The 67,774-nt window shown below is 59.0% G+C and overlaps 3 protein-coding genes across 9 annotated transcripts; 1 reads left to right on the top strand and 2 right to left on the bottom strand.

Annotated features, from left to right (window-relative positions):
• Positions 1-8,980: 8,980 nt before the first annotated feature.
• CRELD2 (cysteine rich with EGF like domains 2) lies at positions 8,981-15,956 on the bottom strand. Of its 3 annotated transcripts, XM_068970408.1 has the most exons (10): positions 15,834-15,956; positions 15,236-15,318; positions 14,626-14,736; positions 14,257-14,348; positions 13,536-13,712; positions 12,380-12,475; positions 11,286-11,369; positions 10,414-10,509; positions 9,979-10,125; positions 8,981-9,212 (listed from the first exon to the last, which is right to left on the bottom strand). In XM_068970408.1, exons 1-10 carry the CDS (start codon positions 15,954-15,956, stop codon positions 9,163-9,165), a joined length of 1,059 nt encoding a protein of 352 aa, XP_068826509.1. In that variant the 3' UTR covers positions 8,981-9,162. The 3 variants fall into 3 exon arrangements, with proteins under 3 accessions (XP_068826509.1, XP_068826511.1, XP_068826510.1); XM_068970410.1 differs by lacking the exon at positions 10,414-10,509; XM_068970409.1 differs by lacking the exon at positions 11,286-11,369.
• Positions 15,957-16,427: 471 nt separating this feature from the next.
• ALG12 (ALG12 alpha-1,6-mannosyltransferase) lies at positions 16,428-25,394 on the top strand. 4 transcript variants are annotated; one of them, XM_068971012.1, is made up of 11 exons: positions 16,439-16,476; positions 17,228-17,285; positions 20,299-20,623; positions 20,688-20,820; positions 22,073-22,246; positions 22,620-22,814; positions 23,211-23,314; positions 23,794-24,017; positions 24,406-24,575; positions 24,658-24,733; positions 24,824-25,394. In XM_068971012.1, the coding sequence occupies exons 3-11, from the start codon at positions 20,456-20,458 to the stop codon at positions 25,053-25,055; spliced, it is 1,476 nt and encodes a 491-aa protein (XP_068827113.1). In that variant the 5' UTR covers positions 16,439-16,476; positions 17,228-17,285; positions 20,299-20,455; the 3' UTR covers positions 25,056-25,394. The 4 variants fall into 4 exon arrangements, with proteins under 4 accessions (XP_068827111.1, XP_068827115.1, XP_068827113.1 ...); XM_068971010.1 differs by lacking the exon at positions 17,228-17,285 and having other exon boundaries at positions 16,428-16,476; XM_068971013.1 differs by lacking the exons at positions 16,439-16,476; positions 17,228-17,285 and having other exon boundaries at positions 20,495-20,623; positions 20,723-20,820.
• Positions 25,395-34,712: 9,318 nt separating this feature from the next.
• Positions 34,713-58,269, bottom strand: ZBED4 (zinc finger BED-type containing 4). Of its 2 annotated transcripts, none has more exons than XM_068970854.1 (4): positions 58,224-58,269; positions 56,486-56,564; positions 39,785-39,909; positions 34,713-39,656 (listed from the first exon to the last, which is right to left on the bottom strand). In XM_068970854.1, exon 4 carries the CDS (start codon positions 39,336-39,338, stop codon positions 35,919-35,921), a length of 3,420 nt encoding a protein of 1,139 aa, XP_068826955.1. In that variant the 5' UTR covers positions 39,339-39,656; positions 39,785-39,909; positions 56,486-56,564; positions 58,224-58,269; the 3' UTR covers positions 34,713-35,918. The 2 variants fall into 2 exon arrangements, with proteins under 2 accessions (XP_068826955.1, XP_068826956.1); XM_068970855.1 differs by having other exon boundaries at positions 34,713-39,582.
• Between the last annotated feature and the right edge of the window lie 9,505 nt (positions 58,270-67,774).

The raw sequence follows: 67,774 nt of genomic DNA, 5'->3' as shown, positions 1-67,774 counted from the left end.
GCTGAGATGACAGGGGCTTTGCCTTAAAACTGGAATCCGGGGCCTCCCGCCCAGAGGGACACACAGACAAGGAGACGGACAGACGGGCAGCTGGCGACAGGCAGAAGCTGCTGAGAATTGGCGGAAGCTGGGCGGGTGGCCGGCGGGTGGCCCGACAGGTCCTGGAAATCCTCGCTTCCTGTTTTCCCAACAAAGGGCCTCTGTCTCCGGGAGGCCGCTGGCCAGCATCAGCGGACGTGCCTTTTCCGTAAACAGAGTTGTTTTCTCTCTCCTCTTGGCACAGTAACAGCGGGTTCCAAGCCCCTCAACCCCGGCCCCAAGCACGACCAGCCACAGGGTCCTGTTACGGAGACTGTCCCGGCCAGGGCCATCCCGCCACCCTGTGAGCTGGGGCCATCGCTTGACTGCCTCTGATGCGTCCCCGTGGACAAGCAGGGGCCAGGCATTCAGTGGTGCCCGTCTCCTGGGACAGGTGGGAAGGCAGGCCAGCCTGGGGTCCACGAGAACCAGAGTCGGGGGCAGGGGCTGGGGTGGGCAGGGCCCTGGGTGCAGGGGGCAGGACGAAGCCCCCACAGGCTGGTCTCCTCAGAGGGAGCAGCATTGGCCTCGGGCTGACTCGGGGTGCCTCCTGGGGCATTCAACTGGGTGGACACCATGGTGCCTGCACCCCCAGACGTGGGTCAGAGAGGGCCTCTGAGATGCCCCAGCACCTGAGTGCGGCCAAAGGGGCAGACTGGGTGTGCCCACCTCCCCCAGAAGGGAGGCCAGGCCAGATCCCCAGGAGAAGACCAGGACACAGCTCCAGGCTCCTTGGCTCGGTGGCCTGAGGGGAGGTGGGCATGCAAACAGCGCCCTGGCCTCAGCTGGGGCACAAGCGGCCCTGGAGCCAGCCAGGAGTGGGCTCAGCGCCCGGCGGGCGGCTGAGGGGCCAGTGTGCAGGCGTGTGTGGGCGATTGTGTGCAGGGAGGCAGGCGCCTGAAGGGCCTTGTGTGAGGGGCTGGGGGTTATTTATAGTAGCTCCACTGCGGAGAGGAGCTATTAATAGTGAGGGTGGAGGGTGAATGGACAATATGCCTCCGTGGGGTGGGGGAGGGTGCTACTCTCTGCCCGAGACACCCGGGGCTGGTACCCCAGCCCCCATCCCGCCGGCCGAACAAGGGCCACTGTTCTCCCCGCCACAGCTGAGCCCCGGGCAGCTCACCTGCGGCAGCGGTGGGGGTCCCAGGCTGGTGTCCCCGCCCCTCTCCCACTCTTCACCCTAAGGAGAGCCGGCCGATGGTGGGGGGGGGGCAGCTGTGAGATGGGAGGGACCCCAGATGGAGGAGGGGGGCTCAGATCGGCCCTCGCACTCGGGGTCAGGGGGCGGCAAGGAGAGGGCAGAGATGGGCTGGGGGGTGGGGGGCTGTGTGCTCTGGCATCACCTCACTTCTAGTCCGAGGCTGGGAAAGGGTGTGACAGGGCCCCAGCCGACCCTGCAGGGTGACTCTGCCTGCAGGAGGGTGAGTACGCGCACCGGGGGCCGCTCACCCCCGGCTGCCTGGGACCGAGGGTCACGCTCCAGGGATGTTGTCTGAAACCACAGAGGGAGCCTCAGCTCCGGGAACGAGTCGGACCTGAGCTCACGGAGGGCGCAGGGTGAAGTGGGGGCCCCCGCTCTCCAGCCCCCCGGGGTGGGGGCTCCCTGAGCCCGGTCACAGGTTCCACGACGGCCCGTCGGGGCCGCTGCTCCCCGCGCGGAAGGAGAGCTGTGCGGACCCCGGCGCGGAGGACACGCAGGACCCGGGGTGCAGATCTCAGCGCCCGGCGTACCCGGGCTCTGCCGCCCCCCGACCCGGCGTCTCCCGCCCCCGCCCTCCCCGCGCGGACCGTTTCCTGCGGGAACCCCCGTGACGTCAGGAGCAGCGCGAGCGCCCCGCCCGCGGCCACCTGGCACCGAGCGCGTTCCGAGAAGGCCGCGGCCCAGTGCGCACGCGCCGCCCCGGAACCCGGCGTCCCCGCCGCCGCCCGGCGCTCCGGGAAGGGGAGGAGCCGCGGGGTCGGCGAGGAACGGGGAGGAGGGGGGAGGGGAGGGGGGAGGGGAGGGGGAGGGGAGGGGGGAGGGGGGAGGGGGGAGGGGAGGGGAGGAGGGGGAGCGGGGAGGAGGGGGAGCGGGGAGGAGGGGGGAGGGGAGGGGAGGAGGGGGAGCGGGGAGGAGGGGGGAGGGGAGGGGAGGGGAGGGGAGGAGGGGAGAGCGAGGGGGGAAGACCGGGGGAGAGGAGGGGAGGGGGCGGGCCGGACGCGCGCCTTCCCGGCGGCCTCTCCCGGGGGCAGCCAGGCGGACGCTTCCGGCAGCGCCCCCTTCCCGGCACCGCCGCCCCCTTCCGGGCGGACCCAGCCCTTCCCCGCACCGCCGGCCCTCTTGCTCCGCGAGGGGGAACTCTGGGGGCCGCGGTCACCCCTCCCAGGCGGCGGGGCTGGGCGAGGGTGGGGGGGCGCGGCGGGGAGCTAGCACTTAGCCGCGGGGTCCCCCGAGGGGCCGGGCTGCCCAGCGGCTCCCACGCGCCCCCGTCACGGGCCCAGACACTGCGGCCCACTGGCCGGCCTTCGGAGGGCAAGGACGGCGGACTGGGTCCAGGGAGCCTGCGGCCTGGGGGGCGCTGCCGTGGACCCGGCTGGGAGTCCCCTGGGCTTTCAGGGGAGAATGGGGCAAGGGGTCAGACAACTTTTCCCGCCGTCCCGCGTTCATTTCAGGGGACAGGCCTGGACGCAGGGCCTCCCTCGGCGGAGCCCTGCCTTGGAGCAGACCCCCGAAGCCCCCGGGCCGTAGGGATGTGGGTGCAGAAATATTCTGCTGCTGACGCCGTTCTGTGGCTCAGCTGCCAGGATGGCCAGGCTGGACGGAGCGTGGCCAGTGCGAGTGGCCCGGGCCAGCCCCGATGATGTCACTTGGAAACCTGGAACGGCTTTTCTGCGCACAGCTGGGAGGAGGGGTCTCTGAAGAGAGGGGCGTCCAGTCAGGCCAGGCTGACCCTCTGGTGGTGCGGAGCCAGCCGGCCTGGCATCCGGGATGATCCCAGCCACAGGGAAGGCTTTTTAGGACCCTGGGCTGGGAGGGGGCTTGTGGCCCGAACGCCAGGCTGACCCACACGAGGCCCAAGGCTGGTCCCGCCCACCCCCAGAACCCAGCAACTGCCCCCAGGCCAAGGCCTTCTGTGCCACCTCTGCCCACCCCCGCGCCGCCCCGGTGCCCCTCCCCAGGGCCCGTCAGGCCGGCGGACATACTGAGGGGGACGGCACCACCACGACCTGACCCGGATCATCCCACTTCACAGCCATCCTGTCCCACGTGGCGGCCCGGAGCCCCAGCCCCTCCCCGGCCTGCCTGTCTGCACAGCCGGGCCCCCACGGGTGGGGCTGAAAAGCAGAGGCCAGGAGCGCCTGGCAGGACCCCGGGGCCCGGTCTGGGGAGGCAGGTTTGTGAGCCCAGTGGTGGCTGAGGAGGCCCCGAGGCAGCGCCCCCAGCGGGGGACGGTGAGGGAGGGTCACCCACAGAGGGCAGCCCTGGGCCAGAGCACCTCCCAGGGCCCGCAGGGTCGGGGAGGGGCGCCCCCTTCCACCGTGAGCCCCCACAGGGGAGAACGGGCGCGCAAGATCCGGGCTGGCGCCAGGGTTCGGGGCCTGGCGCTCCGGGGTGGGAACAAACGGCCAGCACCAGGCTGCTTGGACCTGGCCCTGGGCCCCTGGAGCCCTGACCTCGGCCAGAGGTCACCCGGCCACCGCCATGCTCCTTCCCCAGGCAGAGTCCAGAGGGTTCGGGGCCCAGCGCCCTCGCCGCAGCTTGGACACCTCTCAAGAGCCATCTGACACCCTCTCTGGGGGTCAGCTGAGGACCCGCAGCTCCTCTCGGAACCAACTCGGAGGGGCGGGACCAGGCCGGAGGGGCGGTGCTAGAAGGGCGGAGCTAGAAGCCCCCGCCCCCCCCCCCACCGCGCCCCCGCCGCCGCGGGGCGCCGTCTGGTCTCCGAGGTCGCTGGTGCCCTGGAGGGGGCTGCATAGCTGCGCGGTCCGACCATCTAGAGTGCAGGGCGGGGGTGTCTTGGGCTGGCGCTCTGGAAAAAGACGGTGGCGGGGGAGGGGCACCCCTTGAAGATGTGAGGACCTGCCCACCTCCCTCCTGGGTCCAAGTGGTGACATCACCTGGAAGGGACATGCTGGCCCCCACCAGAGCCTCAGGGCCCAGCAGCAGGTCCCAGAGGGGCGAGGGGAGCCCCCGGAGAGCAGGGCCTTTCCGCAGGCCCAGAGTGCACCCCCAGTAGGCACGTGGTCATAGCGCTGGGGGCCAGGAAGAGGCTGGCAGAGCTGGTGTGTGGCCGGGGCTGAAAGGCTGGGGGCCAACGTGGGCATGGAGCAGGGGCAGGCCTGCTGGGGCTCCCACCACCCCGCCGGTGGAGAGGCCGTCCCAGGACCAGTGGCGAGGGGCTGAGGGCGCCTGGCTGCGGGGCAGGTGGGTGCAGCTCTCAGGAGTGCCAGGGCTGGAGCTGGGCCAAGGGCCTGAGTCACCTGAGGTTGTGGTTAACAGAACTCAGTGTTCCCGGGACTGGTCTGGCGGTCCAGCAGGAGAAACCAAGGATGAGTGACCGGGGCCCTGTGAAAGGCCATGACCCCTCGCCTGGTTCCCAGACCTGAGGCTTCAGACCCAGGACCTACCTAACAGCAGGCAGGTCCCCAGGGACCTCCCTGGGACCCCCAGCTGAGTGTGGCATCTGAGGACCGCCGGCCACAGTCGCAGCAGGTCCCGGAGGCCCAGAGCAACCTCCTGGCTCCTCTGTTGAGTGGGGGGCTCACGGGAGCCCAGAGACAAGCGGGCTCTCAGCCAGGGTCTGCACGTGGACCCTGTAGGCATATCCCAGGCCCAGAACAGACAGGCAGCCGGCAGACCTAGTGGCCAGGGAGATCACTGCCTTGGCCACCATTACGGACAAGTCCAGGGGAAGCCTCTGCAAGTGCCCCCACCCAAGGCTGCAAGTCAGAGGCAACACACAGGGGTGTTTGGTGGAGCATCTGAAGCCCAGAAAGTTCAGGGTGGTGGTCCGACCAGGTCTCTACTTATGCTGCCAATCTGAGGACGGAAAAGGCATGGATGGATCCCAGGGTGTGGACCGCCGCGAAAGGCCCGGCTTGGCCAGACGTGGTGTTTTTGCTCAATTCGCTCAAGCCTGCGTCCAAGGCCGCAGGTGTGCAGTGGCCAGGGGCGGGGCAAGCTGTCCTGCAGCCCCATGGGAAGGGTGGTCAGAACCAGTGTAGGTCACCGGGAGCGAACACGCGGCCCCTCAGGGTACCGGGCCTCTGTAGCCCACAGGCACCTGGACCAGCCACCCCACCCCATCAGCAGCCCTGTGCTGACCAGGCCAGGTGACCAGAGTGTGGAGCGCACTGGGGCCTTTGCAGGACGCATGCACTCTAGGCAGAGATGGGCCCTGGGCAGATGCAGGCTCGGGTCCCCCGAAGCAAGGAGAGCGCCACCACAAAGGAAGGGGGACACACTGGCCTGGGCCTGCGGGCGCTGAGCCGCACGGCCGGCTGAGACTCTGCTTCAGGACCCGGGGGCTTCCTCTGTGGCTCCCCTGGGAAAGAATCCGCCCACAAGGCGGGAGACCTGGGTTGGATCCCTGGGTTGGGAAGATCCCCTGGAGAAGGGAAAGGCTACCCACTCCCATAGTCTGGCCTGGAGAATTCCATGCACAGAGGAGGCTGGTGGGCTACAGTCCATGGGGTCATCAAGAGTCGGACACGACTGAGCGACTTTCACTCCCTCGCTCAGGACCCAGAGCCAGTCGGCCCCCAGCTGGACAGGGCACGGAGCAGGAGGGCGTGGTGTCTCTGCCCTGCGTTTAGGGGCCCCTGTGGGGAGGTGGGGTGGGGGAAGGGGAGGTCCTCCGGGGGAACTTGTGGGCAGGAGGGGGCCATCTGCAGGCTGCGGCTCTGCTGGGGAGAGGGGCACCCGCCACAGTTCACCCGGGGCTAACGTGGGGCGTCCTGGACCCCCGGGCGTGTCGAGCAGCATCGCTGGTCTCTACCCACTCGAGCCGGGAGCGCCCTCACCCCTGTGAGAAGAGTCCCCAAACACTGCCTGTGCCGCCCCCGTGCAGACCCATCAGATAGAAGGACCCACTTTGCAGCAAAGCCAGGGCGGGCAGCCGGGACCGTGGCTGCATGCTTCCAGAAGCATCTGCTCATGGGGTGCGTGCTGGCCTGCTGAAGGCCGGCTGGGAGGGAGGCAGCCCCAGGACTGCGTGTGGCGAGGGGACCCCAGGGACTTGCCCGGGCTAAGGCCCAGAGGGTGGTGGGTGCAGCCCCGGGGTCTGAACTCCGGCCCACGGAGCCTGATCATGGCTCCCTCCAGGCTCCCAGCCTCCTGCAGGGCCCGGCGGGCGAGCGAACGTGCCCCTAGGTCCTTGCGCCTGACTGGACGGAGGGCAGGTGGTCTGGCTCAGAGGCAGGGAGGGGGCGCTGCACCCTGTGACCCTGAGGAGGAGGAGGAGGAGGGGTCTCTGAGGGGGTCCTGGGGCACTGTGGCTCCCTGCCCTGTCAGCCCATCCTGGGGCAGTACCAGGCGGTAGGAGGCACGGTCCCTCACTGGATGGGTCACCCTGATGGCCGGGCCCGGGGCTCTCGGGACCCTGGAGGCCTCAGGGTGAGGACAGCCTGTCCCCAGACTCCGCCCAGGGTGGCCCCCACCCGGCGGCCCCCGCAGACAGGTCTGGAGGTGGTCCCGCAGCGCCCCCTGCTGGCCACACTCACTCCTTGGCCCCAGGCACAGGGGCTGATCCACCCGCCTGGCCAGACAGGGCCCCCCAGAGCCGATGTCCTCACAGCTTGCATGCGGGCAGCCTGGGCACCCTGAGTACCCGGCCTGGTGGGGGAGGCCCTGCTCGGGGAGTGTCCACCCTCCCTCCTTGGTCGCCTGTTGACCCCGGACCACTGGCCAGGCGGGAGACCCCCACCTTTCCTGGCCCAGTGCCCGTGGCTGGGACGTCCTCCCATTTACAGATGGAAAAACTGAGACAGGGGTATTAACCTTTGACTCCAGACCTCAGCCTGGGGGGTCGGGTGGGGGCAAGAAGCCCTGCTGGGTGCAGAGACACCCCCTGGGGAGTGTGGGGCTTCAGGAAGGGGCTGCGGCCGCCCTCAGGGGGCCCGGGCCCCGGGGTGACCAAGCTCCAGTGAGGCGCTGACAGGGCAGGGAGGCACAGGGCCCCTGGACCCCCAGCCTGAGCAGAGACCCCAGCGGATGGGAGAGCAGACCCCCATGTTCCCAGCAGGAGAGACAGCAACGTGGAGGCCCTGGGCTGGGACCACGCTGGGCACGATGGAGGAGCCAGGTCCGCCTGGCGTGCTCTGCCCTAGTGGGGTAGCCGCAGTGAAGGGCTGGGGGCCTGACTGGGGGTCCCAGAGCAGAGAGGTGAGGACTGATGGGTCCCTCCAGCTGTGGTCACAGCTGCTGCCACAGGGAGGCGCCGAGTTGGCCTCATCCATCCCCAGGCTACCCGGGCACATTAGCATCTGGGAGGTGGTCTGGGGGGGGGGTCTGGGGAGGGTGTCTGTGGCATTGCAGGAAGGCAGGGAGGGGATGGAGAGAGGACCCCCACGCTCCACCGGCCAGCGCAGTGGTCACAGGGGAGCCAGCTGCGCGGCTCAGACTGGGGTACAGCTTTTGAGTCCAAAGCTGTGGGGTCCCGCAGCCAGGGTCCACCTCCCACTGCTGGGGGACCAGTCCCCTCAGGATATCAGCTGGTTCCCCCTGTGGGAGGGGGCGAGGCAGCCGCCCAGCTGACCCTGCCGTGGCTGGGGGTGTCAGGCTGCCGGGGCTGTGCACACCATCCCCCACAGTGAGGACAGGAAGCAGCGGCCTCCAGCTGGGTGCAGGGCGGCTCCCGGGGGGAGGCTTTGGCACCCAGGCCTGGGCCTTGCACAGCGCAGGGACTATGCACCCTGCAGACCTGCCAGCCCACAGCTGGTTCTCTTCCCTTGGGGAGCCTTTGGATCGCCTCCTCCCCGAAGTGCCCTTCCCCCCCCCCCACCCCCCCCACCCCCCCCGGCTGCAGCGCTCCAGGCCAGGGCCTACCCCCCCCCACCCGCCAGCACCTCAGTGCCCAGGGACCCCGCCCAGCTCTCAGGCTTGGCTCGTCCCCTCATGGGGCCCTCCTGGACCCCCACAATGCAGGCTCCATCCCCCCCTCTCCACCCCACCCTATGCTGCCTGCCCGCCCGGTCGTCACCCCACAGTCATCACCCCACTTTCATACTCAGCCCCTCGGCCTGCACCACGTGTCTGTCTCCAAGAGGACCATGTGGCCCCCAGTGTGGCCCCCACTGTGGGCCTGGCGCTGGCCTCGCCCAGCCCACTGGACTCCCGCTCACCTCAAGGACTCGGGGAACCTGCCTCGGGCCTGGGACTGGAGGCTCTGCCCCACAGGAGCTGGGGGAGCTGGTGGAGCCAGCTGCAGGGCCCCGCGAGCCTGCAGCCTCGGTGCTGTGGGCCCCTCTAGCGAGGCGCCCCCGGGGTAGTCCTGCCATAGGCTCCTCTAGCGCCCAGGCCAGTGCCCAGCTGGGGCTGAGTGCCCAGGGGCAGCCAGGGGCATGGGGACCGTCCTCGGGGCCAGGGTGACACAGGTGGGACTGAGGCCGGGGGGGGGCGCTGAGGGCCTGGGGGTGCAGGGCGCCTCCTTCCTACTGAGGACCTGGCCCTGGGGGTTCTCTGACTTCTTCCCACAGGGTCCCTAATGACACTCACTCTAGGGCCCACGGGGGGCCCTGAACCCCCTTATCAAAGTTCCGCTGGTGCTTGCAAGCCTTTGGGGGTGAGCAACAGGGACCACTGGGGGGCCCTGCAGGCCCGGGGCTCCAGGACTGGGCAAGCTCCACTCGAAAGCATCCACGTTTTTACCGAGACAAACCCACACCTGTCCTCTGCCTAATTACCTTCAGGGGCCAATTTTATTATAAAGAACGGTATCAAAATATACAAATCTGTTTAAGAACAGCCAAGAAATGCAGCTTTTGAAGGGTCCAGCAAGCACCTTCCATTCCAGGAAGGGGCCCCCTGGAGCCAGCGGCCAGCACTGGGCCCGTCGGGACAACAGTCTGAATAAGTTAGGGGCGGCGTGGCCAACTCCGTGCTGGTCATAAATCTTCCCGGGAGGGGGGCTGCGTCGGACTTGCCTCTGTGGCTTCTGTAAGGAAACAAAGGTCGTTAGGTAAAATCCTGGCACGAGGGCCCCGCTGGAGCCGTGATGGTGAGTGGGCGGCCTGCCCACAGCCCTGGGGGGCCTGCCCAGCTGGGTTGTCTCCCCAGAGTGGGGCAGGGGCCCCGGGACAGGCGGCCGCTGTTAGTCTGGACGAGACGAGAGCCTGCATCGTGAGCCCTGGCACACGGGGCTGAGCGGGGCGGCCACAGCCTCTCTGGGCCTTGCTCTCTGCTGCCCACTGGGCCCCCCATGATCCTTCCGGGGCCTCAGCTCCTCCTGGAGGCCCAGCCACCAACCTGTGGACGTCCCACACTCCCCAGGATGCATCTGGGACCGTCTTGGAAGAACTGCATCCCCCTTGGGACACGTGTGGAAGTGACCTTGCTTGGAAATAGTGTCCCTGCAGGCGATCGAGGTCACTGGGGGTGGCCCTGAGCCCATGAGTGGTGTCCCCATAAGCAGAGGGAACTGTGGACGCAGACTCCAGGGAGAAGACCACGAGATCACAGAGGCAGAGGCTGGAGGGACGCGGCTGCGCGCCCAGGAATGCCAGGAGTGACCCCCAGAGCCGGGAGAGGCGGGAAGGATGCTCCCGACGGGCTTCAGGGGAGGCAGTCCCCAACACTGGAGCTCAGACGTCCCACCTGCAGGGCTCTGGGGTTGAAGCCACCAGGGCTGTGGTGCCCCCCGCCACCCTCTGTGAGCTCGTCTCTGCGGGAGCCCCGAGCAGAGGCGGCCGGGCGTCACTCACCAGCCCCCGCTGGCCTGGTCTGCACACAGGTGCCCTCCGCCTCCTCGAAGCCGTCGGGGCACACACAGACGAAGCTCCCGGGCGTGTTGTAGCAGTTCTCATTGTCCCTCAGGCAGGGCTTCTCTGCCAGCGAGCACTCATCGATGTCTGAATGAGAACACTCCACTGCACGGGCGACCTCACTGGGCAGACAGGCCCAGCAGGGGTCGAGGGGTTCACGGGGGCTGGGGGGGGGGGTTCACTTGTGCACAGAGGCGGAGATGGTAGGTGCATTAGAGAAAGGAGGGAGGGGCTCAGCAGGAGACCCGGACGGTTGTTTGGAGAGGGGACAGGCAGAGGCATGAGGGCAGGAGCTGCGTGCATCCCCAGGGCCCCGTCCACACTGGAGCACGGCCCCCGGGAAGGCCCCCCGGTGGAGCAGACGCACCCGCTGACCTTCACACTGGCCGCTCTCCTTGGTGTAGCCGGTGATGCACTCTCTACACTGGGCGGGGCCCTTCCCGGTGCACCCCACACAGGTGGGGTCACATTCTGCAACGAGGGGAGGGGAGTGAGCCTTGTCCTGCAAGAGCCACGCACGGGGTTGGGGAGGGCTTGTGGCCGGAAGAGCTGGTGTCCCCACCCTTCGAGGGGTGGCCCCCTGTGCTGCCCCGGCAGACAGCCTGCATTCCTGTGATGCTGCTGGGGCATGTTGTGCGTCTGTGGAACACGGAACTGTGTGTCCGTGGAACATGGAGACAGGATGCTGCGGGAGGTGTGAGCCACACGGGCCGCTGCTGGGTGAGGAAGGGGCACCACCTCTGGGGCAGGTGGCCCAAATTGGAGACTGATGCAGGGAAAGTGAGGAGCAGCGTGAAAGCTCTACCTAAAGGGCTCTCTGAGTCTGTAACTGGAGAACACGCACGGCTGAAATATTCAACCACGTGGGCTGCTGAAGACCAGACATCAGCACGCTCCTAACGACACGATGCAGAGAAACGCGATGGACAAACATGGGCACAGTGTTGTTGAGGCAAAATCGAACAGGGGACAAGGCACTGCGTCAGATCAGCACTGCACTGACCCCAGGGCCCTCCTGCCAGCGGGCACTGCTGTCTCCTTGCACCTGAGTTTCCTGACGGTCGGGAAACGGCCAGTGCTTCTGTTGCTAACTTAAGCTTTTTAAGCGGGCGGCGCGTGCAGGGGTCACACAGACAAACGACAGACGCCTGGGGAGCTGGCCGGACGGGAGGCCAGGATGGGCGGGGGGACGGACGGGGGCAGGACAGACCGGGGTCGGGGAGGCCAGGGCAGTGGGCGGTGCTCACCCTCACACACGAAGGAGCCATTGACGTTCTCGCAGTACTGCGTGTCCTCGCAGGGCGGCGGCTCCGCCGCACACTCATCCACGTCTGGAAACAACAGCATGGCTGAGGGGCGGCCCTGACCCGACCCTGGTGGCCAAGGGCCCCTTGCCTGGGGACATGTGGATGACCATCATCCAGGGCCTCTGTGTGCAGCAGGCACAGCGCGGTGGCTGAGCACGAGTCCCTCCTCAGGGCAGTGGAGGGCACCACGCCCCACTCAGTCTGGGACCTGAGGCAGGAGGCCCACCAGCCGTGAGGCTGAAACCAAACCTGGGGGTGGACCCCCAGGAGCAGCCGGGCAGCGCAGGGACCCCCCAGGAGCAGCCAGGCAGCACAGGGACGCCCCAGGAGCAGCCGGGCAGCACAGGGACCCCCACGCCCCCAAGGAGCAGCCCTGGGCAGCACAGGACCCCCCAGGAGCAGCCGGGCAGCGCAGGGACACCCAGGAGCAGCCGGGCAGCCCAGGGACCGCCCCCCCACGCCCCCAAGGAGCAGCCCTGAGCAGCACAGGACCCCCAGGAGCAGCTGGGCAGCGCAGCACGCCACCCCAGGCCCTGAGACTCTGTGGGCGGGGCTACAGTCCAAGCGAGGCCTGAGGGCAGGCGGCGGGTGGTGGGAGGCCAGGCGCCCTGATCAGGGGCCTCCCGAGCATGGGACTGCGCCGTCACTGCACTCAGAGGCTGTCACCTCCCCACAGTGTCACCTTGCCAGCCCCGCAGGGCCCAAGGGAACGTGACTGGGCCTGGGTCAGGCTCCTCTCCTGAGCCAATAGGACCCCTGAGGCCACAGACAGCAAGGCTGCGGCCACCCAGCCCGGGGTCTAGGCCGCAGAGGGTTCCCACGGGGCATCCCGCCCGCAGGCAAAAGCAGCCACCTGCAAAGCCAGCCTCCACCTGTGACCCCTTAAATCACGACCAGGGACGTCAGTCTCTCCCAGCACGTCCGGAGCAGGCGGAGCATGGCGTGTCCTGGGGGTGGCTGGGCTGGCAGAGCCCACGGAGGGCGGGAGGTTCGGGGTGGGGGGCGCGGAGGGGAGGGCCGCCCGCCAGCCTCACCCACGCAAGCGTCGTCCTGGCGCACCCAGCCCACTTCGCACTGGTCGCAGTCTCTGTTGGTGGGGCCCACGCACGTCTTACACGCCTCGTCACAGGCTGCAAGGCAGAGGCAGGCGCATCTCAGGAGCAAACTCAATGCAAAGGTTGTTTTGGGGCTTAGGAACTGACATTTGTTAGGGTGAAAACAAGTGTAAATCCCAAAGCAGCAAGACTGATTCAGTAACAGAAAAATACATTCACTAAGTCACAACACTGCACTTAACGAGAAGAGACAGCACGTGGGGACTCCCGCGCCCGGTGGTGATAAAATTCTCAGCAGAGGACGACTCAGAGGAGCTACTCGAAAGCCTGGAGCCAGACCCGGCTGGGTGTGCATGCCGCCTGCCAACATGCGTGGTCCTGCCGGGCCTGGGGAGGTCTCGGGTAGAAACCGGGGTGGCTGGCCTCACCGTGGGCAGGCCCGAGGGCGCGGCACGGCCCCCAGACCTGACTGCCGGCGCCCGCCACAGTCCTCCCCTGAGGCAGGGACAGCCAAGGAGGAACACAGGTCTCCCACGGCCTGCTCCCTGGATTTACACGTCGGAGGACACCGCCCTGGGCTGACGCAGCCTCATGAGTGGGGTGCGGGCCTCCCCAACTGGAAGGGTTGGCGTTCCATCCCAGCTGAGAAGGCTCCATCTGTGGACCCCATGGGCACATCTCGGAACTCACGGAGGAGCCTGGGGACAACGGCCGGGGAGCCTTCAGAGAGCCTGGCGGGGGGGGGGCCGCCCTTCCCACACCAGGGTAACGGAGGTGGTGAGCCTTCCTCACAGGGACCTGGGGCCACACTGCACGGCCTCTGCTGTCCCATTCTCAGCCATACCACGGGCCCCCTGGAGGTGCGCTGATGGACCCGGCCCCGCGCGCCGCAGGCACAACCAGCCCACTCCCGCCGGCGCAGCAGGGCCGCGCAAGCCTCCGGAGGACACAGCGCCCGGGCCCAGTGTGGCTGTCATGGAGCTGACGGTGCCGTGCTGCCCGTCCAGGAGGCTGTTGGGCGTCATCACCGCACGCTTCCCTCCACGGCTTGTTCAGGGGCAGGAAGCGGGACTGTCCCCAGCCCCCAGCTCTGCCGGTGCGGTCCCTGCTCCCGGCCTGCGGGTACTGCTGGTACCTGAGCAGATGCTGTGCGTCCCGCCCGTCAGCGCGCGGAAGTAGCCGTCCATGCAGTCGGTGCACAGCGGCCCCCGGTAGCCCAGGTGGCACTGGCACGACCCGTCACCCTCCCGGGTGCCGTCTCCGCTGCAGTGGCCGCTCCCGCTGCAGGGCCGCTCAGACCCGCCCTGGCACGCTGCGAACACGAGCTGCTCAGAGGGCATCTGGGAGCAGGGGGGCCCCGGGGAGCCCCGCCGTCCACCCGCTCAGCCCCAAGTCCCGCTGCCACCCCAGGCCCGCCATGCCCTTCTCCGGGACACACAGGCCCCGGCCTCACCGGGGACACGGAGCCGAGGAGACAGTGAGGACTCCTCGCTGCAGCCACGCGCCAGCAGGACTGCAGGCGGGCTGGGGCAGGGTCTGGGCGCCAAGATGATGCCCTCCACCCAGGGGATCGACCTGAACGTGTCAGTGATGCCTGGACGGAACCCTGAAGGCTGGACGCCCTGGCCTCTCGCACAGCGCTCTGCTGGCGGTGGGCCTCCTCGCACTTAGCAGGCAGCACCAGGCAGTGGGTTACGACGAACCCATGGGTGAGCTGGAAGCACACCCGGGACCAGACTGGGGGAGAAGGTCCCTGCAGTTGGGAGGGGGCAGCACCCAGGCCCATGGGAGCTGCCGCCCCTGGAGCCGCAACAGGAACGATGTGGACACTCGAGGGTACCCAATGAAAGACATACCCAGGCAGTCTGGCCCGTAAGTCCCCGGAGGACAACAAGCTTTCAGTGTCTGCACACAGAACCATTCAAATAAGTCAGGATGCTTCTTCTTCCTGAGGATGTAAACAGCATCCACTGAATCTCACGTGGCGGATTTCCTCAAAACAAAACCACAGTTGAATGTAAGGCACTTCTGAGCATCGTGGGACCCGGGAAACGAGGGCCTGTGGCCAGCTGACTCTCCCAGCTAACTCCCTCGTCAGGATCGCTGCACTTTGATGGAACAGGACAGGAATGTGGGTGAGGGAGAAATCAGGTGTGTGGAAGCCCTACTGTCTCCAGTGCATTTTGACCCCCAGGTGTGGCGGGCGCCGGGCCCCGAGCACTCACAGCCGCAGCCACCAGGCCTCCAGCAGCTCCTCCTGCTCCTCCAGCAGCTGGTTGCACTCGAAGTCGTTGGCCTCACACAGGCCCTCCACGATCTCCAGCAGGCGGACTTCGCTGAAACACAGGGCCAGTGGCACTGTGAGAGGGGGGAGCGCGGCATCTCAGGAGTCAGCGTCCATGCTCCAGGGAGGCCTGGAGGCCCCCTGCTGCTGGGGAGCAGCCACGCTGGTGTTCAGTGAGGACAGACCCGCGACAAACACCCAGCTGGGGCCGGGCGGCATCACTGCCAGGCAGAGAGCTAAACGCAGAGGGTGCGGTGGTGAGGGAGGCCTGTTCATCCTCAGGGAGAACATCAAGCGTGGGGTCCACCCAGGGAAGCCCGGCAATGGGCTAGAGCTCTGGGTGGGGGTGGGGCCAGCCCCACCTGCGTTTTGAAAAGACCCGTGTCTTCCCCTTGGAGGGCGAAGGGACAGCCAGGGGCCAGAGGCCCACATGCCAGCCCCAGGCAAGGACAGGTGACTGTGCCCAAGGGACCCTCTGTGTCTGCAGACGCTCCCAGGGACACATCAGGCCCCAAAGGCGGGCGCTGGGCCAGTCAGAGCAGGGTGCCCACCTGAATTCATACTTGGACAGCGTCTTCTCCTCCCAAGCCGTGTTCCCACCACCAAAGTTCTTCTTTGCCGTGTCCACCATTCCCTGTGGGGAGAGGGCCACACAGGGTCAGCCCTGCTGCTTCACATCTGTCCACGGAGGGGTGAGCCAGGCTGAGGTGGGGTGACCACAGTCCATGGTGGGGTGAGCCAGTCCACGGGTGGTAAGCCAGTCCACGGGGGGTGAGCCAGTCCACGGGGGGTGACCCAGTCCATGGGGGGTGACCTAGTCCATGGGGGTGAGCCAGTCCATGGTGGGGTGACCCAGTCCACGGGGGGTGACCCAGTCCACGGTGGAGTGACCCAGTCCACGGGGGGTGACCCAGTCCATGGGGAGTGACCTAGTCCATGGGGGTGAGCCAGTCCATGGTGGGGTGACCCAGTCCACGGTGGGGTGACCCAGTCCATGATAGAGTGACCCAGTCCATGAGGGGTGACCCAGTCCATGATGGGGTGACCCAGTCCACGGCAAGGTAATCGCAGGCCCACGGTGGGGTAATTCTGGGCCATGGCAGGGCGACCCCGTCCCCCGCCGCCGTCCCCGCGGAGTGACTGGCCCACCTGGTTGAACTTGTCCACCAGCTCCCGGCAGCGCTTGCAGGGCGTCGGCTTCTTGGTGGCCTCGCCGGTCGGCAGCAGCAGCAGCAGCAGCAGCCCCAGCACGGCCAGGGCCGGCGGGCGCATGGCGGGCCGAGGCGGACGGCGCCGCGGGGTCGCGGCAGCGCGGACGCGGGCCGAAGTCCACCGGGAACCGGCCGAGCACTCAGGCCTCCGGCCGCCTACCGGCTCCGAAGCGCCGGCCGTTCCCGGGGATACTCGGCGGAGCCGGCTGGAGCCCCGCCCCACGCCAGCCCTCGCGCGGCGATTGGCCTTCTAGGTCCGCCCCGCCCCCGTGCGGCCCAATCCGGGCTCGCCACGAGCGGCTACCAATAGGAAGGCCCCGGGTCAGCGTCCCGCCGGGAGGCTGGGCTTGGGGGGCGTGGAGGCCCGGGCCCGCCCCTTGCGTCCGCCTCTCCCGCGCGCCGCCCGGAGCGGCCATCTTTACTCCGGGCAGCGAGGGCGTCCGCGACGGCAGCGTAGCCTCAGCGGCCATGTTAGGTTCGGGCAAGGGCTTCGCCGAAGCTCTTGGTTTCCGCCACCCGACTTCCGGCCGCGGGCAGCCCAGGCGCGAGCGCTTCGAGAGACCGCGCGGTGGGCTGGCGAGGTCAGCGCGCGTGGCTGGGGCTCTCGGGGCGGGCTGAGGGGACCTCGGGCTGGCGCCGTCGCGGGGCTCCTTGGGCCTCACTGTGCGCGTGCACGCGAGACGACCGTCAGGCTCCTCACCTGGGGCCAGCCGCGTCACCTGGGGCCTGAGGAGTGTGTCTGGGGACCCAGCAGTCTGCATTCCCCGCCCCCCGTGCCCTAGGCCCTTGGCGCCGAAACCCGTGGTTTAAGTCAGGAGAAGGAACGTGGGCATTACCGGTCTCTTTAGGACAGAACTGCCAGAAGGAAGGAGTACGAAAGATAGTTTTCCCTGGCCTGATCTCTTGCCAGTTCCTTTGTGTTTCCAGCCGTGAATTAGTAACGTGGACATCTGATTTGACCGGTTTCAGTCGAGACCGAGGAATAGACGGGGACAGGAGGGCCTCTGCAGGTCGCTTCCTAATCTGAGGGGCCACCGTCCTGGAAACGACAGTCGTTAACCTCTCAGATTAACAGTCCGAACGGCTGCAGGCAGGTGTGGACGAGTACAGGGGCATTTGCTCACGGTCTTGGTCCCAGGGGGCTTCCTGTGGTTTGTGTACTTGCTCGTGCCCTGTGTGTCTCCTCCTGGTCCCGGGTGGGCATGCAGGGCGCTGCTAGTGTCTTCCACAATAAGCTGCTTTGCTCTCAGCCATCAGCAGAGAGTAACCTCATCTGGGGGAGAAACCCCTAGGGCCTGGAGCAGGGTTGGTAATGTAGCTTTCACCCCACAGCTCCTGTGACCCCATGAACTGTAGCCCACCAGGCTCCTCTGTCCATGGGATTCTCCAGGTAAGGAAACTGGAGTGGGTTGCCATTTCCTTATCTAGGGATCTTCCCAACGCAGGGATCGAACCCAGGTCTCCTGCATAGCAGGATGATTCTCTACCATCTGAGCCACCAGGGAAGCCCCCTGAGATGTCAGAGTCTAGGTTTTCGCTCTGGAGCGCGCTGCGGGCAGGGGCGTGGAGTGGGGTCTGCAGAGATGAGCCTGGAACGGCTGTGAGCCCCAGTCCTGCCAAGCGTTACATGTGCAGCTGCTTCCAGCACTCCGCTTTATACATGCTTCCTAGGTCTTGACAGTGTTTTAACTTCAGAGGAACAGAGAGCAGCATGTGAGTATTCTGTGGTCTGCTCAGCATCATTGGAAATTAAAGCATTAATGTGTCTGTAATGAAAATGTTTGCCGTGGAAGTGAACAGAGATCATTCTGTCGTTTTTTGAGATTGCACCCAAGTACTACATTTAGAACTCTCTTGTTGACTATGAGGGTTACTCCAGTTCTTTTAAGAGATTCTTGCCCACAGTAGTAGATACAATGGTCATGTAAGTTAAATCCACCCATTTCCAGTTCCAGGAATCAGTTCACTGATTCCTAAAATGACGTTCGGTCTTGCCATCTCCTGTTTGACCACTTTCAATTTACCTTGATTCATGGACCTAACATTCCAGGTTCCTATGCAGTATTGTTCTTTACAGCATTGGACTTTACTTCCATCACCAGTGACATCCACAACTGGGTGTTGGATCATAGAAAAAGCAAGAGTTCCAGAAAAATATCCACTTCTGCTTTATTGACTATGCCAAAACCTTTGACTGTGTGGATCACCACAAACTGTGGAAAATTCTTAAAGACATGGGAATACCAGACCACCTGACCTGCCTCCTGAGAAATCTGTATGCAGGTCAAGAAGCAACAGTTAGAACAGAACATGGAACAACAGACTGGTTCCAAATTGGGAAAGGAATATGTCAAGGCTGTATATTGTCACCCTGCTTGTTTAGCTTATATGCAGAGTACATCATGAGAAACGCTGGACTGGATGAAGCACAAGCTGGAATCAAGATTGCTGGGAGGAACATCAGTAACCTCAGATATGCAGATGACACCACCCTTATGGCAGAAAGCAAACAGTAACTAAAGAGCCTCGATGAAAGTGAAAGAGGAGAGTGAAAAAACTGGTTTAAGACTCAACAGTCATAAAAATAAGATCATGGCATCTGGTCCTATCACTTCATGGCAGATAGATGGGGAAACAGTGGAAACAGTGTCAGACTTTATTTTTGGGGGGCTCCAAAATCACTGCACATGGTGACTGCAGCCGTGAAATTAAAGATGCTTACTCCTTGGAAGAAAAGCTATGACCAACCTAGATAGCATATTCAAAAGCAGAGACATTATGTTGCCAACAAAGGTCCATCTAGTCAAAGCTATGGTTTTTCCAGTATGTATGGATGTGAGGGTTGGATTATAAAGAAAGCTGAGTGCCAAACAATTGATGCTTTTGAACTGTGGTATTGGAGAAGAGTCCTAGAGTCCCTTGGACTGCAAGGAGATCCAACCAGTTCATCCTAAAGGAGATCAATCAGTCCTCAATATTCATTGGAAGAACTGATGCTGAAGCTGAAACTCCAATACTTTGGCCACCTGATATGAAGAACTGACTCACTGGAAAAGACCCTGATGCTGGGAAAGATTGATAGTGGGAGGAGAAGGGGACGACAGAGGATGAGATGATTGTATGGTCTCACTGACTTGATGGATGTGAGTTTGAGTAAGCTCTGGAAGTTGGTGATGGACGGGGAGGCCTGGCGTGCTGCAGTTCATGAGGTGGCAAAGAGTCGGACACGACTGACTGAACTGAACTGAACGAAAATGTAAGCTGATAACATCCACACTTAGGAGCTGTTATGAATTTGTTTTTCAAGTCTGTTGAGCACCTGCTGAGCACCAGGTGGCGATGCAGCCACGAGTCGTGATGGACAGGCCCCTCCTTGCTAAAGTTACAGTGGTGGGAAAACAGGAAAATCCCGCCCTTACAATTTGGTAAGGGAACCAAGTTCTGTTACTTCTCTCGGAACTGCGTTATTTGGTAATTCTGAATTATTAAAGCCCTCTGACTCCCTTACTTACCCCACCTCGCCGCCACCGCCGTATCGAACAGGATCCCTCTTCCTCCTCCAGATTTTATTAAGTTGTGGATTCCCCACTTGCTGACTTAGAGCAGAGGCTTAATACATCTCCCTCTAACCAAAAAGTACTTTTAACAAATGGCACTGTGGTTCTCTTCTTTTGCTTCTTGCTCTTTTGGTTTTGATCAAAGAAAAGCAAACGTGTTTTAAGACAAGCCACAAACAGGAAGAATTTGCTGTCTTTCCTCCCTTGCCGAGTTGAAAGATGTAGGTCTCCTGCGAGAAGGAGCTGCCCAGACGCTCCGTGGTCTTCTTGGAATCTTCGTTCCGCGGGGTACCCCCAGTCCTGGTGTGTGGGCGCCTGCAGTGCGGGCATCTGTCTGCGCCCCCCCCCCCCCGCCCCCCTGCCCAGGAACAGGCTTGCTTTCTGCTGTCCACCGGTTTGTGCTCACGACCAGCGTGGTGCTTCCTGGGGCTCAGAGGGGCTCCCGGGCGAAGTTCAGGATGCAGAGTCCACGGCCCGTCACACAGTCCTGGGGACGCAGGTCTTCGCTGCTCCCCCCAACTCATGGCTGCCACTCTGCTGTGCTCTGGGTGTGCCCCCCACCCTCCTGCTTCACAGCCCCAGCCTGTCTGCCCCAGCTACTTCCCTGGGGGCCGAGCCCGGCGTGTTCTTGACTCTCCAGCTAGATCTTAGCTTCTCGGTCCTGCTGTGTCCAGGGCCGGGCTGACCCGGGGCCCAGCTGCCGGTGCACTCAGCTCCGGCTCTGTAACTCAGGTCCTTTTTCCTCGAAGAGTATTCACAGACAGCTTAAAGAAGATGGCTGGTTAAAACGTGGAAGTTTCTTAAGGGTGATTTTTCTTTCAGTGTCCTGTGTTGATGTGTTTCCAGGTTACTTCAGAGGGGTGCTGTTACCCCTCACACACGTCTCCCAGGTGTTGACTCCAGCAGAGTTTTCAAGCTTGGGAATCTGTGCCTCCATTCTTTGAACACACTCAAGAGCTGCGGTGCTCATGGTGGATGAAGGTCCGTGAGGTGGGTGCGCAGAATGGCTGGGAGAAGGCCGTCGGGCCTGGGCGGGCAGCGCCAGCTCCTGGGGCTGCTGATGGCCGTGGCCGCAGTCCACCTGGCCGTCTGCCCCTACACCAAGGTGGAGGAGAGCTTCAACCTGCAGGCTGTGCACGACCTGCTCTACCACCGGCTGGATGTGGAGAAGGTGAGCTCGCCTGAATGGTGTGGGGACCTGGCCCGGGCCCGGCTGACCCGCCCTCTCCCTGCAGTTTGACCACCTTGAGTTCCCTGGTGTGGTCCCCAGGACGTTCCTCGGGCCACTGCTGATTGCCACGCTCTCCAGCCCCGCGGTCTACGCGCTCTCGCTGTTGGAGATGTCCAAGTTCTACTCTCAGCTTGTAGGTAAGGGCTCCTCTGGTGTGGGGAGGCGGTGAAGAGCGGTGGCGGCGTCAGACAGCCGCGGTCACCCAGTCAAGGGGCCCTCGGCGGGAGTGGCTGCCACCTGGAATCCCGGCCGTCTTGGTCACTTGGCAGGCAGTTCAGTGGGGGCAGCGCCCACCTCCCCAGGCGGTGACAGCGGGGGCCAGGCCCCGCCCCTGAGCAGCCGCAGCACGGCTCATGCTGGTGGGCACGTGTGGTTGGAGAGCTCCTGGGACCAGGCGGCTGTGCCTTGGGAAAGGGTGGCCGAGGAAGCGGAGGTCGGCCGTCCACTTGCGTGGGGGGCCAGGCAGCCTCGGCCAGGTGGCTGGGGCCATGTCTGCGCGTCAGGTGCTCAGTAAGTGTGGCCCTGGAGGTGTTGGCCGGTGACAGGGCCTCTGGGGTGCCAGCTGTCGCCTGCGTGCGCCTGCCCTGCCCAGCCTAGCTTCCGAGTGTCCCAGCCCTGCCCGGGTCCGCCAGGCACAGAACAGCTCCAGGGTCGGGGTGCCAGCATCCAGGCCACCTGCTTCCCACGCCCAGCCCATTTGTTTGAGTTTAAGAAGTGTTTACTGTTAAATAAAAAGTGTCACAGGACTCAAAGGTGGCCCACCATGCTGAAAAGAATCTAGTTACTGGCACATGAAACAGAAAGTGAACAAGCTCACGGGATGCTAGTTTCAGGGGAAAGCACGTGCCGTTGCTTTAGATGGAACGCATTTCGTTTCATTTTGCGTGTCAGGTTTTTAATTGAAGTAGAGTTGACTTTCAGTACTGTGTTCATACCAGATGTGCTGTGAAGCAGGTCAGTTTATATATATATATCTCCCTCTTCCCGATTCTTGCCATCACAGGTTGTTACACGATGTTGAGCGTAGTTCCCTGCGCGGTGCAGCGCGTCTTTGTTGAGGTCTGTCGTGCACAGCCGTGTGTGTCTGTTGGTCGCAGACTCCTGAGCTGCCCCTCCCCGCTTCCCCTTTGGTAGCCATCAGTGTGCGGCCTCCTGTGTGAGTGTTTTGTGTGTAGTGCATCCGTGTCCATTAGATTCCACACACGAGTGACGCCGCGTGGCGCTCGCCCTTCTCCTCCTTTGCACTTGACCTCTAGTATGATGACCTCCAGGCGCATCTGCTGCTGCACATGGCAGGGTTTCTTCTCTGCAGCTAAGTGCCGTCGTGCTGTATACACCGGCCCGTTTTTAGTACGGGATCCCCTGGGCCCACGCACCCTCTCTGCTCAGTCAGGGCCGTCGTGGGACTCGGCGTGATTCTCGGGCTCTGGGCGCTACAAAAAGCAGTGCGGCGGCAGTTTGGGGCCGCAGTGGCCGCCCTCTTCTGCTGGGTGACGGCCTCGCAGTTCCACCTGATGTTCTACTGCACGCGGACGCTCCCCAACGTGCTGGCGCTGCCCGTGGGTACGTTGCTGCCGGCCTGGCCTGCCCGGGTCTCCCGGGCTGGTGTCAGTGGGGGTCCATCCGAGTGTCTGTCGAAAGCTGCTGCCCACCAGGTGTCTCAGAAAGGCAGGACAGGGAGGCCGGGGACCGAGCGAGCTCTGTCCCTGTGCAGGGCTCCGGCTTGGCCTCAGGGGAGCTGGTGGGGCGAGGCCTCCCCAAGAGCAGCACCCGGAGGAGGAGCTGGTCCATGGGGCTGGGAGCAGGCAGGGACCCCAGAGGGGCCGGGTGGGCGAGGCTCAGGAGGTGGGGGCAGTGCGGATGCGGCCCGGGCGGGCGGTCTTGGGGCTCCCGTGCCCCTCGAGCGGAGAGTGACGCCGCGCCCACCCTCCCGCAGCGCTGCTGGCCCTGGCGGCCTGGCTGCAGCAGAGGTGGACGCGCTTCATCTGGCTCTCGGCCTTCGTCATCCTGGTCTTCAGGGCCGAGCTAAGCCTGCTCCTGGGCCCAGCGCTGCTGCTGCCGCTCTGCTGGCGGAAACTCTCGCTGACCCGGGCCCTGCGCTGCGCTGTGCCAGCCGGGATCCTCTGCTTGGGTGAGTGGGTCGCAGGGGCTGGGCCAGTGGGGGCTGCGCCCTCTTTGTTGGCGGCTTTCTCATCTCTGTTCCTCATTAAGTAGAATCACCTGCACCTCCCATGGGGTCACAGAGTCCCAGTGCGGGTCTTCTGGCTCTGCTGCCCAAGCATCCCCCACTGGACCCCCTCCACAGGACCCCCACCAGGGCCGCCTTTTCCTGTGCCTTGGCCAGGCCGTGCAGACGCGGGGGCACCTGTGTGGGGGCTGCTTTGGGGGAGGGCCTGACGCCTCGGCTCCCCCGAGGGGTGCCGCTCTGGCTCCTGGCTGCTCTGCGGTCGGGGCTGCACCTCGGGGCCTCCACCTGTGACAGTGTCCGGGGCGGCCCGTGCTCCCTGAGCTGCTCCTCCTTCTTCAGGACTGACGGTGGCTGTGGACTCCTGGTTCTGGCGCTACCTCGTGTGGCCAGAAGGGAAGGTGCTCTGGTATAACACCGTCCTCAACAAGAGTTCCAACTGGGGCGTATCCTTCCTTCGAGGCAGAGCGAGGAGCTGCTGTCTGCTGCACCTGCGCCTCGGGGAGCGTGACGGCTGCCGTGGCGCCGGCACCAGCACTTCCTCCTCTGCAGGGCGGGTCTCCCTGGTCCTGAGTCTGTGCCCCGGGGAGACACCACTCAGCGTCTCAGCCCCAGATTCTCTGTCCTTGCAATCTTCTGATTTAATGTTTCACTCTGGGCTCTTTAAAAGACATCCCCAAAGAGAATGCTGTGGGTCCCCAGTGTGCCCCCCACCCTGGGACAGGCTGTTTTCATAGTGAAAGATGGAGGGACGGTTCTGGGCAGTTCCGCTCTCCGTCCGCAGCTGTGGCAGCCCATGTGTGGGGTCACCATCCCCGTGTGAGGGGTCACGCTGTGGTCGGAGCTGTGGGCGGGGCGCCATCACGCTGGCGGGGGACGGTGGGCTGCCGCGGGTGTGCCTGCAGCCTCCTTAACGCCCGCCCAGACCTCACCACTGCTCTGGTACTTCTACTCGGCGCTCCCGCGTGGCCTGGGCTGCAGCCTGCTCTTCGTGCCACTGGGGGCGGCAGACAGGCGGGCCCTGGCGCTGCTGCTGCCCGCGCTGGGCTTCGTGGCCCTGTACTCGCTGCTGCCACACAAGGAGCTGCGCTTTGTCATCTACACCTTCCCATTGCTCAACGTCGTGGCTGCCAGGGGCTGTGCCCGCGTGTAAGTGCTGCTGGCTGCCTCGTGGGCTCGCCTGGGGCCATGAACTGGGTTGCAAAGGGGAGGGCACCCAGGGTGATCGACAGGCTCAACCAGGCACCCGGCCGGGGTCTGGCCGAGTCTGCAGGGCCTGTGGCCGGCCTGTAGAGGCAGCGGGCGCCTGTCCTTGCTCTGCCCAGCACCAGGCACCAGGCAGCCCGGGACGTGCCTGAAGCCAGGCTCTGACCTGAGGGGTGACTCGGGACACTTGAAGGGCTAACGCAGGTTTGGCCTTGGCGCCTGCTGGGGTTTCAGAGTCTGTCGCATCCACTGCGTGGTGACGGCTCATGTGGGGGCGTGGCAGCGGGTGGATGTGCTCTTCATGGCGGTCCCCGGCTCTGCTCCCTCCCAGGCTGAACAGTTACAGGAAGTCCTGGCTGCATAGAGTGGGGTCCCTCCTGGTGCTGGGGCACCTCGTGGTGAACGCCGCGTACTCGGCCACGGGCCTGTACGTGTCCCACTTCAACTACCCCGGCGGTGTGGCGATGCAGAGGCTGCACCAGCTGGTGCCCGCCCGCGCAGGTGGGTGTGCGGCTCCGGGCCTGGGTGGTCTTGCCAGAGCCGTGGGCCCCCGGCGCTGACGAGGCTGGCCTGCTCTCCACAGATGTCGTTCTACACATCGACGTGGCCGCTGCCCAGACGGGCGTGTCCCGCTTCCTGGAGGTGAACAGTGCCTGGAGGTATGTCCTCCCTGTGGCGCAGGCTCCTGGGGGAACGGGGTGCCAGGGACCAGCGTGGGCCTGCAGGGCGTGGCGTGCTCTCCTCCGCAGGTACGAGAAGACGGAAGACCTGGAGCCAGGCTCGGAGCGCATGCTGGCCTACACGCACCTGCTCATGGAGGCCGCTCCCGGGCCCCTGGCGCTCTACCAGGACACGCACCGTGTCTTGGCCCATGTCCCGGGCACCACCGGGCTGAGTGTGAACCTGAGCAGACTGCCTCCGTTCCATGTGAACCTGCAGACCAAGCTTGTGCTTCTGGAGCGGCTCCGTGGGCCTCCCTGAGGGGGGAGTAGGCCCCCAGGGACGCGGGTGCCCACCAGCTTCTGCCAGGCGCGCCGGGAACCGACAGGACAGTGGCTGCCCATCCCCGGCCGCGCCTGGATCCCCGCGGCCATGAGGGCACTGTGGGTGCTGACGCTGCCCGCCATCCAGGCCACGGGCCTCGGCCTGAGGAGCTGCTCCAGGGCAGCAGGCGGTGGCCTTCTGGCCCCTGGCAGGGCCCCTGGGTGGTGGAAACCCGAAGGCCAGCGTGTGCTGGGCGCAGCCCCGCTGTGCCCAGGCCTGCCGGGCGGGGCCTTCCCTGTGCGCACGGGCACACTGTTTCCATTGCAGAAGAGACCGTAGAAGGTAAACGTGTTCGGAAAGAACGAGAGTGACACTGTGTGTCGTCTTGCCGCCGAGTCTCTGACAGCTGGGAGACAGCTGTCACTGGCTTTAAGTGAGCTTGGCTCTTCCCGCCTCCTGAGCTGTGTCCACCAAGTTCCCAACGTGTGTCTGGCCCTACCAGGCCCTGGTGAGGATGTGGAGAGCCGTGTGTGCTTTTCACATGTGTACACACTGCACACCCACACGTACGCTGTGCCTGTGCAGAGAGACACGGAATCTCTGGGCACTCCAGAGTGAGTCGCCGACAGCCTAACCTCCACCCCAAGCGCCTCAGTGCCCCAGGAAGTGCCGAGGGCTTCCCCACCTTCAGGGACTGCTCTATGCACTGAAGCTGACAGCCTGCGCACCCGCCGACAGGGAGGCCGCTCCCCACCCACCCAGAGCAGCACCCCCTGGGGCTGCTGCAGCTGGTCTGTGGTGCCTCCACACCCACAAGTCAAGCTCCCACTTCCCTGCGTGTGTGCCCCGCGCGTGGATGCCCCCGGGCCTGGCTGGGCTGTAAACAGCCCAGTTGGCTGCCTTGGTGTCCGGCTGCAGCCTGACCTGGGATCCGGTCAGCTGTGCTGTCCCGGCCGCGTGCCCCGTCAGGAACCTGTTGCGTGGCTGCTTCCTCTGTCCCCGCCCTGGAGGCGGCCGTTTTGAGGGCCCAGGCTCCTTGTGACTGGGCTGGTTTTAGAGACCAAGATCCAGCTGCAAAGTGCTCGCTGCTGTCAGTGTGCCTGTGTTTCTAGGCCTTTCTTCCGATGGGGGGGTATCAGGCACGCTGTGCGTGGACATGCGTGTACATGTGGACACGCACAGGTGTGAGGAGTCACGTGCCAGGCTGATACCACCAGCCCCACTGCATCTCTGTGGGTGTCAGCATACACTTGACCTTCGAGCAACGCAGGGGCAGGGTCGCCAACCCCCGCCCCGAGTCAGATTTCGACTCCCCCAAAGCTTAGTTACCAACGGCTACTGTTGACTAAAGGCCTTACCGATAACATGAACAGTTGAGGACATTTTTGCAGGTTATATACTCTTCCAATTACGTAAGGCTACAGAAAAGAAAACTATAGGGATTTCCTTGGCGGTCTGGAGGGTAAGACTCCACACTTCCACTGCAGGAGGCCAGGGCTCACTGCTTGAACTGAGATCCCACAAGCCTTGAGGTGCAGCCCCTCAAAAGAAAACAAAGTCATGAAGAAAAGCTCTGTATGGTGCTGTATCAGTATCACAAGTTTTTGTCACCTGCCCCTAGGGTGGATCATCTGTCAGGACCTACACTGCACAGAGCGCTGTGGATGTTCCACATATCACACGCCAGACAGAACAGGGGAGGGACTGCCAGCGCAGGGGACACCCCTTCAGTCCCCGATGCGGGAAGGTCCACGCCCTGGAGCAGCTGAGCCCGAGCTGCAGGGCCACGCTCTGCAACAGGAGAGGCCGCCGTAGTTAGAAGCCTGCACTCTGCAACTAGATAAGGTCACAGCCAAGATGATTAATTTAAAAAGCTTAAGAAAACGAAAATGTGGGAAAGATTCACAGTTACGTACAGGTACAATTATCTGAGGATCGATAGTCAAGAAGCAGGAATACACTCGCTTTAGAGTCGCTTTGTAGCATCAGCACTTCGAGGCAGCCCAGCCTCCACACTGACGGGTGGACTGTCCTGTCTCTTCTGGCGTGTGTATTTCAGTCATGCTCATGACAGTACTGGGGACACTTGCATTAAACAAGAAAGCCCACCGTGACGGACCGTGACACTGTCTCCACTTAGGGAGAGTTGCACACAATTCTTAAAAAGCAAAGTTAGAAACTAGATCGACGTGGTATTAGTTTTACAGTTGGTATCGCTCACCTTACGTCTCCCTGAGGACAGACTGTCCACTTCCATACGAGCCCTGGGCACGGTGTACAGCTGTTAGGTTTTCACGTTAAGACACGACGAGCGGTCTGTTCCTGTTCATCACTGGAGGTGGGTCGTCCTAAAGCCCCTCCCTGTCCCCACGCTGAGCAGGCTAGGGTGGGGGGACAGTCTTGCTGTCTCAGGTGGCCGAGGAGGGGGTGGGGAGGGGTCTTCATGGAAATACCTCGTAATGTCCGCCTGACTTCTGTCTTCTCTAAACGTGCTTCCACACCGCTCCAGTCCTTCCCCGTTTGCCCGTGTCGCGCGTAAAGAAGAGGGAAGCTGTCTTGAATCAGAGCCCTTCTGCCCGCTGCCCTGACGTCAGTTTGCTCCTTGGCGCCGCGTCTTCTGCACCGTCTGGCCGTGGTTCAGGAGTTCTCATCTCCACCAGTTCCTCTTCTGTCAGTGCCTCTGCTGTGGTGTCTGTCAGCCCTGGACTTTTTTAATTTGGGGGCCACGCCTCGTGGCATGTGGGATCTTAGTTCTCTGGCCAGGGAGCTGAGCTGCCCCCCTGCAGTGGAAGCGTGGAGGCCTAGCTGCTGCACCGGCAGGGGAGTCTCAGCCCTGGCGTTCCCTGAAGACCTTATCTCAGAACCGTTCGCCCCCCAGGTCAGTTGCCAGACCCACAACCTCGTGACTTCCTTGACTGGCTCTGTCGTAAACCCTGGGAGTCAGGCACAGCATCGGGACAGTTTTCTCCAGCAGGCCTTTTTTGTTTAGAATAGCATTGTCAGTGGTGTGAGCCTCCCACCTCTCACGATGTTCTATCGGTGTCTCTTCGGTAGCGCTGACGATCCTTCCCGTCGTGTCGTGTGTGGAGCCTCAGAGGTCCTCATGACCCCTGACCTAGAGGCTGAACAGAGCCACCATGTCTGGGGAAGCAGACCTTGTCTGTGCTTCGGTGTTGAACTCCGGGGAACTGACAACGAGCTTCCTGAACTCGGGGATGAGGCGTCGATGGAACCAATCCAGAAGGCGTGGCCTGGCCGTGCCGGCCTCCTGGTGTCCCACCAGAGGCAGGCGCCCGGTGGGCCTCTTCTCCCTTCCGGGCTCGCGGGCCGCCTTGTCACAGTCCTGACCGCATCTGTACAAAGGAGAAGCAGCCCACTCGTTCCCGCCTTAAACCCTGCTGCCTGCTTCTGCTTACTCGTGAATGTCCTTCGTGGCATTTCCCCCAGGACGCAGTGCAGTACTGTGCCTGCATGAAGCCCTGCTCAGGCAGACGGCTCTTCTGTGCAGCGACTCGATGGCGTCTGGGCCTCGTCTGCTGGCTTCTGTCAGCGGAAGCCGCCTCTCCTGTTATCCTGTTTTCGAAGCCAAATCTCCATCTGAAATCATCAAACCGCCCTTTGCTGGCATTCAGTTCTCCATCTTTACATCTTTCACCTTCCGTTCAAGTTGCCACGTAGTGACTTTGCCTTTTCTTGAATGATGTTAGCATCTATAAGCACCCCTTTCTTATGGCAAGCCTCAGTTCAGCCACTCAGTTGTGTCCGACTCTTTGCTAACCCATGGACTGCAGCATGCCAGGCTTCCACATCCTTCATCTCCTGCTCAAACTCCTGCCCATCGAGTCGGTGATGCCATCCAACCATCTCACCCTCTGTCATCCCCTTCTCTCACCTCCCAACCTTTCCCAGCATCAGGGTCTTTTCAAATGAGTCAGCTCTTCACATGAGGTGGCCAAAGTATTGGAGCTTCAGCTTCAACATCAGTCCTTCCAATGAACACCCAGGACTGATCTACTTTAGGATGGACTGGTTGGATCTCCTTGCAGTCCAAGGGACTCTCAAGTCTTCTCTAATACCACAGTTCAAAAGCATCAGTTCTTTGGCGCTCAGCTTTCTTTATAGTCCAACTCTCACATCCATACATGACTACTGGAAAAAACAGCCTTGACTAGACGGACCTTTGTTGGCAACATAATGCCAACGTCTCTGCTTTGTAATATGCTGTCTAGGTTAGTCATAGGTTTTCTTCCAAGGAGCAAGTGTCTTTTAATTTCATGACTGCAGTCACCATCTTCAGTGATTTTGGAGCCCAAGAAAATAAAGCCTGTCACTGTTTCCATTGTTTCCCCATCTCTTTGACATGAAGTGATGGAACTGGATGCTATGACCTTAGTTCTTTGAATGTTGAGTATTAAGTCAACTTCTTCACTCTCCTCTTTAACTTTCATCAAGAGGCTCATTAGTCCTTCACTTTCTGCTTTAAGGGTGGTGTCATCTGCATATCTGAAGTTATTGATATTTCTCCCGGCAATCTTGATTCCAGCTTGTGCTTCTTCCAGCCCAGTGTTTCTCATGATGTACTCTGCATATAAGTTAAATAAGCAGGGTGACAATATACAGCCTTGACGCACTCCTTTTCCTATTTGGAACCAGTCTGTTGTTCCATGTCCAGTTCTAACTGTTGCTTCCTGACCTGCATACAGATTTCTCAAGAGGCAGGTCAGGTGGTCTGGTATTCCCAACTCTTTCAGAATTCTCCACAGTTTGTGGTGATCCACACAGTCAAAGGTTTTGGCATAGTCAATAAAGCAGATGTTTTTCTGGAACTCTCTTGCTTTTTCTGTGATCCAACAGATTTTGGCAATTTGATCTCTGGTTCCTCTGCCTTTTGTAAATCCAGCTTGAACATCTGGAAGCTCACAGTTCATGTACTGTTGAAGCCTGGCTTGGAGAATTTTGAGCATTACTTTACTAGCATGTGAGATGAGTGCAGCTGTCTTTGGCATGGCCTTTCTTTGGGATTGGAATGAACACTGACCTCTTCCAGTCCTGCGGCCACTGCTGAGTTTTCCAGATCTGCTGGCACACTGCGTGCAGCACTGTCACAGCATCATCTTCCAGGATTTGAAAGAGCTCAGCTGGAATTCCATCGCCTCCACTAGCTTTGTTTGTAGGGATGAATCCTAAGACCCACTTGACTTCTCATTCCAGGATGTCTGGCTCTAGGTGAGTGATCACACCATTGTGATTATTTGGGTTGTGAAGATCTTTGTACAGTTCTTCTGTGTGTTTTTGCCACCTCTTCTTAATATGTTCTGCTTCTGTTAGGTCCCTGCCATTTCTGTCCTTTATTGAGCCCATCTTTGCATGAAATGTTCCCTTGGTATCGCTAATTTTCTTGAAGCAATCGATGTCTAGTCTTTCCCATTCTGTTGTTTTTCTCTATTTCTTTGCATTGATCACTGAGGAATTTCTCTTTCTTATCTCTCCTTTCTATTCGTTGGAACTCTGCATTCAAATGGGTATATCTTTCCTTTTCTCCTTTGCCTTTAGTTTCTCTTCTTTTCTCAGCTATTTGTAAGGCCTCCTCAGATAGTCATTTTTCCTTTTTGCATTTCTTTTTCTTGGGGATGGTCTTGATCACTGCCTCCTGTACAGTGTCCTGAACCTCCTTCCGTAGTTCTTCAGGCACTCTGTCTATCAGATCTAATCCCTTGAATCTGTCACTTCCACTGTATAATTGTAAGGGATTTGGTTTAGGTCATACCTGAATGGTCTATTGGCTTTCCCTACTTTCTTCAATTCAAGTCTGAATTTGGCAGTAAGGAGTTCATGATCTGAGCCACAGTCAGCTCCCGGTCTTGTTTTTGCTGACTGTATAGAGCTTCTCCATCTTTGGCTGCAAAGAACATAATCAATCTGATTTCAGTGTTGACCGTCTGGTGATATCCATGTATAGAGTCTTCTCTTGTGTTGTTGGAAGAGGGTGTTTGCTATGACCAGTGTGTTCTCTTGGCAAAACTCTATTAGCCTTTGCCCTGCTTCATTCTGTACTCCAAGGCCAAACTCGCCTGTTACTCCAGGTGTCTCTTGACTTCCTACTGTTGCATTCCAGTCCCCTGTGATGAAGAGGACAGCTTTTTTGGGTGTTAGTTCTAGGTCTTGTAGATCTTCATAGATCTGTCCAGCTTCTTCAGTGTCACTGGTCGGGGCATAGACTTGGGTTACTGTGATATTGAATGGTCTGCCTTAGAAACGGAGATCATTCTGTCGTTTTTGAGATTGCATCCAAGTACTGCATTTCGGACTCTTTTGGTGACTATAATGGCTACTCCATTTCTTCTAAGGGATTCCTGGCCGCAGTAGTAGATATAATGGTCATCTGAGTTAAATTCACCTATTCCAGTCCGTCTTAGTTTGCTGGCAAGCCTGCACCTGCACAAAAGCTGCTTTTAAAAATAAAAACGGGTATTTCGCAAGCAGTGCCTGATGTTCGCTCCTGCCGGCGCAGCTGCAGCTTCAGAGCTCCTTTTCTGTTGTTACAGTGAGAGAAGCTTTAGGATGCGCCATGGTCTCCTTACAGTTAGCATCTTTCACAAAGTGCAGACTCCCACCTGATGTTAAGTACAGATTTTTTTAAAACAATTTTAAAGCTGGAATCACCTCGTGCAGCTCTGCCTTCTAGCGTGCTGTGCTGTGAGCTCGGGTCTTCAGGCTTCTGTCAGGCGCAGAGGCCAGCGCTGTGCAATGCGCTTGCTCCCCGTTTGTTGGAGGCGGAGCGCTTAGTCCTGCTTTTCTGTTATTTCCGGGGCTTCCTGGTGGCTCAGATGGTAAAGAACCTGCCTGAAATGCAGGAGACCCGGGTTCAGTCCTTGGGTCAGGAAGATCCACTGGAAGATTCCCTGTCCTGAGTGGCGCTGAATGTCTTCATGGAGTTCAGTTCAGTCCAGTCGCGTCTGCCTCTTGGCGCCCCCGTGGACCGCAGCGCGCCAGGCCTCCCTGTCCACCACCAAGTCCTGGCGCTCACCCGAACTCAGGTCCATCGAGTCGCTGACGCCATCCAGCCATCTCGCCCTCTGTCGTCCCCGCTCCTCCTGCCTTCAGCCTTTCCCAGCACCAGGGTCTTTTCCGGCGAGTCAGCTCTCCGTGTCGGGTTGGCACCTGTGCATCTTCGGTGAGGGGTCTGTTGAGGTCTCTAGGTCCACTTGTCAGTCAGGGTCCTCATTTTCTTATTGTTGAGTTTTCAGTTCTTCGTGTGTTTTGAATGGGAAGTCTTTTTTTCAGATATGTCTTTCGCAAGTGTTTTCTCCCAGTCTGTGGCTTGTTTTCATTCTCTTGACACTGTCAACAGAAGTTTTTAATTTTAGCAGTCTAACCAGTGATTTCATCCGTGGATCAAGGCTTTCAAGTCGTATCTAAAAAGTCATCACCACACCCAGGGTCCTCTAGGGGTTTTCTCCTATTACCTTCCAGGAGAGTTTCTTTAAGGCATATGGGCCTGCAGTTTTCCTTTCTTGCAATGTTTTTGTCTGGTTTAGATATTGCGGTAATCCTGGCCTCATAGGAAGTGTTAGGCACTAACCCTCTGCTTCTGTCCTCTGAAAGAGACTGTAGAGAACTCACGTAATTTCTCCTTAAATGTTTGATACAATTTAGCAGTGAACTCATCTGGGCCTGGAGCTTTCTGTTTGGGAAGATTATTAATTCTTGATTCAATTTAATTGCTATAGGCCTGTTCAGATAGTCTATTTCTTGTGTGACTCTTGGCAGATTGTGTCTTTCAAGAAATTGGCCCGTTTTATTGAGGTTACCAAATCTGTGTGCAAACTTTGGTTGTGGCACGTGGGATCTAGTCCCCTGACCAGGGATTAAACCCAGGCCCCCAGCATTGAGACCGTGGAGCCTTAGCTACTGGGCCGCCAGGTGAAGTCCCGATATCTGCATTTTTGTTCACGTTACTGACTTCCTCTGTGACTTTCTAGTTTTCGGGTATTTCTAAGGCTGCTGTTTGGAAGTCTTTGTCTAGCATATTCACCATCAGGTCTTTTTCAGGGACAGACTCTGTTGTATCACTTTTTCCCTTTGAGAGGACCATACTTTTTTTTTTGTCTGCCTTGTGATTTTTATGTTGTGCACGGGACATTTTAATATAACAATCTGGTAACTCCAGAAATCAGATTCTTTTCTTCCCCCAGGTTTGTGCTTTTGCTTTTGATTATTGTAGGCAGTCTGTGCCAAGGATCAGTTTGAGGTGTAAACTTAATGGATTCTTAAGTCTTTCCTGAGCCTTTCCTCGGAGCACAGTCACGTTCAGATTCTTCCCACATATGCAATTATGTAACGTGTGGGAATCTTTAGGAGTCACTTCAGAGAGGGTGGCGAGTTGTAGCAATGGAGGGGGAGCATAGCAACAGTGGCAGCTGCCCCCCCCCCCCCCCCCCGCCCCTGGGAGACCAGCCGCAGTGACCTGTGGTCAGAGCACACACAGGGCCTCAGCATCTGGAGGACAGGACCCCTCCCCTGTGCCTGCTGCTGCCAGCTGTGCGAGCTGCTCCGGGAGGCATGCACAGCTGCTGCGTCGCAGCTGCTTCTGTGCTCTGTGCCCCATCTCCTCCACCCCGAGCCCAGTCGTGCCCTGAAGTCTCAGCCTCCCATGTTCTCCAGAGTCCCCACGAGTCAGATCCTGCTGGCACTTGCTGTCTGGGAGGGACACGCACTCCTGGGGCTTCCTACTCCACCGTCTTCCCAGATCCTCTCTCATTTCGAGTGTTCCTAACGGCAGTATAGCTGACGTACGGTACAGGCAAACACCACAGTGATTCACGATGGCACGAGGCCAAGGTGCCCTGTGCCACCACACGCCTCCACGGCGCTGCTGCTGAGGTGCCTTCTGCGTCGCGGCCCAGACTCACGGCGTGGAGGCCTGTCCCCTGCACCTCCCGCACCTCCTTCACTCGGCCCTCACCCTCTCCCTTCTGGAAACTACATGTACTCTCTGTATCTGTGAGTGTTCCCGGTCCACTGTTTTTAGGTTCCACATAAACATGGAATGATGCAGTATTTGTCTTTCTCTGACTTACTTCACTGAGCATAATACCCTCCAGGTCCATCCATGCTGGTGTGATGACAAGATTTCTTTTTTCACAGCTAAGCTTCCACTGTATAAACACACACGTGTCTTCTTCACCTGCTCCTCTGTGGGTGGGCACTCTGGTGGCCCTGCTGTGAACACGGGGGCACATCTGTCTTTTCAAATGAGTGTTTCTGCTTCAGGAAAACTCCCGGGAGTGGGCCCGCTGTACCGCACGCAGCCCCAGTCCCAGCTCTGGGGCCCTCCACACTGGCTGCTCTTTCCACCAGCAGCATGGGGGCCGCAGCGCCCGCTCGGAACACATGCCCTGGAAGGTTCTCGGACGTCACTGCCGCTATTAGAAATGCTGCTTAAGAATTACTCTTCCACTTCCCCCAGGTCCCGTCTGCGGCTAACGAAGATTTAAAGGCTGTGTTGAGCGTTGTTTTTGTACATGCTGGCCCCTAAGAGTAGGACTGTTTTATTATCCTAAGAATAAAAAGCCAGTGTCCTCCAGCAGTAGAAAATTGTAAATAAAAAGTTTAATTTCAGAAACTGAGTTCACCATTTATAAATACACTAAAAACATAGTCAATGCAAATTCAGATTAATAATAGTACAGTATTTTAACAAAACAACAACTTTTCTAAAAGGTCATAGGCAAATCAGTGACTCGTTTCACCCAGAATATTTAACCAGTTTGAAATAAGAAAATGAATTCTTTTCTAGACGCTGAGACAAAAACTTCGAAGACATATTATTGTTAAAAAAAAAACCTGATGACATAATCCATTCTGATGTCCTTGGGATCCTAAATACCCCACTGATGGCTGAATCTTCCCTATTTTATAAAAGAAAATCTAAACGCCTAAGGCTATTCTTACAACCATAACATAGCAATCTTCCTCCCTGTTAATAAGCCACCTCTTCTAAAAAGAACTGCGTACGTAATTGGGTCAATTTGGGGGCCAGTGCACAAATTTCAAGACAGCTTCATGATGTAGAGCCACTGAGCCAGAGGCTCAGAGGTTCATCAACAGGAGGCTGTGAACGCGTCATGCCACGCACTGGCCGCAGAGCAGGCCCCACCGTGCACGCTGTGAACGTGGGGGTGTGTCCACGCTAACCGCCCACGTGGCACCAGGGCAGACCCTGAAATGGGAGCTTGCTCTCTGTGGAAACCCTGCGCGGCCGACCCTTCGTCATGTGTCAGCTCGGGCTTGTCGCCGATGCCACATCTCTGTCGTGGTCGACAGCTGCCTCCCAGAGCACTCTGTCTCCCTCCAACGCCCTGTACAGCCACCGTCAGGAACTGCTCAGTCAAGATGGCTTCAACTCCACCTCCTATTTACAGGTTTTATTTGACAGCCACAAAGGCTGTTCTGTTGCAATTAAAGCAATTTTTAACTAAAATACAGTACCTGATCTGATTTTTACATAATCGAATAAGAAGCCTATGGAATAAAACGGCTCACCTCTCCTCTGCCATTCTACTGAAACAAACTACTGATCCCCAACTTGTAAAAAACCTTACAGTTACAAATGAAAACCCAATCATCGTATTTCATCATTGACGAGGCAAGCTGCTTCTAGTAGACTTCTGAAAACACACACCATGGTACCTGGCCTGAAGGACTGGTTAAGGCACGTGTGGCCGCGACAGCAAGGGCCGGGCGGCCCCTCCCGCGGCCGTGGACCTGAGCGCCCGGCCTGCCGTCCTGCAGGGCCGGCTGCGGCGAGCGCCAGCCTGGACAGATGCCGGTGCTCGCCGGGTGGCTCCAGTGGGCTCTTCAGTACTGGAAGCATATTAAGGGAAGATTCACTTTCAGAAAGATGAGTTTCTCAAAATGCTCCATTAGAAGCCTAGACTGGCCAAAGCTGCCGTTCTCAGGGGGCGTGCTGAATAGCCGCTCAGAAGGGACGATGCTTGGGGGGCAGCCCAGGAAGCGCACGGCCAAGGCAGAGAGGCCGGGCCAGGTGGCCCTCTTGAGGCTCCAATAGGCGAGCGGGTTGCAGCTGTGCTCCAGCACCTCCTCCTCCAGGTAGGCGAGCACCATGTCCTCGGGGACCTTGGGCCGCCCTCCGCGCTCGCTCTTCTTCAGCTTGGCCATGAGTGCCCAGAGGCTCTCCTCGCTGGCGCAGTCCCGGGGCGGGGAGCCCGGCTCGCAGCCGCTGGGGACGGGCGCGGGCTCTGAGGTAGGATCCAGCGTCTCCAGCTCCCTGATCAAGTCCTGCTTGCACTGCTCAGCCTCCTCCTCGGAGAACAGGGAGGCCTTGTAGCGCGGGTCCAGCAGGGTGGCCAGCACGTACCTGGGGTCGTGCAGCGTGGCCGACAGGCGGCTCACCATGGCCTCCCTGAGGGCACGCAGCATGGTGTCAATGCCCATGGTCTCCTGGAACAGCATCTCCACCCTGCGGGTGAGGATGTGGACCATGGGGATGACCTGGCTCAGCGTGGACACGTGCGCGCTCATCTCCCGGCTGGCGGCGGCGAAAGGCTTCAGGGCGTGGCACACGGACTGCATCACCTCCCACTGGTCGCAGCTCAGCAGCTCCCGGAAGTCACACTCGACGGACAGCGCGTTCACCGCCCGCTTCTGCTCCAGCAGCCGCTCCAGCATGTGGAAGGATGTGCTCCACTTGGACGGCACGTCCTGCAGCAGGTGGTGGGGCGGCAGCCCATACTCCCGCTGCAGCTCCGCCAGCTTGGCCTTGGCACGGGGCGAGCGCTGCACCCGCTCGCAGATCTTCCGGGCAGTGCTCAGCAGGTTCTGGACCATTCTCTGGCTCTTGATGGCCTCGCTGACGATGAGGTTGACAGTGTGGCTGAAGCAGGGCACGCTGGAGCGCGCCCCTTCGTTCAGCGTCTTCCCAATGCTGGGGTTGTCGGTGACGGTGATGCCCACCTGCAGGCCGGAGGACGTCACCCAGGCCTCCCACCAACACTCCAGCTGCTTCTGGATGCTGCTGCCGCTGTAGTCACAGTCCACTTGCGACACGTCCAGCAGCGCTGAGCAGTGGTGGTCCTCACAGTGCGGCCGGGCCGCGGTCTCGAAGGTGACCCAGTGGGCCGTGAGGGTCAGGTACTCCCGCGTCTGGCTGCTCATCCAGATGCCCGACGTGAAGTGGACCACGCCGCTCTCGGCTTCCTGCAGGTGTGCCATGATGACGTGCTTCACGTCCTCGTACATGCCCGGGATGGCTGTCCGGGAGAAGTAGGCCGGTGGGGGCAGGGAGTACTGAGGTTTCAAGTATGCCAGCAGCCTGTTGAAGCCAACGTTGTCCACCAGTGAGTACGGCTGTAGGTCAAGGGCAATCATCTCAGCAATGAGACTTGTGATTTTCTTAGCAACGGGGTGAGAATCGTAAAACTTCTCACTGCCATCGTCAGAGGCAGTGGCGCCTGCTGACGGTGGGCCCAGGGGTGCCTGGGCGCCAGGAGGGGAGGGTGGGGCAGCCCGGGCACCCTCAGGCTTCAGCACGCCGCCATGGAAGCGCTGCAGGTGCCGCAGAAGACAGCTGGTGCCCAGGTTCGTGGGCTTCTTGCCCCGGCTGATGGTCCGGCCACAGTGCAGGCAGGCGACCTTCGTGGGGTCTGCGGAGCAGGTAGAGAAGTGGTTCCACAGCTTGGAGGTCTTCTTGCTGTTGACGGGAAACGCAGCTTGATGGTTTTTGGTGACCACGGTCGGCAGGCTGGTCAACCGGGAGGAGGACATTTCAGCGGAAGCCAGGGTAGCATAGGGTGAGCTGGCCAGGCCAGCCCCCAGGAAGCCCTTCTGGGCCCCGGCCACCTCGGGGTGGCGCCTGTAGAGGTGCCGCATGAGGCAGCTGGTGCCCACGTCGCCCCGCTTGCCCCGGCTGATGGCGCAGCCGCAGTGCCTGCACAGGGCCTTGAGGCTGTCCGTGGGCGCCAGTGAGAAGTGGTGCCACACCTCCGACTTCAGCCTCTTCATCACCTTCTTGTTCTGCTGGAACACGGTGCCCGGCTCCCGCGGCCGAGGGCTCGGCGTGCCGCCCAGCTGCGTCTCGGGAGATGACCCCCACGAGGCCTCGCCCGCGTCGGAGGAGGGGGACGCTGCGCCCCCGGGGCCCCAGAGCGCGTGCGGCTCCTCCGCCGGCCGGTCGGGGGAGGAGGCTGCGGAGGCGGGGTCCTGGAGCGCCCTCCCCGGAGACACCGGCAGGGGGCCGGACTCCGCGTCTGGTGGCGGCCGGGCGGGCCCCAGGGGCGGCGCGGGGCCGGGGGAAGGCGCAGCGGGGCCGCCGCTCTCCCGCAGCACGATGGCGCGGTGCGCCCGCCACATGTGCCTGATGAGGCAGCTGGTGCCCAGGTCCTTCCCGTTCTTGCCGCGGCTGAACTCGTTCATGCAGTGGATGCACACGGCCTTGGAGCTGTCCAGGGGCGACAGATAGAAGTGCTTCCAGACGGCCGACCGCCGGCGGGACCCGCACCCGCTCCGCGGCAGGGACAGGTTCTTCTCCGCCCCGCTCTCGGCAGGCTCGCTGCAGCGCAGGGCGCGCGCGTGCGGGGGCGGCCCCGCCGGGCCCTCCTCCCGGCTGTACCTCTCCGAGGCCAGTGCGTCGGAGGCGGCCTCTTCGGAAGAAACCGCGGAGCCGGCGTCCTCCATGGCCTGCGGGGGAGCCAGGCCCTTGGCGGCTGCCCCGGGGTCGGCGGGCGCAGGTGCGGGGCGCGGCGCCGAGGCGGGGTCCGCTGCCAGTGCGCTGGGGTGCGCCCTGCGCACGTGCCGCATGAGGCAGCTGGTGCTCAGGTCCTTCTCGTTCTTGCCGCGGCTGAACTCCTTCATGCAGTAGGTGCACACGGCCTTGGTGCTATCCCGCGGCGAGATGAAAAAGTGCTTCCAGGCCGGGGACTTCTTCCTGGAGCCCAGGCCGCGGCCGGCGAGCAGGCTCTGTGTCACGGCCTCCATGGCCACGCTGTACAGGGTGCTGCTGTACTGCGCCAGCAGCGCCCCGTAGTCGTCCTCGGGCTCCGGGGAGGCGCGCCGCCCGGGGGGCTGGCCTGCGCAGCCCACGCCGCCGCCCTCTGCCTGCTCCTGGCCGCGGCCTGCCTGCCTCCCGTCCTCCAGCTCGCTTCCAGCGTCCATTCTCTGCACACTGTGATCAGGGGTTCGGGAGTCATCTTCCTCTATTTTCGAGTTCGTGTTCTCCGAATCACCTGCTCCTTGGGGACGAGGCTCCCGGCGGCTCTCCATGACTAACCATAACTATCCGGTTCTGGCTGAAGAACTCTCTCTGAGGATGTTTATGAATATGGCTAATCATGAATCTCACCGAGCAGCGGACAGGCGAACTCATGGGCATGTCGCTTCATGCTGCTCCTGGAGCTCTCCCGCTGAACGCATCGCGGTGCAGACGCCCGCGCACACGGGGTGGCCCTGCTGGTCTCGGACGCGGGAATGCTGGCGGCTCGATAGCATGGTGCTCCTCCTGCGTCATCTACAACAGATGGAACCAAGGAAGACAAAGGACCCGCTCACATTTCACATCCAGAGTCATGGATACGTCAGCCTCTATATGTGTGAGAGAAATTCCACAATGGTCAGGTGAAACAGAAAAGCTTGCTCCTTGACTTTACAACCCAGTCACAGGATGAAACACCCTCTCTGTTGGCCTCTCCTGCCCCGAGCGCCCTGCTTACCTTCTGAGAGTCTCTGCCTCCCTGGGCCATCCCACTGCTCCCACGGACGAGGGGCCTGCGATCTGCCTTCTTCTGATGTCTACCTAACCAGGCTTGAGGCTGAGCATTTATTTAAGAATAAAATCCTGGTGATGGTAAAAAAAAAAAAAAAGAAAGAAGATATCCTCTGAATAGACATTTCCCCAAAGGAGACATACAGATGGCCAAAAGGCACACGAAAAGATGCTCAACATCACTAATAATCAGAGAAATATAAAATGACACGACCTCACGCTGGTCACAGGGCCATCATCCAAAAGCCTACAAATGATCCACGGCTGGGGGTGTGGGGATAGGGAGCCCGGCCCCACTGCTGGCGGGAGGTAAGCTGGCGCAGCCACCATGGAGAGCAATATGGAGGCTCCTGAAAAGACCACTGACAGCTGCCACACGACTCTGCAGTCCCACCCCCGGGCACACGTCTGGAGGAAGCACCGATGTGAAAGGACACACGCACCCCAGTGCTCGCAGCAGCCACGGCCAACACGTGGACGCAACCTGAGTCCCCGTCGACAGGCAAGCGGGTGAAGGAGGCGCGACACGACGTGTGCAGGACTGCGTGGCCACTGAGGGATGAAATAATGCTGCGGCGGCAACACAGATGGGCCTGGACAGGAACAGACCAGGTGAAGGGAGCCAGACAGAAATGCGGTGTCGATCACAGGCAGAATCCAGAAAAAAAGACAACAAACTCATTTACAAAACAGAAACAGACTCACAGACACAGAACACACACTTACGGTCCCCAAAGGCGAGCGACAGGGGAGAGGGGTAAACCAGGGACCTGGGAGTGACATGCACGTGCTACTACGAGCCCCAAGCGTCAGAAAGAGACCACAGAGAGAAAGCACCATGGGATGTCCACGGTGGCTCAGCGGCAAAGAATCCGCCTGCCAATGCAGGGGATGGGTTCGGTCCCTGGTCCAGGAAGACCCCACATGGCTCTGAGCAACTAAGTCCTCACACCACAACTCCTGAGCCTGCACACGGCAACCACTGAGGCCCACGGGTCCAGAGCCTGTGGTCTGCAATGACAGAGGCCGCCGCAGTGAGAAGCCACTCACTGCAACAGGAGCCGCCCCTACTAGCCAAGACAGAGAAAGCCCGTGTGCTGCGGTGAGGCCCAGCACAGCCAAAGTAATTTAATAAAAAAAAGAGAACAGACCAAGACTTGGGAAGGCCCATCATTGCAATTTTAGCCCTTCTAATTAATAGGTGGGCTTCCCTGCTGGCTCAGTGGTAAAGAATCTGCTTGAAAATGCAGGACCCCCTGGTTCAATCCCTGGATCAGGAAGATCCCCTGGAGGAGGGCATGGCAACCCTCTCCAGTATTCTTGCCTGGAGAATCCCATGGAAAGAGGAGCCTGGTGGGTTACAGTCCATAGGGTTGCAAAGAGTCAGACATGACTCAGCAAGTAAACAACAAGATATCTCCTAAATGACTGATAATACTGAACATTTTATGTGCTTATTTGCCATTTGCTTCTCTCCACTGGTGAAGCATCTGTTCACGTATACTTATCTGGCAGGTGGGGTCTTGGCTGCAGCACGCGCACCCCGGCACTGTGCACACTCAGTGCACACTCGGCTGTGGTGTGGGGCCTGGAGCTGCGGCTGTCAGCCTCAGGTGCTTCTCGTCACGTGGGACCTTAGGGCCCAGACCAGGGACCAAAGCCGAGTTCCCTGCACTGCAAGGCAGACTCTTAACCCCTGGACCATCAGGGAAGTCCCCAGCAATTAATGTTTTTATGGATTATGCTTTGGGAGCTGTATCTAAGAAAGATTTTCTCCTGTGTTTATGTTTAGATCTTTGAAAGACTCAAACTCATTGTTTTGTATATAAATATCTAATAGCTCAAGTACTGTTTGTGGAAAAGATCATGCTTTTCAACCAAAGAACACCTTGGTAACTGTTGAAGACTCACTGTGTGAAGGTGCCTCTGTGCGGCAGCTGCTTACGTGTATAAACACGAGGGAAGTGTTTGTGTGTGTCTGTTCAGCACGTTCTACCCTTTAAGTAAGTGCGCTTCACTGTATGGCAGTCGGCTCAAGGTGGGAGAGTGTGAGGCACATGTGTGTACTGGTCTGTGCCCCCAGTTCCTGACACAGGGCTCCTGAGCCTCTCGGAAGCTCCCAAGTGACAAGCAACACCTTGCGTTCTAGTGAGGCAATGATGGAGGCTCATCACCAGAGAGACCACACCACGGTTAGAAACCGACTTTCAGCCCCCGGCCCCCAGGATGGCCTGGAGACTGAGCTGACACTCCTCAAGCCCACATCACAAAACCCCAGCAGCTCGGGGTTTGAGGAATGGCTAGGCTTGCGAACACACCCACGGGTCTGGAGGATAACGCGCCCTAACTCCACGAGGACAGACGCCCCTGCACTCAGGAGCCTGTGTGTCCCCATCTGGCCTTTCATCTGTGTCCCTTTTCATATAGTGAAAGTCTCTCAGTCGTGTCCGACTCTTTGCAAGCCCATGGACTGTAGCCCGCCAGACTCCTCTGTCCATGGGATTCTCCAGGCAAGGACACTGGAGTGGGTTGCCATTTCCTTTCCCAAGGGATCTTCCCGACCCAGGGATCGAACCCTCGTCTCCTGCACCGCAGGCAGACACTTTACCGTCTGAGCTATGAAGGAAGCCCCTTTCCACATAATAAACCTGTAAATGTGCATAAGTGCGTCCTTGCTGTGGCAGCCGCCTCGGCACTTTATCGCGGGAACCTCGGCTTTGAAGCCTCTCAGTCAAAAGCACAGGTGACAGCAGGGCTGCTCTGAGTGGGAGCGGTCTCTGGGCCACCTGGACCCCGTTGCTCTGAGCACGACTCCAGGCAGCGGTGTCCGGAGCGGACGGAAGGACAGTGAGCTGGTGCCGGACAACAGCCGGCGGGGGCTGCCAGACGCGAAGCACTCTGCGCACAGAGCCGGGGGGAACACGGAGAGCGCCTCTGCTCACAGGCCGTGCGGCGGCAGCTCAGGAAGCGCAGGGACTGGCAGACTAGGGCAACGGGCAGGCTGACTCCACGCCGCCTACAGAAACACGCTACGCGTGAGGACAGAGAGAGGCTCACAGCAAAAAGACAGGAGGCTGCAGCGTGCTAAGCCCAACCCGGGCATGCCGGCGGGGCGCGCGAGCACAGTGGGCCACGGGGACCTCCCACGTGCAGGGAGCGGACCCCTCGGGCCTGGAGTGGGGGTGGGCTCTCACATCCCTACTCACAGTTACCTGAACAAGCGGACAGAAAGTCAGTAAAGACAGCAGACGGTTTGAAAACATTACCATCAAACTGGCCTCAATGACATTTAGGGAGGAGTCCAAACAAACGGAACGTGTGTCGCTTACAGGCGGCCAGAGTGCTCGTCAAGACAGACTGCTCTCTGGACAGTAAGCAAATCACAATAAATTCACAAGACCTGGAGTCAAAGAATGGTCTCTGAAAGGGAACTGAACAAGAAATCAACATCAGAAAGATGTCTGGAACAATCCAAAGTATCTTTAAGTAAGTAACACTTCTATATGTACGAAGCCAAGGGGTAAAGAAAAACGTCCCAAGGAAAAGTATAGCAAATTTAATCCCGAAGCAAATAAAGTGAAGAAAACAAGAAAAGATTTGAAATCAATTAAATTGGGGGGGGAGTGGGGAAGAGGTGGCAGGGGGTGGAAATCAGTGAATCCAAACGCCGGTTTTTTGGACAGATCAAAAAAATTGGCAAACGTCTACACTGATTAATGAAAAAATGGAAAAGACGGAAGCTACCAACAGCAAGAACAGAAGTGGGCATTACCACCAAAGACCCTACAGACACAAAAAGACGGTAAGGAGACAGCCGAGCGCCTTTATGATGATAAATTCAGCAGCTCAGGTGAAACGGGTAAATCCCGAAAAGACACTTACGACAGAGAGCCACTGAAGAGACAGGGTCTCTATCGCGTAGCAGTCACGACGTCTGCCTCACACTGAAGCCTGAACAGCCCTCTGCCTAGTCCCTTCTCTTAAAATTCCAGGTCAAGATGGTTCCATGGGTGAATTTCACCAAACTTAAGAGAAAAAAAAAAAAAAAAATACTAGTGAAACACACTCTTCCGGAAAAAGACAAAATACTCCCCAACTGTTCTAACAAGGTAGAGCCGCCCTGACAACAAGACCCGAAGAGGCGTTAACAGGAAAAGAATCCAAGTCACGTCCCTAGGATCAGGAAGAACCCTAAGAAATGTAGCGAGCTCTTAAAAATGTAACAAATCAAATTCAGCGCTACACTGAAGATAATATTCCATGAGTAAGTGGGCTATATCAGGAGGACTTTTGGTTTAATATTAAAAAATCAACAGAAAGCAAGGAGGAAAACCATACGGCCACCGGGTGAAGAGAGGCGTTTAGTGTCGTCTCTGCTCTTGCTCCTGACGAGGACGCCCACAAGGCAGAAGGGCAAGCCACGGGCGTCTGTGCGACAGAGGTCTCCAGGCCTCCACGGAAAGGTGCTGTCCTACGAAGGCTGCAGGGCAAGCTCGGCTGCCTCGAGCTCGCCTCTGTCCTGGACGACCTTGCCCGCTCCTCTCTGGTCTGAGGAACCAGCTCATCTCCCTTCGAGGCAAACGTCCCATTCTCGGTTGACCCTGAGGCTCTCCGAAGACTCCTGGGGCAAGACCCTGGGGTGACGGCCTGGACTGCTTCCTGCGGGCCCTCTTTCACCTGCTCAGCCTGTGTGGTCTCACTTAAGCCACGAGACAGTCTTTCATGGAAGGTTCACTGTGACGTGTCTCCTTCTATACCAAAGGGCACGGGCACAGAGAGGCTGAGAAATGTGTCCGGGGCACTCGGGCAAACAGGCCGCTGCTCCTGGAGCGCTGGAGGCCCGAGGGGCTGGGGGCGGTGCACAGAAGACCCGCGTGCAGGAAGGGCTGTGGCTGCGGACACGGCGCCGTGGGTGGACCTGGGGAGGACCACACTCAGTGACGCCAGAGAGAGACAGCCACCAGGACACTCACACACACGTGGAACCTACAGTACGCCCCCGTAAACTCGCCCGGGAGACAGTCGCCAGGAGGCCTGGCTCGCGGCTGCGGGGGTGGGGCGAGGCGGAGTCTGGGGCGAGCCGGCGCAAGCCGGGATGCGCGGGACGCAGGAACAACCAGGGCCTGCCGTCTAACATGCTCCGACGTGCCGAAACGGAAACGAATGAGAAGAGAAAGCGCAACAAGAAAAGCGCAGTTGTGATCAAAGACTTCAGACCACAGATTCAAGAACCCCTAGAAACCCCAGGCAAGATTTAAAGAGAAAAGAAAAGTGCTAAAAATAGGAAAAAGCACAGAGGTAAAAGTGAGGAGGGGTGGAGGAACCCAGCTCAGTACCGCCAGCGGGTACAGAATCCAGACCACCGGCTTCTGCAGCAGGACTGATGACCCAGCTTCTCTAACAGACTGCTTGCATCCCAGTGTGAGCGGGCAAGCCACGCAAGCGCGTCCGCAGGCGAGGCAGGGGGCCTGGGCACTGAGTGAACACTGGACAGGAAGCAATTCTAAGCTTATTAAGGTAGAAAGATACTGTGGGTGAGACTTTTTAAAGAATCCTGTCTTTCCGAGACACTAACTGGAGAAAGTCTAATGAAACACGACTTCTCGTATCTGCTTTGAAGTAACCGAGGGGGACCCAGAGCTGGAATGGCCACGTGTCTGTCTGTCTGTCTGTGAAAGCCGGGGGATGAGCGCACGGGCTCATTATGCTCATCTTCCTCACACACACTGCAACACAGCCCCAGAAACTGCTTCAAGAAAAAGCGACGAGACACAGGACCGACTCTTCAAGAGAAGCAGTGTCAACCATGGGACAGAAGAAGTGCGCCTTCGGAGTTGCGGTGGGAAAGAGAGAAAGCCAAACCAGGATTCTACACTCAGCAAAGATATTCCTACAAGAACGAATATGCGATGAAAACACCGCTGGCGAAACCACACACAGAGTGTGTCGCCAGGTGGCTTCAGCTGAAGGAACGGCAAAGCGATGTCCCGGCGGCAGAGAAGCGCCACCCGGGACTCAGCGGCACGTGGGAACAGCAGGACCGGGATGGCGCGCAGCGCAGCGCGAGGACCCGCTGGGCTCCGCTTCCGGCCCGGGCAACGCAAGAACGGAAAACTCACTGAGCTGCACGAGGCCGTGGTCCGCGTGATCACAAGGACAAAATGATCTCTGCTCATTTCCAAGGCAAACCTCTCAGTATCACAGTAATCCAGGTCTATGACCGGTAATGCTGAAGAAGCTGAAGTTGAACAGTTCTATGAAGACCTACAAGACCTTTTAGAACACACACCCAAAAAAGCTGTCCTTTTCATTATAGGGGACTGGAATGCAAAAGTAGGAAGTCAAGAAACACCTGGAGTAACAGGCAAATTTGGCCTTGGCATGCGGAATGAAGCAGGGCAAAGACTAATAGAGTTTTGCCAAGAGAACGCACTGGTCATAGCAAACACCCTCTTCCAACAACACGAGAGAAGTCTCTACACATGGACATCACCAGATTGCCAACACGGCAATCAGACTGATTATATTCTTTGCAGCCAAAGATGGAGAAGCTCTATACAGTCAGCAAAAACAAGACTGGGAGCTGACTGTGGCTTAGAAACTCCTTATTGCAAAATTCAGACTTGAAGAAAGTAGGGAAAACCACTAGACCATTCAGGTCTGACCTAAATCAAATCCCTTACGATTATACAGTGGAAGTGACAAATAGATTCAACGGACTAGATCTGATAGACAGAGTGCCTGATGAACCATGGACAGGGGTTCGTGACATTGTACAGAAGGCAGTGATGAAGACCATCCCCATGGAAAAGAAATGAAAAAAGACAAAATGGCTGTCTGAGGAGGCCTTACAAATAGCTGTGAGAAAAAGGGGAGCTAAACACAAAGGAGAAAAGGAAAGATATACCCATTTGAATGCAGAGTTCCAAATAGCAAGGAGAGATAAGAAACACTTCCTCAAAAAAAAAAAAAGAAGAAACACTTCATCAGAGATCAATGCAAAGAAATAAAGGAAAACAATAGAATGGGAAAGACTAGAGATCTCTTCAAGGAAATTAGAGATACCAAGGGAACATTTCATGCAAAGATGGGCACACTTAAGGACAGAAATGGTATGGAACTAACAGAAGCAGAAGATATTCAGAAGAGATGGCAAGAATACACAGAAGAACTGTACTAAAAAGATCTTCACGACCCGGATAATCACAATGGTGTGATCACTCACCTAGAGCCAGACATCCTGGAATGTGATGTCAATGGGACTTAGGAAGCATCACTACGAACAAAGCTACTGGAGGTGATGGAATTCCAGTTGAGCTGTTTCAAATCCTAAAAGATGATGCTGTGAAAGTGTTGCACTCAACATGTCAGCAAATTTGGAAAACTCAGCAGTGGCCACAGGACTGGAAAACGTCAGTTTTCATTCCAATCCCAAAGAAAGGCAATGCCAAAGAATGCTGAAACTACCACACAACGGCACTCATCTCACATGCTAGCAAAGTAATGTTCAAAATTCTCCAAGCCAGGCTTCAACAATACGAGAACTATGAACTTACAGATGTTCAAGTGGGATTTAGAAAAGGCAGAGGAACCAGAGATCAAATTTCCAGTATCCATTGGGTCATCAAAAAAGCAAGAGAGTTCCAGAAAAACATCCATTCTGCTTTATTGACTATGCCAAAGCCTTTGACTGTGTGGGTCACAATAAACTGTGGAAAATTCTGAAAGAGATGGGAATACCAGACCACCTGACCTGCCTCTTGAGAAATCTGTATGCAGGTCAAGAAGCAAGTTAGAACTGGACATGGAACAACAGACTGGTTCCAAATTGGGAAAGGAGTACGTCAAGGCTGTATATTGTCACCCTGTTTATTTAACTTATATGCAGAGTACATCATGAGAAACACCGGGCTGGATGAAGCATAAGCTGGAATCAAGATTGCCAGGAGAAATATCAATAACTTCAGATATGCAGATGATACCACCATTATGGCAGAAAGCAAAGAACTAAAGAGCCTCTTGAGGAAAGTGAAAGAGGAGAGTGAAAAAGTTGGCTTGAAACTCAACATTCAGAAAACGAACATCACGGCATCCAGTCCCATCACTTCATGCCAAACAGATGGGGAAACAATGGAAACAGTGACAGACTTTATTTTGGGGGGCTCTAAAATCACTGCAGATGGTGACTGCAGCCATGAAATTGAAAGATGCTTACTCCTTGGAAGAAAAGTTATGACCAACCTAGACAGCATATCAAACAGCAGAGACATTATTTTGCCAACAAAGGTCCATCTAGTCAAGGCTATGGTTTTTCCAGCAGTCATGTATCGATGTGAGAGTTGGACTATAAAGAAAGCTGAGTGCCGAATAATTGATGCTTTTGAACTGTGGTGTTGGAGAAGACTCTTGGGAGTCCCTTGGACTGCAAGGAGATTCAACCAGTCCATCCTAAAGGAAATCAGTCCTGCATATTCATTGGAAGGACTGACGCTGAAGCTGAAGCTCCAATACTTTGGCCACCTGATGGGAAGAGCTGACTCATTTGAAAAGACCCTGATACTGGCAAAGATTGAAGGCGGGGGGAGAAGGGGACAACAGAGGATGAGATGGTTGGATGGCATCACTGACTCCATGGACATGAGTTTGAGTAAGCTCTGGGAGTTGGTGATGGACAGGGAGGCCTGGCGTGCTGCAGTTCATGGGGTCGCAGAGAGTCGGACACAACTGAGCGACTGAACTGAACTGAACCCTGGACTATCTGGGGAGACCCAGTGATGTCACAAGGGTCTTCAAAAGTGAAAGACAGAGGCAGAGGAGAGACAGGAAAAGATGACTGTGGACAGCGAGAGGCGCATCGTCGCTGGCTTTGAAGATGGAGGGCGGGCCCACACGCAGGGACGCAGGGGCCTCTGGGAGTGAAGGGCGAGGAGCCACCCTCTGCCAGGCCGCCAGGAGGGCAGCCTGGCAGCACCATGGCTGAAGCCCAGGGCTCCGAGCTCAGACTGCTGGCCTCCACACGTATGCTGTCTTCAACCACCAAGTCTGTGGGAGAAAACGGATACAATAAACAGGAAAGGGTTAAGATTAAATCCTACATAAGGATAAGAGAAAGGGTAATGAAGACGGGAAAACATCTCTATAGATAATGAAAGCACACTAGAAAAACATAAGCAGAGGTTAAGTGAAATTGAGTAACTTATTTCAAAAGAAGCTAACAACGTTAAGAAAATAATACAAAAGAACAAAATAAATCAAGACAGAAAAACACTGAGATGAGGTCACAGACCCTAAGAAACTGTTACAGATGAAAGTAAAATGTCATTTTAGAATAAAGACTAAGTTACAAGCAACAAAAGAACAAATAAGCTCCACAGAGGATTGCGTAAGGTCAACAGAAGAATTTAGGAAAGAAAAAGTTTTAATGAAAAAGAAATAAACGGATTAAAAAAAAGTTCAGAAGAAGCTGACCAATTTAAAACTTAGGTAAAGAAAATCCAACATGTGTATAACCAAGGTATTTCTCCACAAAAAAGGGGGACAGGGCAAGAGAAGAGATTACTGAACACTCTGAAATAAAAAGGTGTACTCAAAGAGCATCCTGGGCTTCCCTGGTGGCTACGCGGTGAAGAACCCTCCTGCCAGTGCAGGGACGCCGGCTTCATCCCCGATCCAGGAAGATTCCGCATGCCACAGAGCAGCTAAGCCCATGCACCGGAGCCGGTGTCTAGAGCCCGGGAACTGCAACTCCCGAGTCCACGAACTCCAGAGCACATGCTCCGCGACGAGAGAAGGCACTGCGGCGAGAAGTCTGCACGCCACTAGAGCGGCGCCTGCTCACAGCAACGAGAGAAAGGCCTGCGCAGCAACAGAGACCGGCACAGCCGAGCATGGAGCTCAGCACACAGGAAAGCTACTGCAGAGACGGGGAGCGAGCTGCAGGGCGGGGGCCGTCCGCCCGTCACAGCGGGCACACAGGCGTACCCCAGGAAAGCCACCGGCGTGAGAAGGCCACAGGCAAAAACCACATCACCTGCAAGGGAAAGCGACCTGTCACGAGTCTGACAGCAACGTTTCACGCTGTAAGACAACAGACTGACATGTTTAACACATTCAAGGAAAAAACACATGAGCCAAGCCTTTTACCTCCAGTCAACCGGACATCAAGTACAAGGACGCAGAGAAACTGTTACCAACAAGCCGGAATTCAGGTGATATCTTTCCTTGAGGCCTTCCTGAGAAGTCGAGTGGAGGGGGGAGTGCTCACGCGTCTCCCTGCAGGACGCACTGAGCGAGCGTCCCGGGAGAGCAGGTGGGCGCTGCGCAGCTGCAGCGTCGGCCCTGAGCCGAGGGAGGGGGCTGGACGACACGCGGGTCCCTGGGCCAGACACTGGGCTGCCTTCAGCAAGGACAGGGCCACGTGCAGAGATGGGGAGGCGGGCTCTGGTCCCCCTCGTCCTCGCAGAGGCAGACCGGGAAGGCCAGACACTCATCCCGCAGTCCTGGGAGTGGGACCCACCCAGCTCTGCTCGGTGCAAAGTCCTGAGAGGAGCGGCCCCCGCGACCTCCAGACTACAGCTCTCTCACACCACTAAAGGAGCCGAGGTTCTCAAGGATCACAGGTCCAGGGGCGGGAAGACCACAAAATGAGCCGAGGACGCTCTGGGGACCCAGGGAGCCAGGACCTTTGCGAGCGGACAAGGACAGTGCAGGAAGGATCCAGGCATCAACCTCAAGGGCTCCCCCTGTCCAAAAATGAGATGATCTGAACGTAAATAAGGGTCAGCATTATACATCAAAACTCATCAAATGTTTAAGTCTATTAATGCATAATCCCAAATAAAATCCTCAATCGGTCACCTCTGGCGGATGACAGGAAGGCAAATGATTCACTACTTTGAAAAGTGACAGGGAAGCTCACCCTCAGCTCCTGACATCTGCTACAGCACCAGAGAGCCAGGGCAGGGCTCCCACTCCACGTCCAGCTCGCGAGCAGAGACGCAGGGACTCAGCCGAACGGCTCCACCTCACACGGGCGCTGATTAACGCCCAGACTGGGTGCACCCCTGGGGGAAGCGGCGGGAGGGGGGCCACACACGAGGCGCCTCCCGAGGGGGCCACACAACTGCCGGAAGCAGTCTCCCCAGAGAGCAACCTGATCCCCCCACCCACCCCGAGGAGACCAAGAGCAGGGAAGACTCACGGGACCGCGGTGCCGCCAGCGGGCACTGCCCTGGCCAGTCCCGAGGGCCTGTGCCAGGGGTTACGCCAGCACGCGCCTGGGATGGGGCTGTCAGGGGAGCCCGCCGCCTTCCGGTTTGTCTTCCTCTCCCGCTGGACCAGTTCTCTACACACTAGCTCAACGTTGTAGGTAGGATGGTTCTACTTTTTTTCCTTTTGCCCGCATGGGGATCTCGGTTCCCTGACCAGGGACTGGACTCACGGCCCTGCAGTGGAAGCAAAGCCCGACCACTGGACCGCCAGGGAAGCCCCGATGTTTCTGTTTCAGGGAAAATGCTGCCATTGGCTCGAGCAGCTTCCTACTACTTTTTCCACTATTTTCGCACCAAATACTTAGAAAGGCAAAACAGGATGCGGGGCCTAGCTGTCACACTGCAGAAGGGCACCGGAGGCACTGGGCCATTCCGCACGGGTGCCAGGAGCCACCTGGGCCTGGCCACCCGCCCCAGAGCTCTGGAGATGCTCCTCTGGCTTGAAAGGCGAGGGCCCCCTGGTCACGGCGCCTGGGTGGCACCCAGAACCAGCTGCCCCGCGGTCCAGCCTCTATGTCCAGCAAGTAAGAGCTAGCCCACAGGAAAATCATCAACACGGAGGCCCAACAGGGCGATCACGGGCAGCGCGTCAAACAGCCTCCTCCTAGACAGACGCGGCAGGCCTCCCCGCGTGGGGCCGTGCAGCCGCCCCCCGACAGCCAGAGGGTCACTCTGAACCTGGTGGTGAGCAGTGTGGGGCTCTGCTCAGCAGGGCGCACAGCCCCCTGAACTGAGCACAGATGGGGGGAGGAGAGGAGCGCAGAGGATGGACCCAGCGCCCAGGCCTGCTGAGACCGACTGCACGCATTTCAGCTCCAAGAGCAAAGCGCCTGAAGGCAGAGGCAGCCGGCCAGAGGCTCTTTCCACGGGCTAGAACAAATACCGTGTATGGGAGAGTCCCAGTTCAGGTGTGTGTTCTGACTTGGGGAACATAGTTATTCTCTATTTTGAGAATTAAAGAAAGCGCCTTCCAGGCTGCTGTGATGCACGAGTGCCCGTCAGACAGGGTCCCACGTGTGCACGCCCCAGTCCCCGCCCTGCAGTGGCCGCAGCCTCAGCGGCTCCCTAACACAGAGACCAGCTTCCGTGCAGGCCCTCACCTGCCACACCACCAAAAACACACGACGAGCATCTCCATTCCTCAGGCTGCAGATGCAGCAGATTAAAGGAAAAAACTTCAAGTCATCTCACCCAACCGGGCGGGAAAGGCCCGAAGCTTGGCAGCACCCCAGTGAGGACTCTGGAGTCCCTACCAAGACACATTCACCCAAGGACCCAGTAACCCCACGTCCAGGGACAGACTCTGAAGACTACCTCATCAGACACACGGCAACACTTGTCCCAGGCCAGGCGCTGCAGTTCCACAGCCAGGCTGCAAAACCACTCACACACCGCCAGTAAGGCCTGATACATACGTGCATCCCAGTCGCTTCAGTCTCGTCCAACTCTTGCGACCCTATGGACTGTAGCCAGCTGGGCTCCTCTGTCCATGGGATTCTCTAGCCAAGGATACTGGAGTGGGTTGCCATGCCCTTCTCCAAGGGATCTTCCCAAACTAGGGATCAAACCCAGGTCTCCTGCATTGCGGGTGGATTCTTTGCCAGCTGAGCCGCCAGGGAAGCCCAATACATACACAGACCATGGAAAAAAAGCAAGACACATGGGATAAACGGCGCTTGTTACGTTTTATGATAAAAGACAGGAGGGAAAACAAGGTGAGTTGCAAACATTAATGTCTGTCTGAAGAGCTTATTTTGGCACTTCTCAGGTGGCACTGGTGTGAAGAACCTGCCAACCAACGCAGGAGACGTAAGACGTAAGAGACGCAGGTGTGACCCCTGGATTGGGAAAATCCCCTGCAGGACAGTATGGCTACCCACTCCACTATTCTTGACTGGGAAATCCCATGGACAGAGGAGCCTGGCGGGCTACAGTCCATGGGGTCACACCGAGTTGGACACGACTGAAGCAACTTACACGCTTATTTTGCAGGATAAAGCAGAAATAAAGATGGTTGCCTGTAAAGAGTGGAGGAGACAGGAATGCAAGTGAGCTAGCTGATTGCATCTTTTATATAACGCTGACTTTTGAGCGGTGTGATTACCTCTACATTAAAATGCAGAACATTTCAAGCGTGAAATCTAAAGGCTATCAGATAAGCGGCCATACTGCAAACCAAGAATGCTCAGCAAGGGGCTTTAACACATGGGACTTCATGCGCCTGAAGCAGAACACGTACTGAAAACAAAAGAACACCCTAAATTTCACTGAGTGATTTCACTAGCAGCAGCAGCAGCCAACGCCATTGAGAATCAAAATTTTCAGGATACGAAAACGATATGATTAGAAACAAGCAAAGAAATTAAGTAAAACTATATAATTTTAAATTTGTCTTAAAAACATCAGCACGAACTCTTGATGTTTTAAACAGTTATCTCCTAGCTCTGTGCACTAGACTAGACCAGCCCTTAAAGCAGCAGTGACACCAAGCACACTGCACACAGCTGGCCCCTGGGTTCTGGTTTCTAAACACCCTCCTGCACCAACGGGGCCACGGCGCTCTGCGGAAAGAGCGACTGCAGCTCTGGGAACGAGAGAGGCTGCAGAAAGGATGTGCCACCAGGAGTTGGCTCTGCGGGGCTCCCACGGGTCGGTCACAACTGTCTGAACATACCACAGAGACGGAAGACTTCAGTGGACTATAATGTAATGGATAAATCTGCCAGTCTGCACTGATGCTCAAGAATCAAGAGGAGAAATGAAAATACCTGCCACTGGGGGGGGGGAATGCTGCAGCCACTGCTCCCTGGAAAAGGGTGACGAGGGGAGAAGGCGCAGCGTCCTGCCTTCCTCGAGTGTCACGGGTGAGGGAAACACACGTGAAAGGCAGGGGAAGGGGCCACAGCCCGACAGAGCGGGGCCCGTCCCGACAGGACAGTCTGAGGGCGGCGCACAGGAGGCCCAGCACCGCCACCTGAAGACGCCGGGTCCCTGGCGGGTGGCACCCACGGGTGGGGGCCGCTGGGGCACAGGGGCCAGCTGCAACGTATCTTCAGACTGCCGACCACGCGGAGGGCGGCCCCCAACTGCCCGCCGTGTTGTTCAAGGGTCAACTGTCAACGGCAAAGCAGCAAATGGCAAACAGACCCAGAACACAGGGACATTTCTGCAAGACAATCGGCCTTGTCTCTTTAAAAAGTCAACGTCCCGAGTGGGGAAACCGGACTGTGGCTCAGCCGCTCAACGCCGTGAGGACTACCATTCACTCCCTCCGCGGCCACGCTGCCGGGGCGAGCACGGCCCTCTGCCTCTCCTTTCTCCCTCTGGGGGAGGGGGCGGCATGCAGCTCGCAGGACCTTTGGTCCTTGACCAGGGACTGAACCTGGGCCCTCGCAGGCAGCGTGTTGACGTGCCAAGTGCGAATCGCTGGACTGCCTTTTCTGAGAAGAGAAGGATGCTCAGCAGCGACCTGCTGCGGCCCCTGCTGCCCCGTCAGAGCCTGAAAGCACGGACAAGGGACGTGCACCAGCGCTCCAGCTCAGGGCTGGAGCAGCGGCACCTGGACCTGCTCCCAACCTACCACCCAGCCTCCAGGACACGCACAGCGGCCTGCAGCCCGAGCCCCGGGCTCCCGGGCACAGCTCGGGCACCAGCGCCGCCCCGTGGCCAGGCGGCCTCGTCCTCGGATGTGGCAGCCTTCCTACCAAGGCCACCAAGAGTGAGCCGCACCTGCTGAGGGTGCAGAGCCATGGCTAACATCTTCCCGGGGAGCAGCCGCCTCCAGTGCAGAGCCACCACCCAGGACTGGCCGCACGGAGCCCGAGAGCCGGACGGAGGCCAGAGCGCTCTGCGGGGGCCGAACTGAGAGGCCCGGGGCCAGCTCCTCGAGACGCGGCGGGCACCCCAGCTCTGTGCAGGGCCATGGGCCCTGTCCCCCCCCGAGACATCCGGGTCGCGGACCAGGGCTGCCGGGCTGGCTCCACCCTGGCTTCGAGGGCACGCCACTGAGTGCCAGCGGCTTCTCTGGGGCAGCAGGCGGTCCCACCAGCCACAGGTCTGACGGGCTGCCGTGGTGAGCTGCCGCTGGACGTGGTTCAAGTGTCCACGTGCGACCGGGCAGCACCCGAGCTCCTGCTCCAAACAGCATGTGCCCTGGGGTGCTCCCTCCCAGCAGGCCAACCGCGGGGTAGGCTCAGTCACCGGGCCCTGAGTGAGGACGGGCCCTCCGTTTAGACCTGCGGGCTTGGGGCGGGTCGGGCAGGGCTGCACGGACTGAGGAGCCCCCACGGGCAGCGCCAGGTCAGCAGGGGACGCCCCGCCGCAGGCCCGGCCTCTCCGGTTCCTGCGGTGCGCAGATCTTGCTGTGGGGACAGGTGGCTGCCGCAAGGCCTTCACCCAAAGGAAAGCAGAACCCAAGCAGGGTGAACACCTGAGCAAGGTAGGGACGGGCCTTACGACAGGAGATGGCCCGAAAGCACCGGCCAGGCTCCGCAGCTCACCGCCGCTTCTCACACGGGGCCTCTGCTCCGCCTCCCCCAGGCCCCTAGGCGCGGGACGCAGAGGTCCTTTCCTCTCCAAGCGGTCTTCTGAGAGCATGCTTGTCACACTGCCCTTCACCCTTGCCCACGGCTGCTTGTGCTCTTCCTTGGAGAGTTCACTCCGCCTTCTCTGCCCATCCTCGCCACAACCGTGCGCCGCTGCCCCAGCAGGCAGAACAGCGCCAGGCGAGAGGAGAGAGGCGAGAGAGCTCGCGCGGAGGCAGGCACCTCCAGCCCTCCCGCAGCCCTCCACCTCGGAAACAGGAGGGAGAAGACGGGGCTTGCTTTCACTCCTAACGGTGCCTTCCAGCATACCAGCTGCCAAAAGCACACATCAGACAGCTAGAAGTGATCTAAATACTCCAGAGGGATTAAAATCAGGCAGTGCCGTAGCCTGAGGGAGAAGGGAGGGAAAGACAGGGAAGTGGAAGGGGCCGAGGCTCTGGAAGCTGCCTGACGGGAAGTCTGCTGCCACCCGGACACTGACGGGAGGCCGCGGGGTGGTCAGGGCGGGACTCCGTGCAGCTGAATTCAGTAAGACACCAACGGTAAACAGAGATGATGCCTCCTACAGCTTACATTAGACATCAAGCGGTCACCAGGAGAACGGCGGTCACCTCTCATGCTTTGTGCAGAGCAGCTTAGGAGGACCCCGCGCTGCTGAGGGACAGTCGGAGGGGCCCCAGCCAACCCTGGCAGGCGCCCCTGGTGTGCCTGCGCGCCCTGGCCCCTGCCCCTGCCCTCCTCACAGTGAAGGAGGGAGTCAGAATAGAGCTGGGAGGAAGGAGCTGAGGCCGGGCAGAGACACGCAGACGAGAGTGGCGGGAAGGACAAACTGACCGCGGTCACAGCGCCTCGTGCTCCCGCAGCGCCGCTGCCCAGGTCTGCTCTCTCTCCAGCTTCCACGCCAGGCAGGGATCTGAAAGACAACACACACGCCCTTCACCACGTCCTGAGCACAGCTGCCTCGGCCCCTCTGCACAGACGCAGGGTTCAATCCACGGCCCTAACGGTTCCCTTCAAACCCTTCCCAGCGCTTCAGGAGCACTCCTGGCACAGCATGAGCCATTCACGAACCTCCTTCTGTGCGTGGCGACGTGAAAAAGCAGGGCAGACTCTTCATGCCCTGAAGCGTCAGGAACAGCGCGTGTGTGGCGATGTGGGCTCAGAGTCTGTGCTTTCTTCCAACACAGGAGGTTACCTTCCTGAAGACTCACAGACTCTCTTAACTCGTGCCACATCTTTTCCTGAGAAAATGTAAACCACCACAAGCAGATACCATCTGTTTAAGGATTACAGGAAGCGTGCACCCCTGCACAGACAGCCCGTGGCAGGCCCCGGGTATGAGCTGGTGAGAGGAGTCTCCTCTCACAAGATAACTCTGCATGGAGATTAAGTCATAACTGCAATTTGGCTTGTCCAGAGCACTTTTTAAAAACTCCAACTAAATCCTTCCTCTTCTCCTAATTTTAACACCGTGATGTAGAGAAGACATCAAAAGTTAATATAAAAAGTCACAAGAATGCCTTAGCAAACCGGTCTCATGCAAGTCTGAGATGCGTTTTTCAAAATTATGGACTTGATCTGATCAGAGTTAACTTCAAAACAAATAACTTCCCTTTTTCACAAACTTGAGAATGCCCACAGAAGCTTCTCCTGATGGCCCAGCTGGGCAGGGGTTTGCTTGCAGAGAGGTGCATATATGTGTGTCTATGGACAGTCACTCAAAATGCAAGGAGAGTCTAGGGGGCTGGCAATTCTCTTAAGCAAGCAGGATGGTGTGGGTCCCAGAAAAAAAGATAAATGACTCCGTCATTACTTGAGTCAAAAAAAAAACACAAAACCGCAACTGGAAAAACGATCGAAATTCTGCTCTGCAGCTTGATTCGGGCTTTCACTACTTACACTTAAATGTCATACCCAGAAACACGCATAGTAACCAAGAAGCATCAGAAGCGTGCAGAAATGAGGAGCGTCTCGTGTGCTGAGACGTGTAAACGAGGCCCCGGTTGTCCCTTCCTGGAAGCGCACAGAAAATGAAATACTGTACCGAGGTTGCGGGACACCTGAAAGGCACAGCATGTAAGGCGATCCGTGGCGGTGGCGGAGGGCAGAGGCCCTCGAGACGGACACTCACCGGGCACCTGTCTGCTGGCCGGTGACCCCCGCCCCAGGGCGACTGCGGCTCGGGGATCGCCGCGTGGTCAGCCGTAGAGCCCACGCCGGCCGGCACGCCTGTCCCCGTGCTCGCCCGCGGCCGGCCCGGCGTCCGCGCCCGCTCCCACCGCCTCGCGCTCACTCCGCCGGCCGCGCGGCCGGAAGAGGCGCCCCGGGTGCCCCGCTGTCAGCCGGGCCGGCGGCCGCGGGGCGCGCAGCTGGAGCGGCGTCCAGACGCCGAGGCCGAGTCCGCCGCCCGGGCGGGGTCCCCGCGACGGCAGGCCGCCCCCGCCCCGCCCTGAGCAGGCGACCCCGCGCCCGCCCGGCCCGACCCCGGCCTCGCCCTCCAGCCCCGGGCCCCCGCTCCCGGCCCCGACGGCGCGCCTGGAAGGCCGGCCCGGAACGCGAGCCTCGCACTCACCGCGGCGACCCCACGGCCGCGCAGGCGGACGCGCCCCATTCATCGACCTCGGCTTTGTCCGCCCCCGGCCCCTCCCGCGCCGCCGCCGCAGCCGCCGGACGCTGCACCCCTCCCAGGGCCCCGCGCGGCCGGGGCGGGGCCGGGGGCGGGGCCGGCGCGCGCAAGCGCAGTGCCCGCATGCCCGCCTCTCCCCGGGGCCCGGCCGGACGGGCGGCTCTAGGTGCCGAGGCGCCGCTGATGGGGCGGGTCTGGGCCGACTGCAAGGCGTCGCCCCGCCCCCAGGGCCGGCGTGGGCCGACCGCGCAGGCGCAGTCCCGCCCCGGGCCTGCGCGGGCCAACCGCGCAGGCGCAGCCACCTCCGGGCTTCGGCCGCGCAGGCGCAGTCTCCGCGCGCCGGCCCCGCCCCCGGGCGGCCAGCGGGACGGCAGCGAGGTACCCGGCGCTAGCGGGGCGGGGGGCGCTGGCGGGGCGGGCCGCCAGGGCCTTCCTGGTAACTCGGCGGCGGGGCGGGCGCACGCGGGCCGCGTTATCGGGGGCTGCGGCGCGACGGGCGCCCGGTTCCGCCTGCAGGTGCGCGCAGGTGCTCGGCGCCTCTCGGCCGCGGAGCCTGAAGAGGCGCATGGGCCGACGGCGTCCGTCCCGCCGAGGGGCTCCGGGGGGCTCTGCGTGCGCGCTGGGCGCTTTTAGGCCCTGGAGTCTCGGGCGATAAGGTGCAGCCGTGCGCGGGTGCGCCGGGCGCCGGGATCGAGGCTTAACGTGTGGGGGCCGGGGGGCCCTTCCTCTCGGGGAGGCCGCGGGCCGCGGGGCCGAGCTCGCTCTCCGTGTCTGTCTCGGACACTCAGTTTCCTAACTCACAGTAATTCACTGACCAAATAAATTCTCAAACTGATTTGGTCACCTTGTTCTAGACTACAACTCACTTTGTATGAGGACGAGACATGGGTTCATTCCCTAAGCCTCACTGTGACGGTTAGGATGTCTTTCGTTCACCAATGACTGGTCCGCTTCAGTGGGGTGAGTCGGCCGTGTCTCCGTCTGCCCGGAGCCCTCCGTGTCTTTCCCTACAACGGCCTCCACGACCCCGGCCCCCAGCTCTGCCTGCATGTCCGTGACCCCCGCCCCCAGTTCTGCCTGCCGGTCTGGCCTCTGAGCGCACTCCAGCCCCAGGGGCCTGACCTCTGCGACCGAGGGAGACAGGCGGGCGAGAACTTAGGACTGCCTCCCGATCTCTTTTAATTTGCTTATCACCAAATCTTAAGTTCGTGGCAGCAGATTGTGTTCCTTTTGTTCTCCTACTCCAGCGGCTGCTGGATTCTGTCTGGCCCAGGACGGTGGTGGCGAGCTGGCGGCTGGCGGGTGGACGGCAAACGACGGCTGCGGTCTAAATCCTGCCGCCAGCGGTTTTTATTTGACCCCAAGCTAAGAATGTTTTTTCAGTTTTCAATGGCTGGGAAGAAAAATCAAAAGAATCTTTCATGACATGAAAATTCTGTGAAATTCAAATGTCAGTGCCCTGACTGGAGTTTTCCCGGAACAGAGGGGAACCCTCTGCTTCACCGGCCACCTACAGCTGTGTTCACCACGCAGGCCAGGTTGAGGAGCTGTGGCACAGACCCCCTGACAGGCAAGGCTAGGAGTATTTGCTCTCTGGCCCTTTGCTGAAAAAGTCACCAGCGTTGTGCCCTAGATGAACGGGCAGCCTCATACCTGGTCCCACGTGTTGTCATTCCTCCAATGACTGTCTCATGGGGGTTCCTGTCTCATGGTCAAAGCTGGAGTTCTTAAAACCTTGGTCATGGTGCCCACACTGCCCAGCCCCTGCCGCCCTGCCCTGTCCACGCTCGCTGACTCCGCGCCAGCCACACAGTGGCCTCCTGGGCCCCACCTCAGGGCCTCTGCACCGACTCTTCCTGAACTGGAATGCTCTTCTGGACAGGCCTGCCTGTCTCACCCTTTACCTCTGCGGATCTTTGCCCAGATGTCATCTGTAGAGGGGGCGTGGCTCTTTCTGGCCTTTCCCTACGGAGCAGTAGCCCCCCACCCCATCTCCCAGCCTCATTCTTCTCTGACATGGACCTGTCTGTGGTCAGCCTCTCAGGGTAGGAGGAGCGCTCCAGGGGAGCAGGGCCTCCTTTCCCTGTGTGGTGATGGGCAGTGCCCAGCGCTGAGAAGAGCACGGGCTCCCTGCGTCTTGGCGGGTGGGCTGACTGCGTCCCCACTGTGGCCTGGCACTGATCTGAAACAGATATAAAAGCTTCCCCTGGCAGGTGGCGACAACCCTTCCCCAGGGGCCTCACCAGTTCCACCTCCCTCCTTCGTCCGCGTGCACTTCTTACACCGCAGGCTGGCTGGGTGTGCCTGCTCCGACTTCCAGGAAGGGTTTGAAGGGCTTTCGTTCCATATCTCACTGACCCCATGGACATGAATCTGAGAAAACTCTCCAAGACAGCAGAGGTCGGAAGAACCTGCCGTGCTACAGTCCATGGGGTCACAGAGAGACACGACTGAGGGACTGATAACAACAACGTAACTTAAATGCCCAAATGGGGCACCACGGGCCTGAAATGTGGCACAGCGCTCGTGAGACACACTGGCATAAACCGTACCGTTCAGTGAGTCAGGCCACCTCGTGACCCTGTCAACAGCTGCAGGCCATTCATGTTCCTGCAGTACCAAACCCTGGATGAGCACTTTCTGTGAGCCCAAGATGCTGGACTTTCGTTTTAATTTAAGCAACAGAAGCGCGAGCACCTGTGTTTTAACTGAGTTCTGAGCATAGACTTGAAGCCCCAGGAAAGAGGGAGGGTTCTGTCTCCTGCCCGATGCTGGGCGCTGTGTGCAGTCCACGCTTAGGCAATGCATGGAGTAAAGAGCGACCAGCCACCTGCTTTGAGGCCACCAGGGCAGAGGACTGACTGACCTGCAGCACCCTCCTGGCTCTCTGTCCACGCGGGCTGCACTGTGGCCCTTGGAAGGGGTTCACTGCACACCAGATTCTAAGCCCAGCTCAGGACGTGAGGTTGATGGTGTCGCCTGTGGAAGCCGCTGGGCACCCTGCTGTGGTGACCACATCAAGGGTCCTGATGGCCAGGCCTGAAGTGACAGGGTGGCTGTGCCATGGAGCCCCGTCTGCATAGGGGTTTGGGGCAGACACCCGCCTGTCTCCGGCTGAGTCCCAGAGTCCCCGGCTCCCCCTTGCTGAAGTGTGGGTCTTTGTGGCTCTGGGACCTTGAGAACGGCCCCTGCCGTTGTCCTCAGCACAGGTCCCTGCCTTCCCTTTGGGACAGCAGGAATGCTGTGTGTGTGTGAGTGTGTGTGTGCAGGAGGGGAAAACTGCCAGCAGTTCAGGTGAGAAGACCCCAGGTGGGCCCAGGGGGAAGGGCAGCCATCCGTCCGGCTACAGGAGGCAGCTTTGGGTGCCAAGCACCTGCCAGACCTCCACTGTGTTGTCCCCGTTGTCCTGGAAGCGCCACCCCCACCCCAGGCAGATGGTAGCATCCTTGCTCCTCTGGGGAGGAAGACCGCAGCTGGAGGCGGCGTCCCCGAGGGGACAGAGCTGGCAGGGCGGAGCGGGGTCACACGCGGTCTGGGAGCCTCGCGGTGGTCCCAGGAGGCAGTTCCGGGCGGCCCCCCATGTTAGATGTGGGTCGGGGCTGCTGGACAGAGCGGCCCGGACAGGAAGGCGCTCAGGAGTTTGTCCAGGTCTTAGGTTTTGCTCTGGGCCCGGATGGGCAGGGGCTTGGGAACCCCTCCGAGGACCACCCTCTCCCGGCAGGCATCAGCGGGTCACCTGGGGGCCCCACATGGCTCTTCAGAACTGGACCCTGGAGTCACTCTGCACACTGACCCCAACTCCTCCCCTGGGGGGCCTGCCCCAGCCTCCCAGGAGCTGGCGCGTTTGCAGGTTGGGAGAAGGAGTGGGGGCACTGGAGGGCAAAGGGGCAACGGGCAGCCTGGGGTGGGGGGTTTCCCCGGCGCGCCGTGGCCACCGGTTCCGCTGGGGGTGATGTCCCCAGGGTTTTGGGGGGACAAAAAGGGGGGTGGAAGAGGGGTGGGGGTAGAGTGAGACCCCAGGCTTGGGTCTGGGCTGCTGGCGGGAGGGAGGCCCGTCAAGGCCGCAGACCTGAGCCCGCTGCCCACCGCCCGGAGCCTGCCCACCTGTCTTCCCACAGCCCCGCGCCTGCCCTCCTCTAGGCTCCACGCCCCAGGAGGCCAGGGGGAGGGGGCAAGTCCCGGTACCACCCCAACGCAGGCCCCCGGGCCTCCCGGGGTGGGCGAGGCCGGGAGTGGGCCCCAAAGGAAGCGCCTCTGCGGCTTCCACTTCTCCACGCCTGGCGTTTTTCATCGACACTCGCACCCTGCTGTCGGCCACTTCCCGTGGTTTTCCTCTGGGCGGAGGGGGCCCAGGGCCGGGCGAGGCCGTCCTCCTTTGGGGCTGAGGAGCTTCCGGGCCCTGCGCTGAACCCCCGGGACCTCACAGGGACCCCGGGTGGCCCTTGACTCTGCGCAGAAGGCCATGCTGCTGTCGTGGTGCCGCCAGCCTGGGAAGCGGCGGCCAGAAGTCAGTGGTCCAGAGGCCCGGGCACAGGGCGGTTGTGCCAGGAACACTGACCCTGAGGCCCGTCCCACCCTGAGCCGGCATCGCGAGGGGCTGGAGTGACAGCGTGCCAGTGTCCCTGGATGGGGCAGAGGGGGACCGCGAGCTGGGGGTGGTCGGGGAGCTGCGTCTGCCAGGTGCCCCCCAAGCCCCGCACTCCTGCTTAGAAGACCGTGGGGGCCTGCCCAGGTGGGGACCCAAGGGTGGGACCACCCAGCCCGCTGAGAAGGTGAGGGCGAGGGGGCGCCGCAGAGGCGCAGGGGCTCCTGGGGCTCGCCGCTGGGCTTGGCCGCTTCCTGGGCTGCAGACGAGGGGGCTTGAAGGGCTGCGGTGGCTGTGTTAGCAAGACCACTTGGGGTGCGGGCGAGTCAGGGAGGGGACCCTGGCCTCTACAGGAGGCACCCGAGGGCTTTAGGGGAGAGAGAGGCAGGACTCAGGAAGCACTTGGAGAGCAGCTGCAGGTGGGGTGCCCCGCAGGCGGTGGTGACCCCAGTGAGACTGGAGTGCGGGGGATCAGGACTGGACTCACCGTTTTTGTGGAGAGAGGGCAGGGAAACAGCAGCGGTAAGTGCCGCAGTCAGGAGAAAGCAACGGCAGGCTGGGGCGGGCATGCGGAGTGCTCAGGGGCAAAGGCCCTGGGGCTGCGGACATGGGCCAGGAAGGAAGAGAGACGGACACAGAACGGCCCGTGGAGAGGCTGTGGCGATCCCAGCAGGCGTCCTTGGTGGGAGTGTGTGGGACGGAGGGCCCGGGGGCATGCCCAGGTGGGAGCAGGCCCTCACTGTGCGGACGGTTCGGGTGGGCTCAGGTGCCGGCCCCAGACGTCAGGCACCGGTCCCTGATGACTGGCTCTGTTTTATTTTCCAAGGTAGAGGTAACTCAGGGTTTATGTGGGTAACTAGGATTTCTAGATTTAGCAGGTCTAAAAAGTGTTGTTTACCTGATTTAAAATGTAACTGGGCGAACTGTGTTTCATCTAGAAGCCTAATCTTAACAGGAGGGCCGTCCCTGTTAACAGTCCAGCCAACACTGAAAGAAAAGTGGAGAACTGTGCGTGACCACACCCCCGCTAAAGGAAAACTTTGAAAACAATTAGACATATATCTGGCCCGGTGTTACATACAAGGCTATTAATTAAATTTTTTTTACTGTATGTACTTTTCTCAAATCTACTGTTTTCACTTAACAGCATAGCTTCTTCCACACGGATGATGGCTGCTCGGGGTCACGTTACTGCGGAGCACCGTGTGGGCAGATGCCGGCCATCCTGACCCCGCTCGTCAAGAGTTCCCTGAGGAGCACGGGGTTCTCGCGCTGTTTGCCTTTTGGTCACTTCTTCAGAAAACATTCCTAGCAGTGGTGTTTTGTTTTTTTTTTTAATGAAAATGTTACTGAGATAGCTAGAGGTTCACTTGGAATTCTGACAAATAATACAGAGGTGCCCCTTGGACACCTTAGCCAGGATCCCCCAGTGGTAAGCAACATTTTCTGAAAAGAAAGAAGATCCCAACCAGGACAGCGGTGCTGGTGCAGCCACTGATCTCATTCCAGCTTCCCTAGTTTTACTTTACTTGTACATGTGTGTCTGTCTGTGTGTGTGTCTCTCTGTGTGTGTGTCTGTCTGTGTGTGTGTGTCTGTGGTAAATTCTATACAGTGTTATCAGCCAGGTTGGTTTGAGAAATCTCCAACAAGATGCTGAAGAGTCCCAACAAGGATTGTTATTTTGTCCTTTTATAACCACACTGCCCCACCTTGTCCCCAAACCCCGGAAAGGCAACTGCTGATCTGTCCTCCCTTCCAAAAGCTTGTCATTTTAGTGTTCCTTAGATCAAAGTGCCAACACCCGCTGGATCATCGAAAAAGCAAGAGAATTCCAGAACATTACTTTTGCTTCATTGACTACACTAAAGCCTTTCACTGTGTGGATCACCACAAACTGTGGATAATCCTGCAAGAGATGGGAATACCAGACCACCTGACCTGCCTCCTGAGAAACCTGTATGCAGGTCAGGAAGCAACAGTTAGAACCAGACATGGAGCAATGGACTGGCTCCAAATTGGAAAAGGAGTACATCAAGGCTGTGTATTGTCACCCTGCTTATTTAACTTCTACGCAGAGTGCTGCTGCTGCTGCTGCTGCTGCTGCTAAGTCACTTCAGTCGTGTCTGACTGTGCGACCCCAGAGACGGCAGCCCACCAGGCTCCCCTGTCCCTGGGATTCTCCAGGCAAGAACACTGGAGTGGGTTGCCATTTCCTTCTCCAATGCGTGAAAGTGAAAAGTGAACGTGAAGTCGCTCAGTCGTGTCTGACTCGTAGCGACCCCATGGACTGCAGCCCACCAGGCTCCTCCGTCCATGGGATTTTCCAGGCAAGAGTACTGGAGTGGGATGCATCATGAGAAACGCGGGGCTAGAAGAAACACAAGCTGGAATCAAGATTGTCAGGAGAAATATCAATAACCTCAGATATGCAGATAACACCACCCTTCTGGCAGAAAGTGAAGAGGAGCTAAAAAGCCTCTTGATGAAAGTGAAAGAGGAGAGTGAAAAAGTTGGCTTAAAGCTCAACATTCAGAAAACGAAGATCATGGCACCTGGTCCCATCACTTCATGGGAAATAGATGGGGAAACAATGGAAACAGTGACGGACTTTATTTTCTTGGGCTCCGAAATCACTGCAGATGGTGACTGCAGCCATGAAATTAAAAGATGCTTGCTCCTTGGAAGGAAAACTATGACCAACCTAGACAGCATATTAAAAAACAGAGACATTACTTTGCCAACAAAGCTCTGTCTAGTCAAAGCCATGGTTTTTCCAGTAGTCATGTATGGATGTGAGAGTTGGACCAAAAAGAAGGCTGAGCCCCAAAGAATTAATGCTTTTGAACTGTGGTGTTGAAGACTCTTGAGAGTCCTTTGGACTGTAAAGAGCTCCAACCAGTCCATCCTAAAGGAAATCAGTCCTGAATATTCATTGGAAGGACTAACGCTGAAGCTGAAGCTCCAATACTTTGGCCACCTGATGCGAAGAGCTGACTGATTGGAAAAGACCCTGAAGCTGGGAAAGATTGAAAATGGGAGGAGAAGGGGACGACAGAGGATGAGATGCTTGGATGGCACCACCGACTCAATGGACGTGAGTCTGAGCAAATTCCAGGAGATGGTGAAGGACAAGGAAGCCTGGCGTGCTGCAGGCCATGGGGTTGCAAAGAACTGGACACGACTTAGTGACTGAGCAACAAGAAAGATGGAATCGAGAGGTCGGGAACCTTTTGGGACTGGCTATTCTGCTCAGCAGGGGCTTTCCGAAGTGGTTCTAGTGATAAAGAACCCCTCTGCCAAGGCAGGAGATGTAAGAGACACAGGTTCAGTCCCCGGGTCTGGAAGATCCCCTGCAGGAGGGCATGGCAACCCACTCCTGTATTCTTGTCTGGGGAATTCCACGGACAGAGGAGCCTGGTGGGACACAGTCCATAGGGTCGCAAAGAGTCTGACAAGACTGAAATGGCCTTGGCATGCTGTTTCCCTGGAGACTCATCCGCCTGGCCTGAGTGTCACTGCCCATCCCTCATGCTGCTCGGGAGTGTTCCCTGGTGTGGATGGGCCACTGTTCTAGCATCAGCCTGTGGTGTGGCTGGACCACGGTTGGCTCAGCCATCTCCAGCTGAAGGACATCTGTGTTGATTCCTGTTTGGGTCTATTCCAAATAAAGATCCTAGGGATGTTTGTGTGTGTATGTGTTTGGTGTGAAGAGGAGTCTTCAGTTCTCCGGGGTAAATAACCAGAGGGTGCCTTCTGGGTCACGTGGGCCTGCATGTTTGGATTCTGAGGAAGCTGCCAGGTTCTACCTCTTCACGTTCTCGCTAGCAGGCATCGGTGATCTCGTCTCTCCGCATCCTTGCCGGCGCCAGTTATGGCCATGACTCTTCACTCTGTCGCTGTAATGGGGGTGATATCTCACTGTGCTTTAGAGGCTAATGCGAGGTCTTAGTCCCCGGATCAGGGATCAAACCCTTGCCCGCTGCAGCGAAAGCTCGGACTCCTAACCACTGGGAGGCCGCCAGGGAAGCCCCTACTGGTACTTAATTGACATCTGAGTATGTTTTCCTTAAAATGTCTCTTCATGTCTCTTGCTGATTTTCAAAGTTGGATGACTTATTTTTTTACTGCTGAGTTTTTAGGGTTTTTGCATATTCTGTATACTAGCCCTTTGTCAGGTAGACGGCTTGCTTTTTCTCCTACAGAACAAGTTGTAAATTTCAATGGGAAGTGCTTTATCCGTATTTTCTTTTACGTCTTTTGCCTTTGGTGTCGAGTTAAGAGTTTCGTCCTGGCCCTAGATCCCAAAGATCTACTACTGCATTTCTCCGAAATGGTTTCTAGCTTTACGTTAAAGCTCATGATCCATTTTGAGTTTTGTGTGAATTGTGAAATCCTTGGGTTTCCTTCCCCTCTTCCTCCCTGCCACTTCCCTCCCCGACCCATGCGTGTCTAATTGTCTTTGTTTAGTCCTTCAGTCATGTCCTTCTCTTTTGCGACCCCATGGACTGTAGCCTGCCAGGCTCCTCTGTCCATGGGATTTGCCCACAAGAGTACTGGAGTGGGTTGCCCTGCCCTCCTCCAGGGGATCTTCCCTACCCAGGGACTGGACCCACAGCCTGCAGCTCCTGCTCTGCCAGGCGGACTCTACCACTGCCCTGCCTGGAAACCCATGCACGTCTAATCGCTCCAGCACAACTGGCTGAAAGGGCCGGCTGTCTTTCCTTCATCAAAATGCTTTCACACGTTCGTCAAAAATCACTTGGACACAGTTGTGTGGGTCTGTTTCTGGGTTTGCTGTTTTGTTCTGTTGATCTGTGTGTCTGTCCCTCCGCCAGTACCGCAGTCTTGATTACCATAGCTTCCCTGGTAGCTCAGCTGGGAAAGAGTCTGCGTGCAACTGAAGGAGACCTG

Source organism: Capricornis sumatraensis, chromosome 4 (genome assembly GCF_032405125.1).
Source record: "Capricornis sumatraensis isolate serow.1 chromosome 4, serow.2, whole genome shotgun sequence".
Taxonomy (NCBI): Eukaryota; Metazoa; Chordata; class Mammalia; order Artiodactyla; family Bovidae; genus Capricornis; species Capricornis sumatraensis.
The sequence above is the reverse complement of the archived record's forward strand: the minus strand, read 5'-3'. Positions and strand labels throughout refer to the sequence as shown.

Bases quoted from the DNA above. Each gene is read 5' to 3' on its own strand.
- ZBED4 (XM_068970854.1), bottom strand. From the start codon at position 39,338: ATGGAGAGCCGCCGGGAGCCTCGTCCCCAAGGAGCAGGTGATTCGGAG.
- CRELD2 (XM_068970408.1), bottom strand. From the start codon at position 15,956: ATGCGCCCGCCGGCCCTGGCCGTGCTGGGGCTGCTGCTGCTGCTGCTG. The intron at 12,476-13,535 runs GTACCAGCAGTA...TCTGCCTTGCAG, and splicing joins GACGCACAGCATCTGCTCAG to CCTGTGACGAGGCGTGTAAG. The intron at 10,510-11,285 runs GTGAGCACCGCC...CCCTCGTTGCAG, and splicing joins TGGCTCCTTCGTGTGTGAGG to AATGTGACCCCACCTGTGTG.
- ALG12 (XM_068971010.1), top strand. From the start codon at position 20,456: ATGGCTGGGAGAAGGCCGTCGGGCCTGGGCGGGCAGCGCCAGCTCCTG. The intron at 22,815-23,210 runs GTGAGTGGGTCG...CTCCTTCTTCAG, and splicing joins AGCCGGGATCCTCTGCTTGG to GACTGACGGTGGCTGTGGAC. The intron at 24,734-24,823 runs GTATGTCCTCCC...TCTCCTCCGCAG, and splicing joins GAGGTGAACAGTGCCTGGAG to GTACGAGAAGACGGAAGACC.